Source organism: Macaca mulatta, chromosome 5 (assembly GCF_049350105.2).
Source record: "Macaca mulatta isolate MMU2019108-1 chromosome 5, T2T-MMU8v2.0, whole genome shotgun sequence".
Taxonomy (NCBI): Eukaryota; Metazoa; Chordata; class Mammalia; order Primates; family Cercopithecidae; genus Macaca; species Macaca mulatta.
In genome coordinates this window covers 69277274-69349362 of record NC_133410.1, presented here as the reverse complement: position 1 = coordinate 69349362, position 72089 = coordinate 69277274, and the positions used below count along the sequence as shown (strand labels likewise).

At 36.0% G+C, this 72089-nt stretch overlaps 1 long non-coding RNA gene across 1 annotated transcript; it reads left to right on the top strand.

Moving 5' to 3' along the window:
- Positions 1–38147: 38147 nt before the first annotated feature.
- Positions 38148–55717, top strand: LOC114678339 (uncharacterized). The gene is made up of 3 exons (XR_003729693.2): positions 38148–38271; positions 43070–43204; positions 55590–55717. It is a non-coding gene; the product is annotated as an uncharacterized LOC114678339 (long non-coding RNA).
- The last annotated feature ends 16372 nt before the right edge of the window (positions 55718–72089 follow it).

Genomic DNA, 72089 nt, shown 5'->3' with positions numbered 1-72089 from the left:
GATGGTCGCCTGTAGTCCCAGCTACAAACAGTACTGAGGTGCGAGGATCACCTGAGCCTGGGAGATTGAGGCCGGGGTGAGCCTGGATTGTGCCACTGCACTATGGCCTGAGTAACATAGTGAGACTGTCTCAAAAAAAAAAACCCCAAAAACAAAAAAAGCCCCACACTTAGAATGAAACCAGTAATTGTGTTTTGTAATTTTGCTTTATTTTATTCTCTTTCTTTTTTATTTTTCACTCACATGTTGAAAGTGGAAGCTGTGGAAACACAGAGCATTTTTTCATTTCATTTCCTCCTCCCCTTGCATCTTCAAGTTTACTTTAATTCAGTACCTCAGGGTTATTAATCATTTTTTATTTCTTCTGTTTAAAAGATAATGAGAAGAGAAATATCTTTGGGCTTTTTTATTTCAATAATCAGCTAAGCTTTTGAACATATTGGAGCTTGAACTTTCAATAAAGTATTCAACTGAATTTAAATGGTCTAATTAAAGAGAGTTATTTAGCATTTTGCAGAGCAGATGAATTTGTTATACAAGTATTTCCAAGAAGTTTAGACTGTATGAAGTGCAAACCACATCTCTGTTGTTTTTTATTCCTCCTTTTCATTCTTTTTTTTTTTTTCAATCTCATCTACTTCTTCTCTTTTAACTTTTATTTTAGATTTGGAGGCACCTGTGAAAGTATGTTACATATGTAAACTCATGTCACGGGGATTTGTTGTACAGATTATTTCATCATCCAGGAATTAAGCCCAGTACCCAATAGTTATATTTTCTGCTCTTCTCTCTCCTCCCACTCTCCACCCTTGAGTAGACTGCAGTGTCTGTTGTTTCCTCCCTTTCTGTTCATAAATTCTTATCATTTAGCTCCCACTTATGAGAACATTCAGTATTTGATTTTCTGTTCTGGTGTTAGTTTGCTAAGGAAATAGCCTCCAGCTTTATCCACGTTCCCACAAAAGGCATGCTCTTGTTCTTTTTATTGCTGCATGGTATTCCACGGTATATATGCACTGCATTTTCCTTATCCAATCTGTTATTGATGGGCATTTAGGGTGATTTCATGTCATTGTTACTGTGAATAGTGCTGCAATGAACATTCGCTTGCATGTGTCTTTATGACAGAATGATGTATGTTCCTCTGGGTATATACCCAGTAATGGGATTGCTGGGTCAAATGGCAGTTGTGCTCCTAGCTGTTTGACAAATAGCCATACTGCTTTCCACAATGACTGAACCAGTCAACACTTCCACCAACAGTGTATAAGTGTTCCCTTTTCTCTGCAACCTCACCAGCATCTGTTATTTTTTCTTTTTTTACTTTTTACTAGTATAATAGTAATCCTAACTGATGTGAGATGGTATCTCATTGTGGTTTTAATTTGCAATTTTCTAATGATTAGTGACGTTGAGCATTTTTTCATATGCTTATTGGCCACAGGTATGTCTTCTTTTGAAAATGGTTTATTCATAACCTTTGCTTACTTATTGAGATTGTTTGTTTTTCTCTTGTGAATTTAAGTTCTTTATAGATGCTGGATATTAGACCTTTGTCAAATGCATAATTTGCAAATATTTTCTCCCATTCTGTAGGTTGTCTGTTTACTCTGTTGATAGTCTCTTTTACTGTGTAGAAATTCTTAAATTAAATTAGATCTCACTTGTCAATCTTTGCTTTTGTTGTGATTGCTTTTGGTATCTTTGTCATGAAATTTTTGCTTGTTCCTATGTCCAGGATTGTATTGCCTAGGTTGTCTTCCAGGGTTTTATAGTTTATAGTTTTTACAGTTTTGGCTTGTACCTTTAAGTTGTTCATCTTCAGTTCATTTTTCTATAAACTGAAGAAAGAAGGCATCCAGTTTCAGTCTTCTGTATATGGCTAGCTAGTTATCCTAGCACCACTTCTGAATAAGGAGTCATTTCTCCAATTCTTACTTTTGTCCACTTTGTCAAAGATCGGGTGGTCTTGACTGGCAACAATGACTATGTAAAAAATAAAAGAGGTTTTTTTTTTTTTTTTTTGCCTTTGGTGCATTTTTCTTACCCCACTGAGAACTTATTTGTTTTTATTCAGGGATTTTTAAGATCTACAAGTAACAGAATTCTCCATGGAAAGTAGAGATGCTTCTACCTCATTTAATCAACTTACATATTTTACCAGGAGTTTTTAATTATTCAGGTTAGTTGAACCAGTGTGATTTATTCTTCAAGACTAAAATGATTTGTTCACTTGAAGTACTTTAACAGTCAACACTGTTGAAGCAGAGCTATTTATTATACATAAATCAAATGAGTTTAGCCTGTATCCTATAAACTACCAGAGTGCCTCATTAATCCAAATGAATATCACTGTGAACCAACAGGATACTGATACTTTAAAAAACATGTTTTCATTAACAATTGGCCTATATCGTAGAGGATCTTGTCCCCAGGTACAGAGAAGACGTTTAAAATATAAGTACTCCAATGCAAGCTGCAGAAAGCTACTCTATTCTCAGATTATGAGTATTTTTTTGAAAATGTAGAACTGCCAAGAAATGTCATTTTTTACACGAATCTAGATTATCAACCACACACTAAAATTTTACACATTTTAACCAAGTAACAAACCTATCATAAAAATGAGAATTTGCAAGGTATGTACTCTTAGGAATTAAAATTTTATGTAAATATCCTCAGATATAGTTGAAAAAATTATGACTATTTATTTATTTATTTATTTATTTATTTATTGAGATGGAGTCTCACTCTGTCATCCAGGCTGGAGTGCAGGGATGCGATCTCAACCTCTGCCTCCCGGGTTCAAGTGATTCTCCTGCCTCAGCCTCCCGAGTAGCTGGTATTACAGGTGTGCACCACCGTCCTCAGATCATTTTTGTATTTTTAATAGAGATGGGGTTTCTCCATGTTGGTCAGGCTCATCTCGAATCCCAGACCTCAGGTGATCCACCCACCTCGGCCTCCCAAAATGCTGGGATTATAAATGTGAGCCACCACACCTGGCCAGAGTTTTATTTTTAACATGCATGAAACTGTCACTAAATTACATGGGTACAAACACGGTCTTAAGTATGGATGTAAAATTATACCAAGAAATACCTCATCTGTGTTTGGATACACTCCAAAGCACAGAGAATACACATTTTTATTTATATTCTGTATAAGATCTATGTGCATAGATGTACAATGCATACACATATGCACTCATACATACGTATATGTTTAGTCTTATACCTTACTTGTTTTCATATAGGATTTAGTGCAATTTATGATAATAGTGAAGATAAAATAAGACTTAAACATTGGTAGTGGTTGATATACCTTACTTGTTTTCATATAGGATTTAGTGCAATTTATGATAATAGTGAAGATAAAATAAGACTTAAACATTGGTAGTGGTTGATAAGTATAACTAACATATATGCCTTATAAAATTTTTCCTCTTAAAAATATAAAAAATAAAAAAAACACTTTTATACCTCTAACTCTACTACTAGTACGCATATAAAAATAGAGACTTAAATATAAACTGATGCCATAATATCTAAGAATAACAGAGAAGAGAGCATTCTCATATTTTCCTTAAGAACACAAATGCTGGTTCTCTAATGAAAATTATATATATGGCTTATAATTATTTCTTTTTCAGTTATAGTTTAGCTTCTTTGAAGAGACTACATAGTTAAGTGTGGCGATTAATACTCTGTAATGGAGATTGTATTGCCTAGATAGAGTATCTTTATGGTCCCATGTAATTGTTTTAAAAGATATAAACCTTAAATATGATTTTGAGCTTGTTTTATGCTATCTTTTAGCAACTCAATAATAAATTTTCCTTGCATGATTTTCCCAGTGTAGTAGAAGCTAGAAACCCAGAACATATATTTCTACATAATTCCTACCAGCAGAATTTTGGATTGTTTTGCACCAAGAAAAAGCACTAACAAAAGCTTTGGAGGGGTTAAGAGAAGCAAATGCCATTCTTGTTCATGTGAATGTGGCTAAAAATCACACAGGCCAGGACATGCATATGGCAGACATAAGGTTTTGCCAGTGGCCGTGGGTATTGTCTATCAAAATACTCTCACTAGTGCTGCAGAAGTCTGAGAAAATCAATGACTAATTCCCATATTTTGATCTCCCAAAAGCCACTGGCAAGTTTTCTTGACTTTTGCTTCCTCATCTTTTCCAGTTGTTTTATAAGAGCTGTTTCTAAATTCCTTTCTTAAATATCTTTCTCTTAGATATAGCTATAGTGCTGTCTGTCTTCATGATCATAGCAGACATGTAGAGAAAAAAGAAAGGCAAATTCTCTACCAATAATACAACATTTTTATAAACAGCAACTTTTAAAATAACACGCTATATTTTAATTTCTTATTGGTCTCATCATTGATCCCATGTCCTACTTAACATCTCAAATATATTTAACTTGGCTATGAATATATATGCTTATAATTATTCTCTGAGCAAAAATAAAATCATTAGCTCAAGAGCATGAATTATTGTCACTTGTAGGAATCATAATAGATTGTTATAATAATTCTGTTTTTTTAATTCACAAGTAGCCTTATTTAATTAATCATATTCTAAATTTTACATTTGCAATGTGCTAAATAAATAAAATTTTATGTCATGATTTTCTTTATCACTCTGCCACCTAGGCTGCAGTGCGTGATGTGATCTTGGCTCACTCCAACTTTTGACTCCAGGATTAAAGCAATTCTCCTGCCTCAGCCTCCCGAGTCACTGGGATTACAGGCATGTGCCACCATGCACATTTGTATTTGTAAAAATACAAAAATTTGTATTTTTAGTAGAGATGAGGTTTCTCCATGTTGGCCAGGCTGGTCTCGAACTCCTTACCTCAGGTGATTCACCCGCCTTGGCTTTCCAAAGTACTGGGATTACAAGTGTGAGTTACTGTGGACTGTGCCCAGCCTTCTTTTTTTTTTTTTTTTTTTTTTTTTTTTTTTTTGAGACAGAGTTTCACTCTTCTTACCTGGACTGGAGTGCAATGGTGCGATCTTAGCTGACTGAAAACTCTGCCTCCGGGGTTCAAGTGATTCTCCTGCCTCAGCCTCCCGAGTAGCTGAGATTACAGGCATGCACCACCACACCTGGCTAATTTTGTGTTTTTAGTAGAGACAGGGTTTCTCCATGTTGGTCAGGCTGGTCTTGAACTCCCGACCTCAGGTGATCCGCCTGCCTCAGCCTTCCAAAGTGCTGGGATTACAGACTTGAGCCACTGCGCCTGGCCATGTCATGATTTTCGTACTTTCAGTGTGTAATACATATTTAATTTCCATAGTCACTCCGTAACTGCATCATGGCAAACACAATATTTCTAAAATGATGTATTTGACGGTAATATTATTTATTAAATTAAATAGAGTTTTTAAAAGACGTGCTTCTAATGGCAGTGGTGGCCCATCTAGAGCAGACACCGTAGGGATGCCAGCTACAACCAGGAGGCGCGGCCAGGGCTGCACACTCCATGGAGCCAGCGGGAGGAAGGAACAGATGGGAGCCCTGCCCACTACTGAGTTGCGGGGGGGCAGGAGCCAGGCTCTGGGGCACAGCTGGATAGCTGCAGCTCCAGCCCCAGGCATGCCTGCACTCCACTTGGGGACCAGGAAACCCCCCGGCCCTACTGGCTCAGATGTCTCTGCTGTTACTCCCTGGCCTCTCCCTTGATCCTGGTGCCTGCTCCAATTTTGGAGCAAAGTTGTGGCCAAGCCTGGGTGCTGTTGCAACTGAGCTGGTTGTGCAGCCGCTCAGGACGGCACTGACATATTATGCCCAACACCGCCTCGGCCTCCTCCAGACTTTAGGTGCCAAGGAGCATAGGAGGGATGCTGGAGAGGGCTAATGGCAGCTCAGCACAGGCCTGCAACTGCTCCTCAGAGCAAACAGACTGAGCGCCTTGGGCTTCATGTAGACGGTGGGAGGCAGACAGGTTCCTGGGCAGAAAGGGGTGGGTCCCTGGTGAAACCCCACCTTCAAGCAAGGGATGGCCTGAAGCCTGGGGGTTGACTACCAGTTCCCGGTAAAGTCTGTGGCTTGGAGTGAGAACGTATGGTGCTTTTTTGGGGCTCACCCATGACCACCCATGGATCAATCAGCATACAGTTCCTCCGTTCTGAGCCCATAAAAACCCCAGACTTAGCCCGTCTCACACAGACATTGGGACTACCAACTGCAGGAAGGAGCTACCCACTTCGGATCTCTGTCGAGCTGGTCTATTGCTCAGTGAAGCTCCTCCCTGCCTTGCTCACCTTCCAGTTGTCCACATACCTCATTCTTCCTGGACATTGGACAATTACCCAGGACCTGCCAAATGCTTGGACTGAGAGAGGTGAAACACAAACAGGGCTGAAACATGCCCCCAACTCTCCACTAGAAGAGAGAAAGAGAGAAGAGCTACAGCACTTTCGGGAGCTCAGACCTAGGAGCTCCCCAAGCAAGGGTTGTGACACTCCCTTGGGGCTCTGCGGTTCCTGGTGTCTCCAAGCTTCCAGGCACCACTGCATTTTTCTGACACCCACAATGGAAACTACTTGTGATACACCTGGTCCAGCCGCAGCCTGGCAGGGAGCCGACGCCTGTACCAGGGCTTAGAGCTGTTCACCCTGCCGCAGCCGGCACGCCTGGCTATGAGCAGTGGCCAGACCCCATACTCGCTTACACATCCCTTACTGCTCCATGCCTTGTTGACCCTTGGCAGGCATGGGGTCCCAGCCAGTAGTGCGAGCCAAGCACAGCCTACTGGGCCGAGTGGGTGGAACCAGCCCAGCAGCCTGAAAAGAACTCAGGCAAAGGTGCCACTGGCCACAGATGAAAAAGTGGCTGGTTTTGAGCTGGAAAAGTGACATGCTAAGGATCCTGTGACACTTCCATTATATTTACTACTTTGAACTCAAGGAAAAATATGTAAAATTAAAAGCCTAATATTAAAGGTAACTGATTCTGCATTTCTGTTAATAGCCACAATTGTTATTTGAAATCTGTTCTAAATGTTTAAATTATTCCTTGACATTGTTCAATTTTATGTTTTAATTAGGATATACTTTAAATTATTTACTTTGATTTTGAGGAAATTTAAATATTACTCAGAAATATGACACTAATGAAAAATAAGTATGCTTTCAGAGAAGTTGGATTATTTAGGACACAGGACTATTTAATTATTCTAGTCTCCTGGAGAGCAAGCAGCTCAATATATTTTTCATACCTTACTGCACCATTCTGTGACACATACAATGTAAGACTTAAGATACATATTAAATTGTTTTTGAGACAATTTTATTTCATTTGACATATTAATAAAAATTCAGGTTAGTATATACATGTTGAATATTTTAAGCAACTTGAATATGTTTCCATTGTTAATGTTTTTGCAAAATAATACATTATAAAGGTGTATAGTTCTCTATGAGAACAAGATATGAATTCAATGTGAGCATTAGATGTCAAATTGTATCTCTATTTACCTCATATAATTAAATTTCATGGAAAGGTGTTGAAGCATTATTTGAAGATAAATATTAAAATGTTAATGAAGGAATTTTCCCTAAAAAGTGTTTAAATACTTAAAAAATAGCATGCTCTTCTTGTCTATAAATGTGAACCTTAATAAAAATTAGCTAAGCAAAGAACAAATCAAGTAAGAAGTAAATATAATTTATGATCTGATTCTTGTAAAAAATAAACATTTAAACAATTTGCACTCAAACAGTTTGATCACTAAATTAAAGAAAGCACATTAACTGTCACTTAAAAAATTCTCTTTTGAATATTTTGTACTTTGAAATAGAAAAATGCTAAAATAAGTTCATGTTAATAAAAGACCAGTATGTCAGGAGAATTGCTTGAACCTGGGAAACGGGGGTTGCCTTGAGCCAAGATGCCACCACTGCACACCAACCTGGGTGACAGAGCAAGACTCCCTCTCAAAAATTAAAAAAAAAAAAAATTAACAGAATCAAAGGCAATTAGGTCTGTATTTTAGAAATTTTAAAACTAGGCTGGGTGTGGTGGCTCACGTCTGTAATCCCAGCACTTTGGTAGGCCAAGGCAGGCGTTTCATGAGGTCAGGTGATCAAGACCATCCTGACTAACACAGTGAAACCCCGTCTCTACTAAAAATACAAAAAATTAGCCGAGTGTGGTGGTGGGTGCCTGTAGTCCCAGCTACTCAGGAGGCTGAGGCAGGAGAACGGCGTGAACCTGGGAGACGGAGCTTGCAGTGGGCCGAGATCATGCCACTGCACTCCAGCGTGAGAGACAGAGCAAGACTTTGTCTCAAAAAAAAAAAAAAAAAAAAAAGGAAAGAAAGAAAAATAAATTTAAAAACTGAAACACATTTTTAAAGGTGGTTTCACTTTTAATGCCTACTTAGAATGTTGTACTACTGAAATGAAAAATAATATTAAATACAAAAATATCTTTGTTCTGCTACTGACATTAAAAATGTTGGTAAGTTTTTAGATGATAACAACAAATATGCTTCTTTATATGGTTTTGTTTTTACAATTGATTTGAAATCTATATATCTTTGTTCAATTATTTATTTTGCAATAATTATATGCTATATACTTTTTAAGGTACTGGTAATATAGCAATAAACAAAACATACTAAGTTCTTTATCTTAATTGGCTTACATTCAAGAAAGACAGAAACTAAGAAAAATAAATACGTCAATTATATAGTAAATTGGATAATGTTAAGGAAAATAATAGAAAATAACCAAGAAAGAGGAGTGAGGACTGACACATAAAATAAGTTAGAGATGTCTTTAGAGAGAAAATGGCAATTGCTCAAAGATGTACAGTTGAGGAAGAATGAAAAATTATATTTGGTCTAAATATCTTTCAGATAGTAAGTTCTGGAAATATTAAAACCCTGTTCCAGAGCTGCATGCTATGTTCAAGAAAAATATAGTGCCAGTTTGACTGAAGCTAAAGGAGAAGGAGAGGTATAAAATATGATGTCACAGAGGATGTTGACTGTGGTCTCTATTTAATTTCTAATTATTACAGTATCTTAGCACTGCTTCCCTTTTATTTCTGTATGCATTTCCTAAGTGATCTCATCCAATATCATTCCCTTAAATACTGTGTATATGTCACTAATTCTAAAATGAATTACTTGATTCTAACATATCCACTAACTTCAAATATTTACATCTGACTAATGTCTTGCTATCTTTATCTAGATATCTTATAGGTATCACAAATTTAACAAGATCAAATCAACACTACTAATTCTCCATCTCAAAAAATATTCTATCAAAACATTTTCCTACTTAAATCATCTTTATATAATAAATTATATCTCTATCATTCATGAAGCTAATGCAAAAACAAAACAAGAAAAATAGTAAACATACAACATAAAGAGTCATTTTGGTGTCTTCTTTTCTTTTTAATTTGGCCTAGAAACAACGACATTATAATAGTAATAAGAACCCCTTGCATTTTGACTTTGATTTTGCCACAAGAAATTGGAGACCGTGGAGAAATAGACAATTCTTGGGCTATGACAAGAAAAGTACTAGTTGAAACTGTAATATCTAGTGCCATAAAATAATAAATGCTAAAAAATAAGAGACCATTTCAAAAGAGAAGCTCTCTTGCAAGGACTAGACAAATATGGCACATTTTGAACACCAAAAGAATAACATAGATAAAGTATTACATTCCATTGAATAACATATGTATATACAGTCTGCAATTATAGAAAATAAAAAAGAAAGCATAAAAATAGAGAGGAAGAAAGGAAGGAAGGAGGAGAGAAGCAGTAAAATATCAAAATATATAGTATAATGACAACTAATGAATGCAGAAAAATGCTAGGTTTAGAAAATCAATAAAATTAGTAAAAAAAGAAGACTCAAGTAAGAATTATCAATTAATGCAAAAATATTAGGTGAAAGAATGAATAGCCTGTTTGCAGAATTTCAAATTAGCTTCCTAATAAAACATTATAGTTAATTACAGAGGGGAAAAGTATAACTTTTCAGTGGAGAATTTTGGTAAATATCACCTCAGCCAAGTGACCAAAATTAACATAAGAAATAGTGGGATAAAGAGACATTGTGTTTCCAAACATAATTCATTGAGAAAGATAAAATGTCACTTATATAATATTTCTGTCCCATATAAATGACTTCAATTTAATCATGTCAAAACAGTAAGCAAATCTAGATGAAGGGTCATACTACAAAACGTATCACCTGTCCAAGGAAATGTTAACCATAAAAGAAAAAGAAAGATACAAAATTTTCCAGATAAAAGAAAACAAGTGACAAGATAATTAAATGTGATGAATTATCCTGGATTGAATTCTGGATCAGAGGAACTATTACTATACAATACATTTTTGGGCACTACATGAAACTAGAATATGGTTTGTACACTAGATTATAATATTGTATCAATATTACATTTCCTGAAGTTGAAAATTTTGGAGGTGTTGTGAATAAGATTGTCTTTTTGCTTAGAAATATAGTTGTGAAGTAGTTAGTAGTAAAGGGTCATGAAGTATGTACATTCTTCTTTTCTTTTTTCTTTTTTTTCTTTTTTTTTTTTTTTTTTGAGATAGAGTCTCACATTGTGCCCTGGCTGGAGTTCTATGGTGCGATCTCGGTTCACTGTAACCTCTGCCTCCTGGGTTCATGCAATTCTCCTGCCTCAACCTCCTGAGTAGCTGGGAGAACAGGCACACATCCATCTAATTTTTTGTATTTTTAGTAGAGATGGGGTTTCACTACGTTGGCCAGACTGGTCTCAAATTCCTGACCTCGTGATCCGCTTCACTCAGCCTCCCAAAGTGCTGGAATTACAGGCGTGAGCCACCACGCCCGGCCGTAAATTATTATTTGTTGATTCAGAAGACTGAGTGTGTAAAGGAAAAAAAAGACACACAAATTAAAAATTTTAATAATAGCTGATTCTGGGTAAAGGATATAGTTACCTAATTAGTAGTTCTTGGTAAAAGATATATGTGAATTTTTGTACTATTTTCAATGCTTCCGTAATTTGGAAATAAGCTCAAAAAAAAAAAAACAAAAACAAACAAAAAAAACCTTTCATTTAAATGAGGATTCAAAACCTAAAGGAACTAAATATACCTTTCACCTTAAACAACATAAAAAGTATAAACATGCTTTCCATATTGGATAATACGCAACATAATGATTCCTGATACACGAGAAACAAATATGAGCCCAAAGTTTGCTTTATCTTACTGTTTGGATATAATCTGCAAGTTGCAGTGCCTGTAATTAGCTTCTCTGATACACTTAGTGTTTGAATCCTTTCAGTTTTTAGATCTCGGCTCAAAATTTACCTCCTCAATGACATCTTCCTTGAACTTTGTTTCATGACCATAGTATGGCATTAAATGTTCATAGCATTTATCATGATCTGAAGTCATCTTATTAGTTTCTTGATTAATATTTTCATTGTACATATTCATCCTAATATTGTAATATTGACAGGAAAATTAGCTTTTAATGCATTTAAGGCAACATATTTAATAATTTTTCAGTTTCCTCAATGTCTAGAAAATGCCATAACATAAAATAAATACTTAATAATTATACATGGAATGGAAATGCAATTAATAAATTCAGGTGATACAAAATCACTTATATAAATGTAGACATGTTAAAAAAGCATCTAAGTGATTAATACTTAATATCCCACTTAATCTTCACAGCTACCAATAAGAGAGGGACTATTATCCTTCTCATTTTTCCTATGAAGAAACTAAAAAATAACTAGTTTAAGTGTTATCCAATGACACTTCTTAGTAAATAGCAAAGGCAGTCTGCCTTGAATTCTGGTTTGAATCTCAGGCACTTAGCCATTATTTAGTACAATTTTACAACTATGTGTTATAAATATGATGCATTTTTAAATTATCAAGAAAAATTTGAGAGTACAAGCAGATATAAAAGCATATTAAACAAAGGAAATTAAAGAAAAATAAGGAATAACACTATTATGACAAGGCACAGGCAAATTCAGGCTCTATAGTTGAAAGTATTAAGATACAGAGACTTTCATAATAACAAAGGATATTAAAGATTAAAGAGTCAACTGGATATTAAATATAATGCAATAAAATGTATAATCCATTAAGCAAACATTATATGGACACAAGAGAGGCAAGCTGAAATGTAAGAGATCTGTTCATTTCCTGTTAAATAACTAAAAAAAAAACGTTAATGAGTTGTTACAACGGCCAAATATGGTGATGGCTTTTGAGTACTTGAAGATGAGTAGAGTACCCTTTGTGATTTTAATCACTTTACAGAAAGATTAACTTCTTCACTTTCCAATATATTGTTATGAGGATCTTAGATATTTTGAAAAACAAAATACTATGCAATCTGAGAATATCACACTTCTACCTTTGGCTGGTTAGATAATATTCTAGAATAGGAAAGAACTAATTTATAATAACAATTTTTATAGTTCCAAATTATTCCCACTCTTGAGGTGGGTTATAGCCAGCTGGTGGTGAAATTGTGTGTTTTATGCAGGAGGAAATATAATTGCATGTGGATATATATGGGTACTGGATATTGAGGATGAAATTAAAAAGGGGATATTGAAGTAGTTTGAAATCTTTGCCAATGACAACACTGTTTGAGTAAGGCTGTTTAATGTTTAATGCTAAATAACAAGTCAATTTTCATTTATTTGCCTTTGGCAATTACAGTAGTCTGAGGCTTCAAAAATGTAACGAGATTTTGAAGAAACTTTTCCAAGCATTTTTAGTAGACAAAGTATTATTTTGGCAGATTTATGTATCAAGAGTCAGAGAAAATATTTGAGGTGTGTCAGGAGTTCTGCTCAAAACTGAATTGGTAAAGGAAAATTTATGTACACATTTGCCCCAAAGTGTGAAACATAGTAGGATTATAATGATTCTTCTACTGAAAAATAAGTTAGCAACAATCCCTCACATTCTGGGTAAGGGAAGTTTGCTCTGGTCTGTTTGAGAGTGATTTTTTTTTTTTTTTTTTTTTTTTTTTTTTTTTTTTTTTTTTTTTTTGTCTCTAGTGGAAAGTGCTAGCACATAAACCAACCCTGCAGGAGAAGAAAGAATAGCAGTGTTGTTGTTGTTGTTGTTTTGGTTGGTTTGTTTGTTTCACTCCTGTTTCCAGAAAAGTTTCAGAGTTAAAAAAAAATATATATATATATATATTGTATCAATAGTCTGAGTATAAAGAACAAGGAAGTTCTTGGGGGTATAATTACAACAATTATTTAAAATTGTCTTGGAAAGCCTATTCCTTTATAATTAAGTTGACTTGCCCTGTGTGTCTTGGGAATTAGGGTTGGTGAAAATGAGTCTCTCCGGTTGATAATGATTGTTCTGATCAGATTATAATGCAAGAGCAGAAGAGATGACATGTTTTAGCATACAGAAAAATAGACGTGAATTTCTAAGCAGAATAAAGAGGAAGGTTTATCCTGAAACTTTATGCGCCATGATATATTCTGATCATTCTCTTTTTTCTTTTCTTTTCTTTTTTTTTTTTTTTTTGAGATGAAGTCTCACACTGTTGCCTGGCCTAGAATGCAATGCCACAATCTCGCTCACTGCAACCTCCGCCTCCCTGGTTTACACGATTCTCCTGCCTCAGCTTCCCGAGTAACTAGGATGACAGGTGCACACCACTGCACTTGGCTACTTTTTTGTATTTTTAGTAGAGATAGGGTTTCACTATGTTGGCCAGACTGTCTGATCATTTTCTATAATCTTCAATTTTTATTCTCAAATCAAAGATAAAATATAATGGTCCATTTATTTTAACAACTACTTTGTGCCAATTACCACATGAGGACTTTTCCACATGATATCCAGCAGGATTCTCTCAAAAGCATGAGAGAGATTATGTTATTGGTTGGGTACAGTGGTTCATGCCTGTAATCCCAGCACTTTGGAAGGTGGAGGTGGGCAAATCACGAGGTCAGGAGATCAAGAGCATCCCGGCCAACATGGTGAAACCCCATCTCTACTAAAAATACAAAAAATAGCTAGGTGTGGTGGCACACACCTGTAGTCCCAGCTACTCAGGAGGCTGAGGCAGGAGAATAGCTTGAACCCGGGAGGCAGAGGTTGCAGTGAGACAAGATCACGCCACTGCACTCTAGCCTGACAATAGGGCAAGATTCCAGCTCAAAAAAAAAAAAAAAAAAAAAAAAAAAAAAAAAAAAAGAGGTTATGTTATTATCACAATTTTCAATGTAAAGAGAGAAGTTCATATAGAATAAGCAAATTGCTTCATACTTGTAGTAACAGTATTAGAGTTTATACCTATCTCTAAGTTTTTTTTTACACAAGGTCCATGCAGTTTATTTTTTACAGCATTATGCTTCCTGCAGTACATACAAAATGTAGCATTGAGTTCTTGCAGAGCTCCAGAAAATGAAACTTTTATAATATTAGTATACATAATTTAAAATAATTAGAACACATTCATTTGGTGCATTTACCACCACCTATTGAACTTAGATACTATTCAGAAAACTCAAAGATTGATCTAGGAAAGGGTATGTATTCCTGTAACTAGTATTTAAAGGCTATGATTTTAACCACAGTAGTGAAGTCACCTTGTTTATGCCCAGGGATTACATTGTAATTAGGAAATCATGAGGAAAAGTTTGATATTTTAGCTTCAAGCTTTCAGCCAATTTTCTTATTTGGAAGATCTTGACAGTGGAAGTTTCTCAGGAAACTTGATCCAAAGAATTAACTCTTAAAATGTTTTTTCTAGATATATGGAACAAAATATTTTATAAAATAAATAACTTTTCTAAACCAGAAACATTATTGGTGTATAAGTCACTTACCAATATTTAAAAGATGTTAGAAAAATTATGAGGAAAGTTATTGCATTAGTTCATTTTCACACTGCTATAAAGAACTGAGACTTGGTAATTTATGAAGAAAATAGGTTTAATTGACTCACACTTCTGCAGGCTTAACAAGAAGTATGACTTGGGGGTCTCAGTACAACTACAATCATGACAGAGGACAAAAGAGAAGCAAGGCATGTCTTCTCATGGCTAAGGGAGAGACAGAAAGTAAGGAGGGTAGTGTCACACACTTTTATACCATCAGATTTCATGAGAACTCACTTAATATCACCAGAAGAGCATGGGGAAACCTGTCCCTATAATCTAATTACCTCCCACCTGGCCCCTCCTTCAACACATGGGGATTAAAGTTCAATAAGAGCTTGGGGTGGAGACACAGAGCCAAACCATATTATTCTGCCCTTGTCACCTCCCAAATCACATGTCCTTATCAAATTTCAAAACACAATCATACCTTCTCAACAATTCCACAGTCTTGACTCTTTTCAGTATTAACTCAAAAGTCTAAATCCAAAGCCTCATCTGAGACAAGGCAAGTTCCTTCCACTGATGAGCCTGTAAAATAAAAAACAAGTTAATTACTTCCAAGATACAATTGAGGTACAGGAAGTGGGCAAATGTTCCCATTCCAAAAGGGAGAAATCAGCCAAAACAAAGGAGTTACAGGCCTCATGCAAGTCTAAAACTCAGGAGGGAACGGCATTAAATCTTAAAGTTCCAGAATAATCTCCTTTGACTCTGTGTTTCACATTTAGGGCTTGCTGATTCAAGGGATGGGCTACCATGGCCATCAGCAGCTCTGCCCCTGTTACTTTGCTGGGCACAGCCCCTGTGGCTGCTTTCATGAGCTAGTGCTGAGTGCCTTCAGCTTTTCCAGGTACCCAGTGCAAGCTGTCAGTGGATCTACCATTCTAGGATCTGGAGGATGGTAGCCCTCTTCTCATAGCTCCACTAGGCAGTGCCCTAGTGGGGACTCTGTGTGGGGACTCCAACCCCACAATTTCACTCTGCACTACCCTAGTAGTGGTTCTCCATGAGGGCTCCACCCCTGCAGCAGACTTCTGCTTGGACATACAGGTGTTTCCATACATCCCCTAAAATCTGAACAGAGGTTTGCAAACCTCAGTCCTTGCCTTCTGTGCACCTGCATGTCCAACTTCACGTGGAAGCGGCCAAGGTTTGGAACTTCCCTCATCTGAAGCAATAGCCTGAGCTGTATGTACCTTGACTCCTTTTAGCCACAGCTGGAGCTGAAATGGCTGAGATAGAGGGCACAATGTTTTGTGGCTGCATAGAGCAGCAGGACCCTGGGCTTGGCCCATGAAACCATTTTTTCCACCTAGGCCTCTAAGCCTTTGATGGGAGGGGCTTCTGTAAAGGAGGTCTCTGACATGACATGAAGACATTTTTCCCCATTGTCTTGGCTATAAACATTTGACTTCCCTGTACTTATGCAAATTTCTACATCCAGCTAAATTACTTCCTAGAAAATGTGTTTTGTTTTGTTTTTTCCTACCACATGGTCTGCTTGCAAATTTTTCAAACTTTTGTGTTCTGCTTCCCTTTTAATTATAATTGCCAGTTACGTGTAATCTCTTTGTTCATGCATATAAATGTACGCTTTTCAAAATAGCCAGGTCTCATCGTGAATGCTCTGATGCTTACAAATTTCTTCTGCCAGATACCCTAAATCATCCACCTCAAGGTCAAAGTACCACAGGCATCTAGGAAAAGGGAACAATGCCACCAGTCTCTTTGCTAAAGCACCTCAAGAGAGACCTTTACTCCAGTTCTTAATAAGTTCCTCATCTCCATCTGAGACTATCTCAGCCCTAGAGTTTATTGTTCATATCACTATCAGCATTTTGGTCAAAACCATTCAATGGCCGGGCACAGTGGCTCATGACTGTAATCCCAACACTTTGTGATGCCAAGGCAGGTGGATCACATGAAGTCAGAAGTTCAAGATCAGCCTGGCCAACATGGTGAAATCCCACCTCTACTAAAAATACAAAAAATTAGTTGGGTGTGGTGGTGGGCACCTGTAATCCCAGCTAACTGGGAGGCTGAGGTAGGAGAACAACTTGAACCCAGGAAGTGGAGGTTGCATTGAGCCAAGATCATGCCATTGCACTCCAGCCTGGGTGACAAGAGTGAAACTCCATCTCAAAACAAAACCAAACAGGAAAAAAAAAAAAAAAATTCAACAAGTCTCTAGGAAGTGCCAAACTTTTCTAACATATTCCTGTTTTCTACTGATTCCTCCAAACTGTTCCAACCTCTGTCTGTTACCCAGTTCCAAGGTCACTTCCACATTTTCAGGTGTCTTCATAGCAGTGACCCTCTCTCCAGGTGTTAATTTTCTGCATTAGTCTATTTACACACTGCTATAAAGAGCTCCTTGAGACTGGATAATTTCTGAATAAAAGGGGTTTAATTGACTCAGAGTTCTGCAGGCTTAACAGGAAGCATGACTTCAGGGTCTTAGGAAACTTACAATCATAAATGGAAGGTGAGGGTGAAGCAAGGCATGCTTTCCCATGGCAGTAGGAGAGAGAGAGAGGGAGTATGAGGGGGGAGGTGCCACATACTTTTAAACCATCAGATATCGTGAACGCTCACTCACTATCATGAAAATAGCATGGAGAAATCTGTTCCCATAATCCAATCACCTCCCACCATGCTCCTCTTTTAACACATAGGAATTACAATTCAACAAAAGATTTGGGTGGGGGACACAGCCAAACCATATCAGTTACTAACAGTAAACATAATTTGTCTCAAACTAGACTCATTTGAGTAAAGATAAAAACAAAAATATCTTTACTGCATATCCACATTGGATCCAGCGGATATTCAGCATCTGCATCAAATGAATTATATATTACATACTATACAATCATTTCACTGTTAGTGAAATGTTCTGCCAAATGTCTGTAAGAAAAAGTGCTGAAACTTGAATTTTAAAATGTTTCATCTTAAATATTATGTTTTATATAAACACATAAGAATAATTTACAATAAAGAAATTAATAGTACTATGTACAGTTTTAGAGAAATAACTACATTGTCAAATAAAGTTAACATAGCTATAGGTTTTCTTCAAGATTCAGACTCAAGTATCCAATTAAAACAGACTCATTGGAAGAGATTCATTAGCTCTAGAGTACCTAAAGGCAAAAGACATGAAAACAGAACTATGAAGAGCAGAGCTACTGTAACAGTATGTAGCTAGTCAGGCATGACATGGCAGAAGTGGGTTCCCCCCAACACACACACGCAACAGGAATGTCAGGTGACCAGCAGTTGATGGTCAGGCAATAATAATTGGTCACAGCCAGAACAAGGGAAAGTAGTTGTCTCTCAATAGATAGAAAGCACCTGAAACTGGTGATTAGCAGCTTTCTGACCTTAGGAGTTGGGTGAGTGAGCTCAAGCATGCACATTCAGAGGCAAAGTGGCAGAGTTTAACTGGTATATTACCTTCCTCTAGGAATGAAAACTAGTATGGGAAGAACACTTCAAGTCATCATGCTTAGAACTCCAGTAAAGACACTGCACACGCTCCCTGCCAAGTTTTAGCAGGCCACTGTGCATACAGACAGCCCACCCCAAGGGAAGAATCAGTGGAGAGGGGATTGCTGTGACACTACACTCTTTTAAACCAAGACTATTCACAAGAAGACTATACACAGTCTTTATTTAAAAGAATATAGTGTTGTCACAGCAACTCTAGAAACTTTTCCTGCAAAAGTTGTTAACTATTAGGAAATGACTGGGCATGAGCAAGGTGACATGCTTACTGTGGTTAAAATCACAGTGTTTAAATAGTAATGAAGTAATGCATTCCCTTGTCTTAACCAATATTTTACTCTGAGTTGTGTGAATGTTATTTTCAAGTGCAATACATCTTATTATATTGGAATTATATATTAGATTAGTCTTATCAAGAAAATATACCTTTTGAACACTAAAATTGAGTGAGAAAATCCATTTCTGTTCTCAGATTTGATATCTATTTTTAAAAATACACTAATATTTTATAAATATATCTGCTTCTGATGCCATCTAACGTTTTACATTTACTCAAATCTTCTCATCAAAGAGTAACTGCTCCCCTACCATCTTTATTAAGTAGAGCAAAAACTTAAAATGCACTTTTTGGTATAGGCACCCTGGGTTCTTCACTTCCACATTGAGAAGAAATACTTCACATAGTAGCTACTTTAAAGAGCACAAATAAAATTTAGAGAAAACCCAGACCAAATGACAGCTTAAAATTCACACTAGTCTTGCTTAGCCTTAATCAGCAAAATTCCAGAGACTTGCAAGGGGGAAAAGGAAAGAAAGGATTTTTTTTTCCCTTCAGTATGCCACTCTGGTTTTGTAATTGTTACATAACATTTATTTGTAATGAGAAATACCAGTTAGAAGCATGGGCTCTTCACACTGGCCCATCAGCACAGTATCTTCAGAGAAAATATGGATAATAAAAAAAATAGAAATGAAATCAGAATCAGTTTGATGAATTAGAATCATAGATCCCCTATGAGTTCGTTCTTTTGTATACATGTGTTCTTTTGTTTTGTTTTTTAATTTGTGCTTTTAAAAAGTTTATTATTAATTTTTTTGTGGGTACAGGCATACATATAGTAGGTATACATGTTTATAGGGTTTATGAGCTATTTTGATCCAGGTAAACAATGTGTAAGAATTATTTCAGAGTGGCCGAGTGCAGTGGCTCATGCCTGTGATCCCAGAACTTTGGGAGGTTGAGGCAAGTGGATCACGAGATCAGGAGTTTGAGACCAGCCTGACCAACATGGTGAAACCCCGTTTCTACTAAAAATACAAAAATTAGCCAGGCACGGTGGCACACGCCTGTAATTCCAGCTACTCAGGAGGTTGAGGCAGGAGAATTGCTTCAATCCAGGAGGCAGAAGTTGCTGTGAGCTGAGATTGCGCCACAGCACTCCAGCCTGGGTGACAGAGCGAGACTATGTCTTAAAAAAAGAAGAAGAAGAAAAAAAGAAGATTACTTCAGAGTAAATGAGGTATATCCGTCACCTCAAGCATTTAGCCTTTGTGTTACAAGCAATCTAATTACACATGTTTAGTTATTTGAAACTGTACAATTAAATTGTTATTGACTACAGATGCCCTGCTGTGCTATTGAGTACTAGATCTTGTTCATTTTTTCTGACTAAATGTTCATAGCCATCGACCATCCCCACTTTCCCATGCCCTCCCACTACCATTGTTCTCTGGTAATCATCATTGTGCTGTCTATCTCCATGAATTCAGTTGCTTTTTCAGCTGCCACAAATTAGTGAGACTTTGCGAAGTTTGTCTTTCTGTGCCTGGCTTATTTCACTTAACATAATAACCTTCGCTTGATTCATACTATTTCAAATGACAAGATCTTATCTTTTTGTGACTGAAGAGTACTCCATTGTGTATATGTACTATATTTTATCTATCTATTCATCTGTTGATGCACACTTAATTTGCTTCCAACTTTTGACTACTGTGAATAGTACCACAATAAACATGAAAGTTTTTTTTGTATTCTAATTTCAATTATTTTGAGTATACTCTTAGCAGTGGGATTGCTGGATTATATAAAGCTCTATTTTTAGTTTTTGAGAAACCTTCAAACTGTTTTCAATAGCAATTGTCCTATTCGGCATTTCCACCAATAGTGTACAGGAATTTCCTTTTCTCCACATCCTTGCCAGCATTTGTTATTGCCTGTTTTTTGGGTAAAAGCCATTTTAACTGGGTGAGGTGACAGGTTTCTGTAGTTTTGATTTGCATTTCTCTGATGATCAATGATGTTGAGCAGCTTTTTATAGATCTGCTTGCCATTTGTATGTCTTCTTTTGAGAAATGTTTATTCAGATCTTTTGCCCATGTTTTAATCAATTAATTGATTTTTCCTATAGAGTCGTTTGAGCTCCTTATATATTTATTAATTTCTTGTCAGATGGTTAGTTTGTAAAATATTTTCTTCTGGTCTGTAGATTGTCTCATCACTTTGTTGATTGTTCCCTTTTCTGTTCAGAAGCTTTTTAACTTACTTTAATCCTACTTGTCCATTTTTGCTTTGGTTGCCTGTGCTTCTGGGATGTAACTCAATAAACCTTTGCCTAGGCAAATACACTGGACAGCTTTTCCAATATTTTCTTTTAGGAGAGTCATAGTTTGGAGTCGTAGATTTAAATCTTTAATCGACTTTGATTAGATTTTTGTATATGGTGAGAGATAGGAGTATAGTTTCATTCTACTGCATATGAATATCAAGTTTTCCCAGCAGTATTTATTAAAGAGAGTATCTTTTCCTCTATGTACGCTTTTGGCAACTTTGTCCAAAAAAGGTCCACTGTAGATGTATAGGTGCTTTTTTTTTTTTTTTCCTGAGTTCTCTATTCTCTTCCATTGGTCCACGTATCTGTATTTATGCCAATATTATGCTGCTTTGGTTACTATAGCTCCATAGTATAATTTGAAGTCAGATAAGATGATTTCTCCAATTTTGCTCTTTTATCTTTGACTATTCTGGCTCTTTTATGGTCCCATATAAACTGTAGAATCTTTTTTTCTATTTATGTGTAGAGTATCATTGGTATTTTAATAGGGATTGCATTGAATATGTAGATTGTCTGGGGTTATATGGACATTTTAACAAAGTTGATTATTCCAATTCATGAACATGGAATATTCTTCTATTTTGTTGTGTGTCCTTTTGAATTTCTTTCATCAGTGTTATATAGTTTTCCTTACAAAGATATTTTACTTTTTTACGTTAGTTCCTAGGTACTTAATTTTACTTGTAGCTATTGTAAGTGCAATTATTTTCTTTTTTTTTTTTTCCCTCAGGTTGTTCACTCCTTTAGTTGTTGGTGGTGTTGTTCTTGTTGTTGTTGAGACAAAGTCTTGCTCTGTCGCCCAGGCTGGAGTGCAGTGACGCGATCTCGGCTCACTGCAATCTTTGCCTCCCAGGTTCAAGTGATTCTCCTGCCTCAGTCTGCCAAGTAGCTGGTATTACAGGCGCCCACCACCATGCTCAGCTAATTATGTATCTTCAGTAGAGATGGGGTTTCGCCCTGTTGCCAGGCTGGTCTCTAACCCCTGACCACAGGTGATTTGCCCACCTCGGTCTCCCAAAGTGTGTTCACTCTTGGCATATAGAAATGCTACCAAATTTTGTATATTGATTTTGTATGCTGTAAGTTTACTCAATTTGTTTATCAGTTCTAATAGTTTTGTGCTTGCTGTTCTTTAGGTTTTCATCAATATAAGATTATGATATCTGCGAGCAAGGAAAATTTGATTTCTTCCTTTCTAATTTGGATGTGTTTATTTCTTTCTCTTGTCCGATTGTACTAGTTAGGATTTCCAGTACTATATTAAACAACAATGATAAAAATGGGTATTCTCATATTTTAAATAAATAGCATCCGGTTTTTGTTCATTCATTAGGATATTAGCTGATGATACGTCATATGTACCTTCTGTAATGTTGAGGTCTATTTTTTCTAGTCCTGGTTTTTTGAGTGATTTTATTTTAAAGGGATGTTAAATTTTATAAAATGCTTTTTTAGCATGAATTTGAATTATTGTATTTTTTTCTCCCATTTTGTTCACATGATGTATTACATTGATGAATTTGAATATATGAACCATTTTTGCAACCCTGGGATAAATCCCTCTTGGTCATGATGAATAATCTTTTAAATGTATTGTTGAATTTGATTTGCTAATAATTTGTTGAGGATTATTGTGTCAATGTTTATCAGATATATTAGCCTATCATTTTCTTTCTTTTTTTTTTGGAGGGTGGAGTGGGGAGGGAGTCTCACTCTGTTGCAAGGCCGGAGTTCAGTGGTGCAATCTCTGCTCACTGCAACCTCCACCTCCCAGGTTCTAGTGATTCTCCTGCCTCAGCCTCCCGAGTACCTGGGACTACAAGTGAGCACCACCATGCTGGGCTAATTTTTGTATTTTTAGTAGAGATGGTGTTTCACCATGTTGGCCAGGGTGGTCTAAATCTCTTGACTTCGTGATCCACCCGCCTCAGCCTCCCAAAGTGTTGAGATTACAGGCGTAAGCCACCACGCCCGAGTCATTTTTATTTTTTTAAATATGTCTTTCGTTTTGGCATCAGGACAATACTGGCTTCAAATAATTAGTTTGGAAGTATGCCTGTAGCCTTTTTTGGAATCATTTGAGTAGGACTATTATTAGTTCTTTAAATGTTTGGTTTCCCTATTTATTGATATATGGCTGCTCATAGTAGCCTCTATTGGTCATTTTAATTTCTATGATAACGAATGTATTGTTTCTTTTTTCATCTCTGATTTAATTTATTTGGATCTTTCTTCTCATTTTATTTATTAGTTTGGTTAAAGTTTGTGTTTTGTTTATGTTTTAAAAACAACTTTTCAACTTTTCATTTTGTTGGTATTTTTTATAATTTTCTTGCTTTCAATTTCATTTATTTGCACTTGGATGTTTATTATTTTATTTTTACCACTGATTTTTGGTTTGGTTTGCTATTCCTTTTCCAGTTCTTTAAGATGCATTTGGTAGGTTGTTATTTAAAGTTTTTCTTCTCTTTCGATGTAGGCATCTATAGCTATAAGCTTACCTCTTAATCCTTTTGCTGAATCCCATAGGTTTTTGATACGTTGTGTTTGCATCACCATTTGTTTCAAGAAATATTTTAATTTCCTTCTTAATTTCTCCATTTACCCACTGGTGATTCAGCAACATATTGTTTAATTACCATTTGTTTATGATTCCCAAAATTTCTTTTGTTATTGATTTCTAGTTTTATTCCATTTTAGTCAGAAACAATGCTGGATGTATATTTCTTTTTTTTTTTTTTTAGTGCTCTAAGGTTTGTCTTGTAGCAAAATATGTTGTCTATTCTTGAGAAGGATCCATGTGCTGATGTGAAGAATGTGTATTCTGAAGCCACTGGATGAAATGCTCTCTAAATATCTATTTGGTGCCTATGGTCTACATTGCTGATTAAGTTTGCTGTGTCTTTGCTGATTTTCTGTTTGGATCATCTGTCTAATGCTATAAATTAGGTGTTTTAGTCTCTGGCTATTATTGTATTGTGGTCTGTCTCTCTCCTTATCAATAATAATATTTGCTTTTTAAATCTAAGTGTTCCACTTTTGGGTACATATGTATTGTAAACTCTCATATTCTCTTTATTCTCTTGCTGAGTTGACCTCATATCATTATATAATTAACTTGTCTTTTTTTTTTTTTTTTTTTTGTCTTAAAGTCTGTTTTACCTGATACAAGTATAGCTACTCCTTCTCTTGGTTTTCATTTATGTGGAATATGTGTTTCTATCTTTTCTTTCAGTCTAAGTGTGTGTTTCTAGGTAAAGTATATTTCTTGTCAGTAACAGAGTGCTGTTTTTTATTTTTTCTTTTTTTTTTTTTTTTGAGACGGAGCAGAGTGCTGTTTTTTAATACGTTTAGAAACTCTAGGTATTTTGATTGTACAGTTTAGTATGTTTACATTCAATGCTATCACTGATAAATAAGAACTTATTTCTGCCATTTTGTTATTTGTTTTCTGGTTGTGTTGTGGTGTTCTCTTTCTTCATTACTTGCTTCCTGTCTTCCTTTTAGTAAAGGTGGCTTTCTTTGGTAGTATGTTTAAATTTCTTGCTTCTTATTTTTTGTGTATCTATTGTATGTTTTTAGATTTGAGGTCACCATGAAGCTTTCAAACAATACGGCCTATTATTTTAAAATAATAACAACACTAATTTTATAAACAAACAAACAAACAAAAAATAATAAAAACTCTGTACTTTAACTTCATCTCCCCGTTTTTTGACTTTATGCTGTTTTTATTTATATTTTATTGCCCTATGTCTTGAAAAGTTGTGTTAATATGTTTGATTGGCTCATTATTTATTCTTTCTACTTGATATGAATAGTTTCCACAAAATTACAGTTCTTTTTTCTTGTGCTTTTCTGTGTATTCATTTTTATCACTGAGCTTTGTACCCTCAGATAATTTCTCATGGTTCATCAACATCTCTTTGTTTCTTTGTTTCAGATAAAGTCCCCTTTACTTTTCCCTCTGTTTTTTTTTTTTGTTTGTTTTGTTTTTTTTTTGTTTTTTTTGTTTTTGTTTTTGTTTTTCAAGCAGGAGTCTCTCCCCATAGCCACCACAGCTGAGAATGTGCCGAGTCTTGCCTGAAGCCAACAATTCTAGAGTCCCATTCAAGACCCACAGTATACTGGTAACATTTATTAAGGGTCCAAGGGTTCTCTAGTCAACTTGTGATGGGTCCTGTCCTTTTCTTCAAAAAAAAAAAAAAAAAAAAAAAGCATGTTCTTCTCTTGACATGGATGTGTCTAGAAATATAGTCTAGGAGCTTGGGTATTGAAAGGGGGACTCAGGACTGATTGATGCCATATCATACATACTGTGGCTGAGCCAGTATTCAAGATATAAGATAAAAGCGTCTTTACTCTTTCCTCTTCTTTCCTCAAGGGGAGGGAATGGGTCCCTTTTGGAGAATGAGCTTTGCAGCCTAAAATTGGGAAAGATGTGGCACAAGCACTCCCTTAGCCACCTTGGCTGGTATCTCAGTATATTGCAGTCCCTCCAAGTTCACTGGCTTGGTGCCCAGTTCTGTACTAGGACTTGCCAAGGAGTTGCAGTCCTTGTGGCCTTAACTGCCTTTCTCACTTATTTAGGGGCCCAGAGCAGTTTATCCCATGGTTGTGAGGCTTGCCAGAACTCAATTTCCAAACACTGAGATGGGCAATTCACCTCTGACTAGGACTGGTTTAAATATTCCCTCCATGTGTGGGTGTTAGCTGAGTTTAGCCTGATTTTGCCTTCTGCTGTAACAGAGTAGCACTGAGTTCAGTACAATGTTTTACAATTGCTGCCCTCTACCTCTCTCAAGTGTACAGATTCTCTCTCTCTGTACCACATAGCCACTGCTGGGGGATGGAGGAGAGGTGACATTGGATATTAGAGAATGTCTTTTCTACCTTTATCAATGCCTCTTTCAGTGATATAAAGTTAAAACTAGGTACTATGAGTGTTCACCTAACTGCTTTTTTCTTATTAAAGTGTTTTTATGTATAGATAGTTGTTAAATTTGTGTCCTTGTTAGGTGAACAATCAATGGAGCCTTCTATTTGTCATCTTGTTACAATGCTGTCTATTTTCTAGATCTTGTAGGAATCCTTCATTCTTTTTTATTCTTGTTTCTTTTGTTTCTTCTGTATTTTCAAATAATCTGTCTTTAAATTCACTAATTCTTTCTTCTTCTTGAACAATTTTACCATTAAGAGACTCCAATGCAGTGTGTCAATTGCATTTTTCGACTCTACAATTTCTGCTTAAATATTTTTAATTATTTCACCTTCTTAAGAAATTTATCTAGAATTTGAATTTCTTCTCTATGCTATCTTGAATTTCTCTGAGTTTCCTCAAAATAGCTATTATGAATTTCGGTCTGAGAGGTTAAATAGATATGACTCTCTAGAATTGGCCCTGGTGCTTTGTTTGTTTCATAAGGTCGTGCTTTCTTGGATGGTCTTGATGCTTGTGGATATTCTTCAGTGTCTCAGCTTTGACAAATTTGATATTTATTGTAGTACTTCCCATCTGGACTTGTTTGTAGCATTCTTCTTGGGAAGGCTTTCCAGGTAGTCAAGGCGACTTGGGTGTTGAAATCCTTATTTTTGGTTACTGAAGCCACATCTGCACTAAGGAGTACCCCAAGCTCAGTAATGCTGTAGATCTGGCAGACTTGTCGAGGTGCTAACTTGTTGGTCGTGGATAAGATCTAATCCAGAAGAATTCTCTTGATTACCAGGAAGAGATTCACATTCTCTTTCCATGCTTTTTCCCAAACAAATAGAGTGTCTGTCTGTTCTGAGCTGTCTGGACCTGTGGCAACAGGTGCCAGAGGACCATTGTGGCCACTGCCATTGGGACTTCACTAGTTTAGACCTGAAACCAGCACAGCATTGAGTCTAGCGGAAGGTCAACTATAACCACTACCTGGCTACCATCTGTATTCGCTCAAGACCCTAGGGCTCTACAATCATCAGGTGGCAAAGTTAGCTACTCTTTTTTCCTTCTCTTCAAAGTAGTGAGTTCCTCTTGGCCCCATGGAGGTCCGGTGATGTTTTCTGGGAGCCAGGGCCTAGAGTCTGAAATCTTAGAAATCCACTTGGTACATTATTCTACTGCGACACAGCTGGTACTAAAATCACAAAACAAAGTCTCCCTAATTCTTCACTCCACTTTTTTTCAGGCAGAGGAGTGTCTCCTTATGCCCATCACCGCCACAGGCCTGCAGAGTGTACTTCCAGGATACGAGCAATGTTCACGTAAAGCCCAAAGGCTCCTCAGTCAGCTTATCATAATTGCTCCCAGGCCTGGGACTCACCCTTCAAAACATGGGCTTCCCTCTAGCAAAGGATAAGTCGAGAGATGCTGGCCAAGATCCAAAGTCAGGAATCAGATACCCTAAGATCCCTCAGTTTGCTCTTCCCTACTGTAGCTGAGCTGGTACCTAGGCTGCTTTTTGGTTCTTATGATGGTGCTTTTCTGTGTAGATAGCTGTCAAATTTGCTTTTGCTACAGTATGGATGATTGGTGGAGGCTTCTATTTAGCCATCTTTCCCCACCTCTACCAAATTGACTTTATGATACACTGTGGGGTATGGTTTACTAGTATTTTGTTGAAGATTTTTTAAAGTCTATTTTCATCAGGAACATTGGCCTGGAATTTTTTGTTGTTATGTTCTTGCTCGATTTCAGTGTCAGGTGACACTGGTTTCATAGAATTAGTTAGCAGGAGTTTAGGAGGATTGCTCCCAAATTTTTTGGAATGGTTTTATTAAGATTAGTATTATCTCTTCTTTGTGTTTAATGGTAAATTTGACTATGAGTTCATCTAGTACTGAGCATTTGTTTCTTGGTAAGTTTTTTATTTCTGATTTTATTTCATGGTCTGTTCAGGGTTTCTATCTCTTCTTGGTTCAGTCTTTAAAATTCATTCATTTCCTTTAGGTTTTCTTGTTTGTGCACATAGAGATCTGTTTATAATAATCTCTAATTACCTTTGATAATTCTGTTGTATCAGGTTTGATGTTACCTTTATCATTTCTGAGTATGCTTATTTCAGTCTTCTCCTTTTTTCTTCATTAAACTAGGTAGCCATCTATAGATTTTGATTACGCTTTGAAAGAACCAAGTGATTTTTGTTTTGTTGATTTTTTGTATCATTTCTTGTTTGAGTGTTTGGTCTCCATCTTATTTAGGTTTCCTCTGTTATGATCTTTGTTATTTTATTTCTTCAGCTAGCTTTAGATTTCATTGGTTCTTGCTTTTCTATTTTCCTGAAGTGTGATATTAGTTTGTTAATCCGAGATCTTTCAATTATTTTTTTTTTAGGCATTTAATACTGTAAACTTTCCTCTTAGGGTTGCTTTTGTTCTATCCCAGTTGTTTTCGTATGTTGTATCTCTATTTTCATCCATTTCCAAAAATTTTTGGATTTCTGCTTTAATTTCATTGTACGATAGTCATTCAGGGGCAACTTGTTTAGTCTCCATGTAATTGTGTATCTTTAAGAGTTCCTCTTTGTGGCCAAGTGCGGTGGCTCATGCCTGTAATCCCAGCACTTTGGGAGGCCGACAGAGGCGCATCACAAGGTAAGGAGATTGAGACCATCCTGGCTAACAGGTGAAACCCCATCTCTACTGAAAATACAAACAATTAGTCAGGCATAGTGGTGGGCACCTGCAGTCCCAGTTACTCAGGAGGCTGAGGCAGGAGAATGGCATGAACTTGGGAGGCGGAGCTTGCAGTGAGCCGAGATCACGCCACTGCACTCCAGTCTGGGAGACAGAGGGAGACTCCTTCTCAAACAAACAACAACAAAAAAGAGTTCTTCTTTGTGTTGATAGTCTAAGTTTATTCTACTGTGTTCTGACAAGTTTCTTGATATGATTTAAATTTTTTACAACTTTATTGAGACTTGCTTTATAGCTAAGTACATGGTCAATTTTGAATAATGTTCCATGCACCAATGAGGAAAATGTATATTCTGAGGCTGTTGGGCAAAAAAGTCTGGAAATTCCTATTAACTCTATTCAGCCTAGAGTCTAGTTTAAGTCCAGAGTTTCTTTGTCGACTTTCTGCCTTGATTACCTGTCTAGTGTTGTCAGTAGTGTGTTGAAGTCCCCCACTATTATTGTAATACTATCAATCTATATTCTTAGGTCTAATAATATTTTTTATAATCTGGCTGCTCTGTTCTTGGGTGTTTATATATTTAGGATAGTTAAATCTTCTTTTTATATTGATTCTTTATCACACATTGCCATTCTTCATCTTTTTAAAATATGGTTGACTTAAAGTTTTTTTCATCTTGTATAAGAATGGCTACTTCTGCTTGCTTTTGCTTTGTGTGATGTTTCTTTTCCTGTTCCTTTTGTAAGCGTCTTTAGTGATTAGGCAGGGCTCTGGTAGGAAGCAGATGTTTGGGTCTAATTTTTTAATTCAACTTGATGGTCATATCTTTCACAAAGAGCCTTTTACATTCTAGATTTGTATTGATATGTCAGGTTTTGTTGCTATCATAATTGGTAGCTTGTTGTCTTGCAGTCTCAATTGTGTAATTGTTTTAGGGGTCTGTGAGCTTTCTACTTATGTGTGCTTTTATTATGGCAAGTGGTATGGTTTGGATGTGTATTCCCTCTAAATATCTATTAAAATGTGACCTCTGATGTTTAGAGTGGGCCTAATGGAAAGTAGCTGGGTCACAGGGGTAAATTATTTATGAATGGCTTGTTGCCTGTATTAGTTCATTTTCATGTTGCTGATAAAGACATACCCAAGACTGGACAACTCATACAGAAAAATGGGATTAACAGACTCATAGCTGTGCTTGACTGGGGAGGCCTCACAATCATGGAAGAAAATGAAAAGCACATCTTACATGATGGCAGACAAGAGAGAAAATGAGAGCCAAGTAACTCTTGATCTTAAGATATCTTGTGAGACTTATTTACTACCATGAGAAAAGTATGTAGGAACTGCCCCATGATTCAATTATCTCCCACCAGGTCTCTATCACAACACATGGGAATTATAGGAACTACAATTCAAGATGAGATTTGGGTGGAGACACAGCCAAGCCATATCATTCCACACTTGGCCCCTCCCAATTTTCATGTCCTCAAATATCAAAACTAATCATGCCTTTCTAACAGTCCCCAAAAGTCTTAACTCATTTCAGCATTAACTAAAAAGTCCACAGCCCAAAGTCTCATTCAAGACAACATAGGTCCCTTCCACCTGTGAGCCTGTAAAATCAAAAGCAAGTTAGTTACTTTTTAGATACAATGCAGGTACAGGCATTGGATAAATACACTAATCCAAATGGGAGAAATGGGCCAAAATAAAAGGGCTAAAGGCCCCATGAAGGTTTAAAATCTAGCAGGGTAGTCAAATCTTAAAGTTGCAACAAAATCTCTCTTGACTCCTTGTCTCATATCCAGGCCACACTGATACAAGAGGTGGGTTCCCATGGTCTTGGGCAGCTCCGCCCCTGTGGTTTTGAGTGTCTGCAACTTTTCCAGGTGCACATGAAAGCTGCCGGTGGATCTACCATCTGGGATCTGGAGGATGATGTCTGTCTTCTCACAGCTCCACTATCAAGTGCCCCAGTGGGGACTCTGTGTGAGGGCTTCCGCCCCGCATTTCCCTTCAGCACTGCCCTAGCAGAGGTTCTTCCTGAGGACCCCACCACTGCATCAAACTTCTGCCTGGACATCCAGGCATTTCCATACATTTTCTTGAAATCCAGGCAGAAGTTCCCAAACCTCAGTTTTTGACTTCAGTATACCCACAGGCTTAACACCATGTAGGAGCTGCCAAGGTTTGGGGTGTGCATCCTCTAAAGCCATGGCCTGAGCTGTACCTTGGCCACTTTTAGCCATGGCTAAGGCAGCTGGGATGCAGGGCACCATGTCTCTAGGCTGCACACAGCAGGGGTGCCCTGGGCCCAGTCCACGGAACAGTATTTTTCTCCTAGGCCTCCAGGCCTGTGATGGGAAGGGCTGCCACAAAAGTCTCTGATATTCCCTGGAGATATTTTCCCTTTTGCATTAGTGATTAACATTTGGCTCCTTATTACTTATGCAAATTTCTGTAGCTGGCTTGAATTTCTCCTCAGAAAATAGGATATTCTTTTCTATCGCATCATCAGGGTGCAAATTTTCCAAGCTTTTAAGCTCTGTTTTCCTTTTAAAACTAAATGCTCTTAACAGCACACAAGTTACCTCTTGAATGTGCTGCTGCTGAGAAATTTCTTCCTCCAGATATCCTAAATCATCTCCCTCAAGCTCAATGTTCCACAAATCTCTAGGGAAGTGGCAAAATGCTGCCAGCCTCTTTGCTAAAACATAGCAAGAGTCACCTTTAATCCAGTTACCAATAAGTTCCTCATCTCTGTCTGAGACCATCTTATCCTCTATTTCGTTGTATATATCATTATCAGTACTTTGTTCAAAACCATTCAAGTCTCTAGAAAGTTCCAAATGTTTCCATATTTTTCTATCTTCTGCTGAGCCCTCCAAACCGTTCCAACCTCTGCTTGTTAGCCAGTCCCAACATTAGTCTGTTTTCACACTGCTGATAAAGACATACCCGAGACTGGGTAATACATTAAAAAAAAAAAGTAAAAAAAAAAAGAGGTTTAATGGATTCACAGTTCCATGTGGCTGGGGAGGACTCACAATCATGGCATAAGGTGAAAGGCACATCTTACATGATGGCCGTCAAGAAAAAATGAGAGCCATGTGAAAGGGATTTCTCCTTATTAAACCATCAGATCTCATGAGACTTATTTACTACTACAAGAACAGTATGGGGGAACTGCCTCCATGATTCAATTGTCTCCCACCAGGTCTCTCTCACAACACATGAGAATTATAGGAGCTATAATTCAAGATGAGATTTGGATGGGGACAGAGCCAAACCTTATCATTGCCATTTCCATGGTTATGAGTAAGTTATTGCTGTGGTACCTTGCATGATACCTTGTTTTAAGGGGCTTGGCACCTTCTCCTCTTTCTCTTACTCTCCCTCTCACCATGTGAAACTCTAGCTCCCTTTCCCCTTCTTGCCATGAATGTAAGTTTCCCGAGACACTCACCAGAAGCAGATGCTGGTCCTATGCTTTGTGTAGTCTGAAGAACTATTATCCAAATACACCTATTTTCTTTATAAATTACCTAGTGTCATGTGTTCTTCATGGCAATCCAAAATTGACTAACACAGCAAGTATTATCTTTTAGTTTCCATATTTAGAACTCTTTTGAGCATTTCTTGTAAGGCTGGTTTTGTGGTGATTGATTTAGTTGCACTTTGGTCCCATGCCAATAGAATTGGGGTCTGTTGTGGGCAAATGAGTATATACAAGCACTGCTTTCTCCCAGCCTGGCAGACAGAAACAGCTGCAGCCACTAGGGGCAGAACACAGAATGTTGGGTAATGGACAACAAGTGTTACATTTTGCTGCAGCTGCACAGCACCCTGAAACTTTTCCAGCTTTATGTGGACTTAAGTAGTTCCTCTGCATGTTCTCTATGCAGCTTCTTCTACAGTCCACACATCTTTAGGGGTTGTGGGAACTCTTGTAACTTGGATCTCAGAGGTCCTTGGCAGGAATGTGATGCCCTGAGATTCCTTCACTCACCCCTTTCTTGGATGCTGTCTGTGTCTGGGGGCCAGTTCTGGCACCCAGCAGCACAGAACAGGCAATTCCACCTCCTTCTTCAACACTAGTGTCTCTCATCACCTATTTCATTTTAGTGTTTTCTCTCCAAAAATAAAGACCTGCTTAAACTGTGAATGCTTGCTTGATATTCTGGTTTCTTTCTTTAGAAGAGGTGCATCCCAGCTGTATCTAGGCTTCCATCTTTTAATCTTTTTCCCACTCATAAAATTTTATAAGGACAAAACAAATATTTGCATCTTGTAGCCTTTCATATTTCATTACATAAACATTTAATATTTCTTTTGGTTTTGATTTTGTTCTATTTTGTTTCTTTTATCTTTGTTTTCGTAACAGATACTCAGGCCTATGTACCATGAGACTTGGCCAGTAGACAAATTGTCTCTCCTTTTCCAAAACAATTCTAAAAGTAAGTTGTCCTTATGAGGTAAAGTTTACTGCCTGTTTTTCTCATCTGTAGTATTAGGTACTATAGATATATAAATGAAGAGTTTTTTATTAGTAGGGATATAATCTTGTGACAATTCTGGAATTTGTAAGATAAATTGGAGAAATCTTCTAAAATAAAGTATTACATTACAAACAAACAATTGGGTCTAAACTTCAAATAAACAAATTAGTTTCTATTAAGTTTAAAAATTAAAGAATTTACTAACTTGCTGTGTACCTCAGATTAAATTTGAAAGAATTATAAAAATATATTAGAGTTCAATGTCTTTTCATATTTCCACTGATTAGATAACATTAAAAAATCAAGAGTTCACATTTTTCTTTATGTCAAAAATGAATAAATTTTGAAGTAAGCAAAACACTTACTTTTAATAAGTCCAAAATATACAATTTAACAGTTTTATATATTTAGTTGCTCTCATCTGAATTTAGCAAAGTCCTGAGTTTTTTAACATGCCCATTGATTGAAAGACCTATATTTCTAGTGAGAAGAACTGAAGTTTCAGTTCTCTCTGTGACATTTTTCATGATTGCTTCTAGTTGAAATCCAGAGATTTTTGTTAGCTTGTTCCAATCTATTGTTAGCTAAATATAACCTAATGTACATATGTTTGTGTGTGTTTTCTTTCCTTTTAATTAGGTAACCACACACTTGTCAGTGACCTGAATGGTAATGTCATGTTTTAAAATCATGTGTTCTATTATGAATGTTTACATAAATAAAAACAATGCTTTGATTAAATTGCATTTCTCTTGATTATTAATTTAATAAGAGAATAATGAGTTTTCTTGGCAATTTATAATTTTGGGTAGTATTACTATTTAGTAGAAAGAAATGATTCTGAATTTCCTGTTGTAATACAGTATTTTCAGTGTCTAGGGAATAAGTATTATTCATTATTTAGATTCACTTTATTAACCTGCTCTTTAAATTGTCTTCATATTTTGTGAAGTTAAATAAAATAATTTTAAATATTGGTATTCTTCAGTAGTTTATGTGTAGTTATAATTAATATGAGCATTTTTTTTTTTTTTTGAGATGGAGTTTTGCACTTGTCACTCAGGCTGGTGTGCAATGGCCTGATCTCAGCTCACTGCAACCTCTACCTCTCAGGTTCAAGCAATTCTCCTGCCTCAGCCTCCCAAGTATCTGGGATTACAAGTGTTCACCACCATGCCTGGCTAATTTTGTATTTTTAATAGAGATAGAGTTTCACCATGTTGGCTAAGCTGGTCTCAAACTCCTGATCTCAGGTGATCCACCTGCCACAGCCTCCCAAAGTGCTGGGATTACAGGGACCCATCAGAGGGTCCAAGATTGGAGGACAAACTGCCACTCTGAAATCTGATCAGATAGTCATTATTCAGAAAGACACAGATGAGATATGTTGACCTTGAGAATAATCAACTGGAGCCATAAAACTGGTGGAAATAATTCAGCAGTAAATTTGTTGAATTACTGGCAGCTAAGTGGGAATTAGCATGACAGTGAGTAACTCCTGAGGGTAAGCAGTGAAAGTATAAGGAGGCCCCTACACTTGCATAGGCTTTACCTTGAGAAAAACCATCAGATTCTCAGAGATGGTAAGATCTCTGTAGTAAGTCTGGCAGTAAAGAGGGAAAATAATCATTACAAAATACACCTAGAGTATATTATTTTAATAGACCTGTTTTCCTATTTAAAAAGGAATTAACTAGAGTCTTGTCTCAGCTGAAGAAAGGGAGTTTCTCCCTCTCCTATCTTTTCTAGTCTCCTATCTCCTCTAAGGGGTAGGTGAAGGGACATAGTAAACAACGATAAGATTTAAAAAATTAATTGAAAACACGTCAGTCAGGGGACAAAGTAAGTCTGTATGGGGGGAAATTAAGCTATACTACAGGAGAAACACTGAAGATCAAAGCCCTTTGATACAGGCTAATTTAAACAATTAGATACGATTTGAAGATTATAAACTACTTGCCTTCATACACCACTTGTATGAAGTGCTGTGCTATCACATCAAAAGTGCTCCAGAACAACTGCAGTGGATTACAGCTAAAAGGAAGTGGGGCACAGCTTTATTTCAAAAGGAGCACTTACAGATGCCCAAGGAGAAGATACAAAAGCAAACACACTAGAGAAATTTATAGCCTCTGGCTCCTATAGCTACACTAAAAAATAAATATATCACAACTGCTAGCCATAGAAATATTAATACTCACAACAAAGGCCTACTTAACTCAGTTTTTATACCCAGAACAAGAAATCCAACTTTCAACAACAAAAAAATTATGAGACTTATCAAAAGGCAAAATAAATCAGCAAACATAAAAATACCTAAAAAACAAAAGGAAGCATCAAAATCCAGACTTAGATATGACACAGATGTTCAACTGATCAGACAGAGCATTTAAAATAACCATGATTAATATGCCAATGTGTCTATGGGAAAAATTATAAAATATGCACAAACAAATGGATGATCAAAACTGCAAGAAAGAATAAAAAAGAAATTCCACAATAAAAGTAAAGTTTTCTTATGGATTCACTAGTAGGTTGGGCATGGCCAAAGAAAGAATGAGTGGGCTTGAAAATAGGTTAATAGACATTACCTAAGCTGAAATGAAACAGATAAAAAAATGAATGAAAGAATAGCATATTGGAGATCTGTTTAAGAATAGGTAAAAGCATAACATCTGCATAGTTGGAATACCAAAAAGAAGAGAAAAACAATGCAGAAGAAATATCAGAAATAATAATGACCAATAACTCTTCAAAATTAATAAGAGACATCAAACCAGAGATTAAGGAAATTAAAACAACACCAAGTAAGATAACAAATGCACACACACAAGCATACCTTTTACATATTGTTTTCCAACTTTAGAAAACCAATGACAGAGAAAAATTCAAAAGAAACTGGTAGCAGGAGGAAGTGCTATCACTTGGAAACAAGTCTAAGGATTATTGCCAACTTCTTGTCAAAAACTATGCAATTTAGAAGAGAATGGAGTAAACAATTTAAAGTGTTGAAAAAAATCCTCATAATTCAGTATCCACCAAAATTTTCCTTTAAGACAGAAGAGGATATGAAAACTTAATCAAACAAAAACAATAAATGCATCACCAGGCAATCCTCCCTCAAAGAAATGTTAAAGTTTTCAGGCAGAAGGCAAGTAGTATATCAGAAAATTAGTTCTACAAAAAGAGAGAAAGAGGGTCTACAAGGAATAAATGAAAATAAAACATAATCTTTTATTTTCCTTATTCTTATTTGATCTAAAAGGTAATTATTTAAAAGCAATAAAATGAAGAAAATGAAGATATAGTTGGTTATTATAGCATCTAAATAAATAAAATGAAAGGTAACAGTTTTACAAGAGACAGAAGGAAGAATTCAGGACTATTTTTAAATAGAGTACCTGTACTATAGGTTCTGCTTTTTTTTTTTTTTTTTTTTTTTTTTTTTGAGACAGAGTCTCGCTCTGTCGCCCAGGCTGGAGTGCAGTGGCATGATCTCGGCTCACTGCGAGCTCTGCCTCCTGAGTTCATGCCATTCTCCTGCCTCACCCTCCTGAGCAGCTGGGACTACAGGCACACACCATCACCCCCGGCTAATTTTTGTATTTTTAGTAGAGACGGGGTTTCACCATGCTAGTCAGGAGTATCTGTACTGTAGAATCATCATACTCTTACTTGAAGGTATGCATAAATTCATTTATATGTGTATGTATATATATAAATATATATATGCATATACACTAAATATTTAAACTAATATTTAACTAAATATATATATTTAAACTAAGTCTTTAAACTAAATATAGATAGATAGATAGATAGATAGATAGATAGATAGATAGATAGATAGATGTATATAATTAGTAGGGCAACCGCTACTCATCAATCTTTCTAACTTATTCTAGGGAGCCAGAATGACCCTGATACAAAAAACAAAACAAACAAACAAGCAAACAAAAAAATAGATATCAGGAGAAGAAAAATGACAGACCAATACATTTTATTAGCATAGACATAAAAATATTTAAAATAAATATAAAAAAGTTTACATTCATGACTAAATGATAGTCCACTCATGTAAAACGTAGTAATTTCAGCATTTGAAACAAATCAATGTAACCTACCGTATCAATAGACTAAAGATCAAACGTCATATGATCTTACGAATTGATTTATAAAAGCATTTAGCAAAATTTCACACCCATTCAAGACAAAAATTCAGACTGTATGACTACTCTTTGACTTCCTGGAAAAGGTAATATTACACATAAGATGAACAGTTCAGTGCTTGTTAGGGTTTGGTGCAGGTAGGGGGAACATACATACATGAAAGATAGGGCATCTTTTAGGGTGCTGTGAAATATTCAATATTATGCTGGTGGATATATATTATTATGCATTTGTCAAAAGCATAGAACTTCATGGCACAAATATTAAACCTTAATATAATCACATATATACACACACACCTATGTGTGTTGACACACACACATATATAAACTTAAAAGTAAATATTTTTAAAGTTTTCTTGTGTATATATATACACATATCTATATATACATATATACACATACACACACACACACATATATATATATATGTTCTTTTTAGTAGAAAATTGATGCACCCCAAGAGACTGTGACAAAACAAAACTATAAGTCTATAAAATAGTCTTGCTGCAAAGGGGTGGGAAAATGTGCTGACCTCAGTAACTTTGAAAACAGTGGAATCTATAAAACAAAAGAAAAAAGAAACTGCAGGGGCCTTTGAAAACAGTATGCTGAGAATAGATAGGGCTCAAGGACAGTATCTTCAACTGAACTTTTAATGAACTCCCGTAGGCGCCAAGAAGGCGGGTAAATAAGAAAGAATATAGAAACAAGGTACTGAGTAGAAGGTTACATGTGGGAAAAGAAAGTTTGTTTTGCATTGCATTCTTTCTGCTGACGTGAGGTTTATGGAGTATAAATAAAGTGAGGCAGAGGCTCTGAGTGCGGCCGCCATGTTCTCTGTGTGTCTTTGTCTTTGTGTGTGTTCTTTCATTCTCCACCACCCCAGGTGCGGCCCCCAACAAGTGGCGCAGCGAGCAGGGTCAGCACGGGTGAGTAGGGGAGAACAAGAAGGGGAACCCCCTAGGAGCGGGTAAGGCTCAGATATTGTTAAGGGGAACCTTCTTAAGCTTTCATTATGGGAATTCCATCTCTCTGGCCTCAGAATATTTATGGCTGTTTCAAGGACTGTTGCTGTCTATGGGAGTAGAAGTGAAAGAAAAAGACTTTGAAGCGATTGTTTGCCCATGTTGAATAACATTGTTACTGGTTTCAGTATCAGACTAAAGTGCAGCTGAATCGGAAAAAAATGGTTACAGGTGGTAAAAGCTTTGCTTAGAGCTCTCCAGTTAGGGGATAGTATGCCTCTAAAATTGTGGACCTTGTGTAACTCTATCACTCAGACATTAGAGTTACTTGAGACTGATTCGGAGTGTGGTAATGTAGCCACAGGAGGAAAGGTATCTGAGGATTTGGAATAATAAAATAAAATAAAATAAATCTGAAATGGAGCCCATTTGTGCCAGGGTAGCAAAAGGGGGAGAAGAGAAAAAGCCAGCTCTTCCTTCTTCTAAGGGAAATTCTGACATGCAGTGTATTATGGAAATGCTTCAACAAATATTACAGATACATTCTTCTAATTCACCTTTGTGAGCTTTCCCTGTTTCTTTTCCTTCTGCCCTGTTAAAAGAGGATTTTCCAGTGCCTCCAACCCCCCAGCTTCCTTATCTTTACCTTTGTTTGGCAACGTTTTCTCAGTGCCTTGCCCGCCATTGGGGGAGGGAGAAAAGGAAAAGAAAAGAAAAAAAAAAAAAATTTTAAGGAGCTGGATCTGTTTCCAATTATTTGTGCTTCTTTTGCTCCTAATGCTTAGCTTTCAAATGGTGGCAATAATGTCCAATTTAATGCCTTACTAATTAAATGTTTAAAAGAAATGAAAGCTGCCATTTCTAACTATGAACCCCTATCCTTGGTCTTCTTGATATTTTTTCATCAGAAAATTTGATAATTTCTATAGACTGGAAGACTTTGGGGAAAGCTTTTCTTGATCGTTCTCAGTGGTTACAATTGCACAGCTGGTAAATGAACAAGGCGCATGTACAGGCTAGAAAAAATGTTATGTGTGATCCCCCAGGAGCCACTGAGGAACAACTCATAGGCACGGGCCAATATGCTACTCTTAGTGCTCAGGCTGGTCTAGAAGATGTCGCCCTTACTCAAATCAAGACTTTGTTTTTAAGGACCTAAAATAAGGTAGAGATAACAGGAAAATCTTCCCTTTCCTCTGTGAAGATTTTACTGGGCACAAATGAACAATATTCAGATTTCGTAGCCCGTCTTCAGGATGCTGTCTTGAAAATTGGGGGTGCTGACCTTGCTTCAAAAATTTTGTTACAAACGTTGTCTTTTAAAAATGCTTATGCTGACTGTCAAAAATTGTTAAAATCGTTAAAGGCCAATGGGGCCAATTTAGATAAATATATTAAAACTTGTGTTAGTGTTGGAGGGGCTATTTATAATGCTCAATTATTTGCTGGAGCTTTGTCTAAAGCCTTAAAAGGAAATAACAAACAAGGTGTTTGCTTCCAGTGTGGTAAACCTAGACATTTCAAAAAAGAATGTCATAAAAATTGAACACTTTTATCTCTCAAGGCAGAAAGCTGCCTTCAAAGGTGTACAAATGTTGTGGTAAAGGTCGACATTGGACAAATAAATGTCATTTCAAAACTGATAAAAGTGGAAATTTACTGTCTCCTCTCCTGGGAAATGGGAGCCGGGGCCCACAGGCTTGGGGCCCCAAAAATTTATGTCACCAGGTCTGAAAGTGTAGTTGGTTTATCAGTCTTTACAAATGAGAAATATAAGAAAGGAAAAGAATGCACAAACTAACTAGGTTTCTTGTAATAAATCATTAAACTAGTCAAAGGACCAAAAAATAAAAGATGAGCATGACTCTGAAGGATGTGAGATTATGGTTCTGCACTTGTTACATTAAAGAACTAAAATTAATAGACGTAATATTAACAATAATAACAGTAATAATAGCCATAGTATACTGAGTACTTACTATGTGTCTACTACTGTGAAAAAATCTTCACTTGCATTTAGTTCTTCCAACATCCCTTTAAGACTGACAAATTTTATAATTATTACCATTTTGTAGACAGGAAAACAGAGTTAAGACAGTTTTATAAATGTATCCAAGGTCATATAGCTATTATATTTTGAAAATATGACTTTCTGTCCCCAGAGCTTACATGCTTAACCCTTTCCTCTAGACTGCTCTATAAAGTACAAAATTGGTAGTCACCCTCCTTGGAATAATCGGAGGAAAGAAAAATCAATAACTAAGTAAAAGTTGTATCTCAGCACCAGATCCAATCCCAATTTCAAGTATCTATTTAGCCTTGGATAGCATCACTGTGTTTTGAAAACCAAAATCCGTTGAGTATTTTGTGGTCCACCATTTTTTACAAAGCAGATACTCTATTGAATAGTAAGCTATGAACTGAATTTCTGTACCTGTAATCACCTTATTTGTTTACAAATATTTGTTATTGACTAAATCTGCATACAATATCCAGTGAGCAATGGCCTACAACATCAAGGAATAAATTCAAGTCCTCCTTAAGGATCCCACACCTTACCCCAGTTTCTCAGCTTTATGTGGCAACTAAGCAGAGCGCCGCTGCTGACTTAGTTATTACTCAGCCTTATACTTTGTCTCCTAATAGAGGAGTATATAAATTAGCTATTAGAGAGACATGATGTTACTAATAAAATTCTTATTATGGTTCAAGTCTCACAATTTATATGCCTAGAGGCAGGGGAACGTATTCTCAATAGGGAGGGTTTGGTAGCACAGAAAAAACTGTTTTTTGGGAAACTTTAGTTTCTAATCAAAAGCCCTTATGTTCATTGCACATTAATGAAATAGTTTTTAAAGGGTTGATTGATACAGTGGTGAATATGTCTATTATTTGTTTAAATTAGAGGCCTATACAATAGGAAAAAAGACAAGTTTCAGTTATACTCACTGGCTTGGGTGCTGCTTCTGTGGTTTATCAAAACATAGAACCTTTAACCTGTGTCGGTCCTAAAGGTTAACAAGGTCAAGTGTTTTTTTTTTATTTTTATATTGTTCCTATCAATATTAATTTTTGGGATCTTTCACAACAATTTGCTGCTTTTTTAAACATTCCTCATATTTCCTCAGCTGCCAAAAATATGATGTTCAAAATGGGCTACAATCCTTTAAACTCATAGCCACCACTCCTATTTATGTGAAACAGTGACCATTATTTAAAGAAATACTTAGGACTCTAAAAGAGTAAGTCAAAAAACAAATGGCTGAGAGGAATATAAAGCCACGTATTTCTGCATGGAATTCCCGTCTTTGTCTTGTCTTAAAACTATAAATGTTTACATTAAACCTAGGGAAAGTTTACAGCCTGGTCTTCCTAATCCTGCCCTTATCCCACAAAGTTAAAAATTAATGGTCATAGATCTCAAAAATTGTTTTTTCTCTATTCAGTTACAACATCTTTTTTCTATTCTAGAAGGAGACAGTCACTTGGACAGCTCACGTCATTTAACTCCTTTGGCTTTACAGGAACTCCAGCTTGTGGAAGAGCAACTTCAAAAGGCTCATTTACATTATATCCTTCCCGATGTTCCCCTTTCCCTTTGTTTATTTCATACTTTACATTCTCCTACAGGAATGATTCATCAGACCAATCGGCCGCTAGAATGGATCTTTTTGTCCAATCAGACATCTAAACGCTTGGCTACTTATATTGATTGTTTAGCTGAACTGATCATCAAAGGACGGCATCACTGTCGACAACTTTGGGGAGGAGATCCTTCCTTAATTATCTCTCAATTCACTCATAGTCATATCATTTATCTTCTTGCAACTTCTGATTCTTGGCAAGAAGCTTCATCAATCTTGAGTTACAGTTTATCCTTATCCCTCGGTGCAACAGGGAGAATTGTTTGCTATTCTCATGGTCTTACTTGATTTCCCTACTACTGGTTGTAATATTGTTAGTGATTCTCAATACGCCGTTTATGTTACTTCTTATATTTCTCAGGCCACTTTACCTCTTTGTGCTACTTCTTCTCTTCAAAAACTCTTTTCCTTGTTATTTTCTACTTTGAGCCAACGTCGAGCTCCTTTATTCATCACTCATCTTCGTTCTCATTCTCAACTGCCTGGACCCTTAGTTCATGGTAATACTCAGATTGATTCACTTCTAATTGGCCACTTGCAGGCTGCAGAACAAGAACATGCTCTACATCACACTAATAGTTCTGGCCTTCAATGACGGTTTCATTTAACTCATAAATAAGCTCGTTCTCTTGTCCTTTCTGTGCTCCTTTGAGCATTCCATCCTTCCATCCTGGAGTTAACCCGAGAGGTACTCAAGTTAATCAAATTTGGCAAATGGATGTTATACATATTCCTTCTTTTGGACGATTAAAGTATGTTCATCATACCATTGATACTTTTTCTCATTTTCAATGGGCCACTCCGTTGCCATCTGAGAAAGCTGATTCTGTTATTACACATCTCTTAGCTTGTTTTGCCATTATGGGCATTCCTTTTATACTTAAAACTGATAATGCCCCTGCCTATGTCTCTCATAAATTACAAGTTTTCTTACAGCAATACAATATTCCACATATCACCGGGATCCCGGGCAACAGTCAAGGTCAAGCCATCATTGAGCGTGCAAATTTAACTTTAAAAACTCAACTATTAAAACAAAAAGGGGGAAATGAGCCCCCCCAAAAAAACAGATTTTTTTGAAGGTTAACCTTTCTACCTTAATTTTTTTGATTTTGAAGGTTCTTTTTACCTTAATTATTTTTTGAATCAATGGAGACCATTGCAAGACTCCGCTGTTGTAACCCATCTTTCCTCACCTCCCTCGGTGATAGTCCCCGCTGACAATTTAAAGATTTGGTATCCTGATGAAGAAGGTAAGTATGTTCAAGGGCAAGTTCTAAAACAGGAACAGGGCTATGCTCTTTTCCTTACAGGGAGCGGACCTAAGTGGTTTCCTAAAAGATAATTGAAACCCTGTTGAAAAGAAAACTGGATTCAGCATGCATTTCTTCCTTTGTTGGATGTGCCTCGGCGGGGGACTTATTTCCCTTAGTGAGGCTTTGTATGAATATTGCACTTATATTCCCTTTCCACCCTTATATCAGGGAGTCGCCTGGGGAGAGGCGGAAATTAAGGTTTTCACCAATGACACTACTTGAATGCCGTCCCCCTATATAGACAAGGACAATATAGAACGGGAAACGGAAATTATAAACAACACATATCAATTTGGAGTGGAAGAACTTCCAATATGCATGGGAAATAGTTCTCATTGTCTCCGAAAATCGTATGAAGCCTGGGTTGTTCACTATAATCATAGTTATGTGGCTGCTAATATTGTTATTATAATCATACTGTATATAGTAATGAAACTATTCCTAGTTCTTTACCTTTTTGTCCTATTCCAGAGGTTTCTCCTAATATTGAGGTGCTGGAGTGGCAACTATGTCGGGGAAATAAAACCCGGATTTTATTAGAATACAATGGGATGCAAATAACTGATTGAAGTGTGCACGGTGATTTTCAAATAAAATTTAGTCACATACCTTTGAAATGGCACCGGGTAAATAAAAGTATTGTTGCTAACAATAATGAAACCTTGGTATGGTGTGAAGGAGGCCTAAGTACAGAGTCATCTTTGGAAGTTGTTAGCTGCAGGCGATGCCATTAGCACTTTTGTGGGGAATATGTCTCTTAATCTTTCTAACCCAACTAATTCCTTTCATATTCAGTTATATAGGAATACCTCTCAATATATTATTGCTTGTGTCCGTAAGCCCTACCTATTATTAGCAGGGAATTTGATATGGAATAATAATACGGGAATTGTTAATTGTACAAATACGTGTACATTTTTGTCTTGCCTCAATCATTCCTGGTGGCACAACTTTGCTGGGGATATTTATATCCTCAGGGCTCATAAGGAAATTTGGCTACCTGTTAATCTTACGCGACCGTGGGGGGCATCACCTCTTGAAACTTATATTTGGACTTCTCTTCAGTGAATCCGCCGTGCACTTGGACTTATAATTGCCTCGGTGATGAGTCTTGTTGCCATCGCCTCCACTGCGGCCGTAGCAGGGCTCGCTCTTCATCAAAGCATACAAAATGCTGAATTTGTGCAGCAATGGCATGAACAATCTCACCGGTTATGGCTTCAACAACGAAACATTGATTCTCAACTTGCTGAAAGATTGGACAACATGGAGCAAGCGTTGACATGGCTTGGAGATCAGCTCACTGTACTCAGTACTCGGGTAACATTACAATGTGATTGGAATTCCACTCAATTTTGTGTAACACCTCTGCCTTTTAACATCTCTCAAAATTGGACTGTAATCCAAAAATTATTAATTGGCCATAAAAATATTAGTTTGGACATTCAAGAGCTCACTCAGAACATTTCCGAAGCATTTCGACAACAATTACATGTGCTGTCTGGAACTGTAACCTTGCAGGAGCTGGGGCAATGCCTTGCTGCCTTTAACCCATGGACTCAGATAAAAACATGGATTTCTACAATCTCTGGAAGTATATTGCTTTGGGCACTTGGTTTGGGTCTACTTCTTTTGGTGATTCGATGTTCCCTCCGTCGCTACCAAAAACAAAAGAAAACACAGGAACAAATATGGGCTACCTTTTTAGGATTGAGGCAAAACAAAATAAAAAGGGGGGAAATGCAGGGGCCTTTGAAAACAGTATGCTGAGAATAGATAGGGCTCAAGGACAGTATCTCCAACTGAACTTTTAATGAACTCCCGTAGGCGCCAAGAAGGCGGGTAAATGAGAAAGAATATAGAAACAAGGTACTGAGTAGAAGGTTACATGTGGGAAAAGAAAGTTTGTTTTGCATTGCATTCTTTCTGCTGACGTGAGGTTTATGGAGTATAAATAAAGTGAGGCAGAGGCTCTGAGTGCGGCCGCCATGTTCTCTGTGTGTCTTTGTCTTTGTGTGTGTTCTTTCATTCTCCACCACCCCCGGTGTAGCCCCCAACAAGAAACTGCACAACACAGTTTGTTTGATTTGTAAAAAAGTTGTGTGCATCTCTCCTCAATTCCCTGGCTATTTCTCTATAAAAGTATCTTAAATTAGCCTGGGGCAGTGGCTCATGCACGTAATCCCAGCACTTTGGGAGGCTGAGGAGGGCAGATCACGAGGTCAGTAGTTCTAGACCAGCCTGGCTAACATGATGAAGTCCCATCTCTACTAAAAATACAAAAATTAACTAGGGGTGGTGGTGCACGCCTGTAGCTACTTGGGAGGCTGAGGCAGGAGAATCGAAAGTACCTTAAATTTTATTTAGATTGTTACTTTTTATATCATTATATAACTCATATGAGGATAACCGGGTGATTAACATTTTTATTTTTTATCTAAAATGGATGATTCATCATTTCTAGATGCTTTGTTTATAATGTATCTATCATTAATTCACCTAAACTTTTTTTTTTAGCAGAAATCCCCTCTGAATACATTAAATATGTTAGACAGACGTTTGTTTATCTTTCTGTAACCTTCCTCTCTTCCTTCCTTCCTTCCTTGCTTTCTTTCCCTTCTTTTCTATGTCTTCCTGTACAAATCCACTGCTGCTCTCAAGGATTTTTGCAATTCTGTCATATTGTCACTTTCTTTCATCATTATATCAGGAATTGTCTTTTCTTCATTTCAGGGTTAGTTTCACACTCCCTGTAATGCCTCTTCTTTGATGTGTTTCTTAGTTACGTAAAAACATATACTTTGGTAAATTCCTGAGAAAGAGTGTATGGGGGTTAAAAGATTTTGGAAACTTTTCATTATTTTTTATAATTAAGGAGATCTTTACTCTCTTTTAACTCTCAATCAATAATGTGTAAAAAATGATATCACTTTGCAGCATTTCTCCATTGTCTCTTACTTTCTAGAATTACAAGAACATATTTGATGTTATACAAAATTCTATATGTTTTCTCCTCACTTTTTGTATTACAGCACTATAGAAAAACAGAACAAAAAAGGTATAGATGTATTGAAAGAGATTTTTTTATGAGGCATGAACTTAACACAATTATGGAGTCTGAGAAGTTAAAAGGATAATTTCATAATATGAATATGGTATGAGCTAACCACATTGTATGGTGTTTTGTCACAGTCATTTGAACTACAGCAACTCCACCTTGAATAAGATCTGGGTAAAATGAGGCTGAGACCTACTGGGCTGCATTCTAATTCATAGGATTAATAGGAAGTCTGCACAAGATACAGGTCATAAAGATCTTGCTGATGAAACAGGCTACAGTAAAGAAGCTGGCTAAAACCCATCAATTCATGCTAAGAGACACTCCCACCAACACAATGACAGTTTATATATGCCATGGCAAGGTCAGGAAGTTAAGCTATATGGTCTAAAAAGGGGAGGAACCCACAGTTCTAATAATTGCCTACCCTTTTCCTGGAAGATTCATGAATAGGCTGGGTGCGGTGGCTCATGCCTACAATCCCAGCACTCTGGGAGGCCGAAGAAGGCGCATCACCTGAGGTCAGGAGTTCGAGACCAGCCTAGCCAACATGGTGAAACCCTGTCTCTACTAAAAATACAAAAATTAGCTGGGCATGGTGGCACATGCCTGTAATCCTAGCTACTCCGGAGGCTGAGGCAGGAGAATCGCTTTAACCAGGGAGGCAGAGGTTGTGGTGAGCTGAGATCATACCACTGCACTCCAGCCTGGGTGACAGAGCAAGATTCTGTCACACACGCGTACGCACACACACACACACACACAGACACACACACAAAATAAAAAAAGAAAAGAAAATTTATCATCCAACTTTTGTTTAGCATATAATCAGGAAATAACTATAAAAATGGGCAACCAGCAGCCCTGGTAGCTGTTCTGCCTTTGGAGTAGCCATTCTTTTATTCGGTTACTTTCTGAATAAACTTGCTTTCACTTTACTCTGTGGACTTGCCCCGAATTTTTTCTTGCTTGAGATCCAAAAACCCTCTCTTGGGGTCTGGTTTGAGACCCCTTTCTGTTAAAAGTTTTACTGCTCAATTAATTACACAGATTACAGATTTACTTATACAATATTCACTTTTTAAAGTAAATAAAAATGTATATATATTAATATTTAGTATTTAAATGTAATATTTAAAATAATTATAATATAATTATTTTATTTATCTTCTTTAATATATTTTTGCAAAGTCAAGAACTTATAAATAAAAATAGATAAGACAAGTAATAAATTTTAAGTGGATATTAAAAAAACTAGGTGTTCAAATGACAAAAAAGTATTTTCTAGTTTATTTTATAATGTGGACTCATATTAACTTAAAAGTTACATATTTTATATCTTAAGCGTTCATGACTGTACTGTCAAGAAAAAAGTTAAGGATGGAGTAATCTTGTTTACTCACTAAGTTTACAAATCATAACAAAAATATTAATGAAAGCTTAACACTAACTTTACAAACTACCCAATGCATAAGGTCAAGCATTCATGCGTGACTTGTTTTCGTTTGGAGGCTATTTTAAACCTCAAGATCTTATTTTTTATTTACCCTATTTGAATCTGATACTTTGCATTTTCAGATAAATATTGCATATTATGATTTTATGCTTTCATTTGTAAATAATTCCTCTTTTCAACTTAAAAACAATTGGGCAAGATATCCAAATTCATAATTAGACACTTTGTGTGTGTGTGTATATATGTGTATATAGATATATACATACATATGTATCTCCAAATTTGTTAGTCATTATTTTTATAATATTTAATTTAGTAGTAATATTTAAAGAGATAAAAGTATTTTAGAATCACCTAATCCATAGCATCTGAACTACGGAATATGAATAATGACCAAATTTTGTAACAACACCAATTTTATCTAACTTATTTTAATACTTTAACATATTTTTGAAGTTCCATCAAATAACATTGTGGAAAGAATATTCCAAATGCGCACTTTTTGTTTATAACTGTAGGTTTGTTCCTTTCGTATGTTAACAATTTAGTTATGTGTCTTCTATGTCTAATTAATTACATATTACAAGTTGACTTTATAATCATTTATTTATAAAATAGCTGCAAAATAATAAGTTCCATAGCAATTTTATATTAATACATAGAAAGATATTTACACAGAGTGTTTGCTTTAAATACATTGAATGTTGTTGTGTATACTTCCATGGCTATATTTTTACACATTATTTTTCCCTAATGACATATTATAAATCTGTTGGATAGTTGACCTTTTGTCACTTCCAAAATATTAAATTTTCTTTCAGCTTATGATTTACATAATTGCATATTTAGTCACAATATGTCAGTATGAATTCCTTCTTGGCAATAATACTAGGCTAAATTCCTTGTTTAGTACTGCATTTTGTCAAGAAAGAGTTGAGTAAGACAAAAAAAGTTCCTATAAAATTTAGTAAGTATCATTTCAATTTTTCCCACAGAAAAATGTTACTGTAATATTTGCAATCTGTTTCTAACCTAAATGGAAAAAAAAAAGTTTCCAAATAGTTACTTTTTAGATAATAATAATAATAATAATAGAAATTTAAGGGGCTTGAGAGTGATTGAATAGTCATCACTGTTCTTGTGGTTACTGTCTTCTGGTGTTGCTCTCTACTTTTACATCTGCTGTATATTAATTAGCCACTTGTTTCCTGGGTTTTTATCAAATTGAATGGAGGAGAATGGGATAATTGCTTTCCTCCAAGAGTGGTAATGCCATCTATTAGCAAGATTAGAATCACACATAAATATATTATAAAAATAAAGACAAAGAGATATCAGTAGAGACTTTACTGCTACCACAATTAGGTGTAGACATGCATTATCACATTGACTTGTTTTTAATTTCCTAACATTTCTTTTTTTTTTTTTTTTTTGAGACGGAGTCTCGCTGTGTCACCCAGGCTGGAGTGCAGTGGCGCGATCTCGGCTCACTGCAAGCTCCGCCTCCCGGGTTCACGCCATTCTCCTGCCTCGGCCTCCGAGTAGCTGGGACTACAGGCGCCCGCCACCGCGCCCGGCTAGTTTTTTGTATTTTTTTTAGTAGAGACGGGGTTTCACCATGTTAGCCAGGATGGTCTCGATCTCCTGACTTCGTGATCCACCCGTCTCGGCCTCCCAAAGTACTGGGATTACAGGCTTGAGCCACCGCGCCCGGCCAATTTCCTAACATTTCTTTAAGAGGAATTTAAATTAGTATAATACACAAAACCTTTTTCAGGTGTGAAGCTAATAATTCAATGCAGTGGCAAATGGACTCTTCACATTTGATTGAATTTTTCTTAGGGATTTCTAAGTAAGTAATTAAAGTTACACCTAATTGCAAGAAATGCAGTTTGAATTATTGCCAATTCTTGATTGAGTAACTATTTTTTTTTTTTTTTTTTTTTTTTTTTTTTTTAGACGGAATCTTTCTCTGTCGCCAGGCTGGAGTGCAGCAGCGCTATCTGGGCTCACTGCAACCTCTGCCTGCCAGGTTCAAGAGATTCTCTTGCCTCAGCCTCCCAAGTAGCTGGGACTACAGGCACGTGCCACCACACCCAGCTAATTTTTGTATTTTTAGTAGAGACGAGGTTTCATCATGTTGGCCAGGCTGGTCTCGATCTCTTGAGCTTGTGATCCAACCGCGTCAGCCTCCCAAAGTGCTGGGATTACAGGCGTGAGTCACCGTGCCCGGCTGAGTAACTCTTTTCAGAAGCACACAGGTGTTTGAATATCTATGAATATCTATTAATTAACACTTAGCATCCTTTAATTTATATATTATTGTTAGTTCCTGCTTAGTTTTATCAAGCAATCTATTAAGGTAAGACCCCCTTGTTAAAAAAGATATGATAATTTCAAACACTTTAAATAAATTTTCCTGTTTTCCTTTATTCCAATAATAGATATCATTAGAGCATAACGAACTGCTTTGATCATTATAATGTATTCATCTCTTCTGTTTTGGCATTATGAAAATAAATATTTGAATTCTGTAGAATACATGTGATTAATGTCTTTGTTATTTTCACACAATGAGTTCATTATTTGTTCCATTCACTCTTTGTTCATGGAAATATAAAGGAATGATTCATATTGTGCTAAGATGTTAATAATATAATAATTTGATTTCTTTTAAAATATAAGAAATTTGGCTAAATTATTATTTGACGGTGGCAATACATTTCAGAACTAATATGGATAATATGCAAAAACAAAAAGTAAAAAAAAAATCTTAAAGATGCAAACATTTGTAATACTAAATTTTATAACCAGGATAATCAATGGAGGAAACATAAAATGTATACATTAGAGTTTTTTGTTTATATGGTATAATTTCGCTCACCAATAATCCATTCATTATTTATTCAGTAATTGATGTATCTTTATACACTATAGTTCAAACAGGCACAATGGATAATACCAACTTCTATAGCACAAGTTAAATACAATGGAAATTAAAAGCTACAAACTTCTCTTATGTTCATTCTTACTCATGAAAGAAGATTCCTAAGATTACTTACATTTAAGAAGCATAGAAGAATCTGAGAAGAGTGAAGCCAGAGTTTTTATAAAATGTATGTTCTTAAGCAACATCATGGCCACTTTCCAAGTTTTATTTTACTCATTAATGAGTGTGTATGTGTATGTGTCTGTGTTTTATAAAATTGTATTAGGAGGAGGGCAGGTTAATGTATCCAGCACCACAGTCAAGTTAGAATAAAGCTTCATTAAAACAAGGATCCATAATGGTTGAACTAGTTTACAATCCCACCAACAGTGTAAAAGTGTTCCTATTTCTCCACATCCTCTCCAGCACCTGTTGTTTCCTGACTTTTTAATGATCGCCATTCTAACTGGTGTGAGATGGTATCTCATTGTGGTTTTGATTTGCATTTCTCTGATGGCCAGTGATGACAAGCATTTTTTCATGTGTGTGTTGGCTGTATGAATGTCTTCTTTTGAGAAATGTCTGTTCATATCCTTTGCCCACTTTTTGATGGGGTTGTTTGTTTTTTTCTTGTAAATTTGTTTGAGTTCTTTGTAGGTTCTGGATATTAGCCCTTTGTGGCGATTCCTCAAGGATCTAGAACTAGATGTACCATATGACCCAGCCATCCCATTACTGGGTATATACCCAAAGGATTATAAATTATGCTGCTATAAAGACACATGCACACGTATGTTTATTGCGGCACTATTCACAATAGCAAAGACTTGGAATCAACCCAAATGTCCATCATTGACAGATTGGATTAAGAAAATGTGGCACATATACACCATGGAATACTATGTAGCCATAAAAAAGGATGAGTTTGTGTCCTTTGTAGGGACATGGATGCAGCTGGAAACCATCATTCTTAGCAAACTATCACAAGAACAGAAAACCAAACACCGCATGTTCTCACTCATAGGTGGGAACTGAACAATGAGATCACTTGGACTCAGGAAGGGGAACATCACACACAGGGGCCTATCATGGGGAGGGGGGAGGGGGGAGGGATTGCATTGGGAGTTATACCTGATGTAAATGACGAGTTGATGGGTGCAGCACACCAACATGGCACAGGTATACATATGTAACAAACCTGCACGTTATGCACATGTACCCTACAACTTAAAGTATAATAATAATAAATAAATTAAAAAAAAAAAAAAGGATCCCTCCTGTTGCTCTATCAGAGATACACACTCCTCCCTTCCCTCCTCCTTCGCTAATGCTGAACACTCTAATATAGTCTCGTCTTAAAAATTTAGTCTTTTTGAAAATACTGTATAAATCATATCATATGTGTATAAGGAAAATAAATCTCGGGACCCTAAAATCACTAAGCAGTGAGAAAAGTCAAACTGAGAACTATGAAAGGCAAACCTGCTTCCCATTTTATTCCTAAACAAGATTGCTACAAAGGTAAGCTGTATACCTCCCTCACAATTTGCCCACAGGAAATTCCTTGTGGACAAAGGACAGATAGAACTCAGAGTCATCCCTCTGAGGCTCACCTGAGACAAATGCATATATGATTACTTCCTCCGCCTATTGTTTATGTAAAAATGCAGATTCATGGAGCCAGACTAAATTGTGTATTCAGTGGAAGACTGATCAATAACTCAGAAGAATGCCACCTTTACTTTCTTATCTACTTTTAACCTGGAAACTCCAACTTTGAGTTGTCCCCGCCTTTCTAGACCGAAACAATGTACATGTTATACATATTGATTGATGTCTCATGTCTCCCTAAAATGTATAATAGCAAACTGTACCACTGACCATCCTGGGCACATGACATCAGGACCTCCTGAGGCTGTGTCACAGGCACATTCTTAACCTTGGCAAAATAAACTATCTAAATTGACTGAGATCTGTCTCAGATATTTTGTGTTAACATATGAAACCATTTAGAATTGCCTTTTTTACTTGGTTTAAATCTTAGAGATTCATCCAAGTTTTATTTTACATCAATGGTTTGTTTAATTCCTGAGTAATATCGTCTGGTATCAGTGTAGTGCATTTTCTTTAGTCATTAACTCATTGAAGGACATCTGTGTTGGTTCCAGTTTTGAGTTATAAACATTCATATACAGGTGTTTATGTGACCATGTCTTTCCCTTTTTCTGTGATAATATCAAAAGTTAAATTTGTAGATCTTATGGTAGTTTCATGTTGAGGTTTTTAAAAAGAGTCAAACTGTTTTGCAGAGTGCAGTACCATTTAATATTCCCACTGGCAATGCTTGAATGATCTATTCTCTTCCTATCCTCTCCAAGATTTAATGGTTTCACTATTCTTTTTTTTTTAAGCCATTCTGACAGTTGTGTAGTGTGTCAAATTACGCCTCAGTTGACAGATGTAATGAACTTCCTGTAGTTCAAATGTTGAGAGCAATACCAAGGGGCTGTGGCAAGGTGGGGGAGTAGCCACACTCTGTGTGTCCTTGGCAAATGTTGCAAAACGTATTTTTCTCCAACCAAGTCAGAAACAGTTCCAGAAAACAATGTCAAAAACAATTACAGCTGGAAATTTCCCAACTAACCACCAACAGACTACCTGCAAACAGCCAATTAAGAGAGACTGGTGGTTTGGCGTTTAAAGGTCTTCTAATCAAGAGTCTATCACTCCCCTAACTCTCCCCCTCTTCTTTATGATCTCTAACTCTTCAACCTGCTCCTCCTCAGAGTACCCTTTCATTTTTACACTGAAGGCTTCTTGTCCTCAGTCTGCAATCTGAAGTTTGTTTTGGAAAATAGAGTTCTTCTTTTGCTTCCACGGATTTCATTGATCTTTTATTAACAAACGGTATTGAAATGGGAGCATCCCCTGACTCCCTCGCAAGACGTGCAATGGGGTGTGGCTCATCCGTTTGGCCACTGTGGGCTCCAACTCTTTATGTGAGAAAGAGCATGCAGATGGACAGGTGCAGGAGACAGGGCAAGTGCTTTTGGGCTCAGGCACCATGGTAGCATCTAGCGGGGGTGTCTGAGGTTCCCAGAGCCCCAGTGGGCATACTACAGTGCTCTTTTAACTCTGCCACCCGCAGATGGCTTAAGCGTTAATCATTTCAGTGCCCTCTTGGGACCTGGGTTCTTGTCTGGCGTCCAGGAAAAATCAGATCACACAGACAAATTGAAGGATGGTAAACACGGGGAATTTTACTGCCAGATAGAGGTGGCTCTCATTCGGATGAATGGGGAGCTGAAAAGGGGATGGACTAAGATGATCTTCCCCTGGAGCTCTGTCATCCCACAGCCATTGTTCCCTCTGACCATACCCAGCTGAACTCCTCTTGATGTTCAGAAGCTCCTTCTCTGCCGTGCTGCTCTGCCACCCTTCTGTTCCTCTGCTCTTGTTTATCTGCCTATGGAGCCTGGGGTTTAGAGATTATATGGGTATAGGATAGGAGGGCGTGACAGGCCAAAAGGCAACATTTGGCACAGAAACAGGAATCCATGTTCCCATCTAGCGCCCTGGATTGCCAGACTTGGGAATGGGACCTTTGCCAGGGAACCGCCCTCTTCTACCTAATATCTCCCTGACTTCTCTCTGTGCCAGTATTTCAGTTTGGTTTTAATTCATATTCCTTTAATGGTGAAGGATGTTATACATATTTTCATGTGCTTATTTGCCAATTGTGTATTCTCAGTGTATTATGCGTTTATATCTTTTTTCCATTTTTAACGGTAATGACTTTTTTCACTATTGAGTTTTGAAGTTTTTTATATATTGTATATATTAGTTCTTGTCAGATTTGGTAAATATTTTCTCTCAATTTTCACCTTGTCTTTTCATCTTACTTAGAGTATCTTTTGCAGAGCAAAAGTTGAAAGTTTTGATGAGGCTCAGCTCACCAATTTTTTTTATTTTGTGAACTATATGTTTCATGTCAAGTTTAACAACTTCTTTCCTAACTTTGACCCAAAGATTATCTATTATTTCCTTTTTATAGTTTTGTATCTTACATTTAAGTCTGTGAACCATATTAAATTATTTTTTTGTGCAAGGTATAAAGTTTTTGCCAATGTTTGTTTTCTGGCCTATAGATATCTAATGCTATAGCATTTTTAGTTGAAAAGCTACTCTTCAACCACTAATTATTTTGCGCAGTGTCAAAAATCAGTTAGGCATGTTTGTATGAGTCTATTTTGGGGGATTTCCATTCTCTTTTATTGATATATTGTATCTTTCCCTCGTTAACACCACACAGTCTTAATTAATATAGCTATATAAGTATAGTAATACTGATGAGTAGCGATTCTTTTAACTTTTAGTCTCCTTTTTCAAAATTGTAGCTATTGTAATGCTTTTATACTTCCATAATGTTACAGAATGTTTCTGTCTTCTCAAAATTCAGGTATTAAAGCCCTAATTTCAAATATGGTGGTATTTGAAGGTGGAGGTTTTAAGAGATTTTGAGGTTTATATTAGGTCATGAAAGAGGAGCTCCAAGATGAGGTAGTCTCCTCATAAGAAGAAGAAAATAAATCAGAGCTCTTTCTTTCTCTGCCGTGTGATTACACAGTGAGAGGGCAGCCATCTGCAAGCCAGGAAGAAAGCCTGCTCTATCTGAATGTATGTCTTTCCAAAATTCATATGTTGGAACTTAAACCCCATGGTGATGGTATCAAAAGGTAGGGCTTTTGGGTGGTAATTAGGGCATAAGGGCCTAATTATTTGGTCATGAGGGCCTAATTATTTAATTTTTCATGGAATTAATAAAAAATGGAAAGAACTAACTAAGCCCTTTTGCCTTTCCTATTTCCATCATGTGAAGATGCAGTCATCATGTGTCATCTTGGAAGGAGAGAGTGAATCCTCACCAGACCCTGAATCTATTGATGCCTTGCTATTTGATGTCCCAGCTTCCAGAGTGTCAGAAATAAACTTCTATTATTTATAAATTACCCAGTGTGTGGTATTTTGGATAGCAGCACAAATAGACTAAAACAGAAATTGCTACTGAGAAGTGGGGTGTTGCTATAACAAATACTGAAATATGTGAAGGTGGCCTGGGGTCTGGGTAAATGTCAACTATTAGAAGGTGGAACATAAAGCACTATTCTGGTGTGAGCTCGGAAGAAGAGGAGAGCTGCAGAGAGAAACTTAATCTTCTTAAAAATAGTGTAAATGATCTTGAACAGAATGTTAGTCGAAATATGGACAGTAAAGGCCATTCTGATGAGATTTTAGATAGAAATGGGAAATACATTACTGAAAACTGAGAGAAAAGTCATTGTGGTTATAGAGTGGCTGAATTTTGTTCTTGACCTAGAGCTTTGTGGAAGGTAGAAGTAAAAATTGATGAACTAGGATATTTGGCAGAAGAAATCTCTAAGTAGTGTTCAGGGTGCTTCATAGCCTTGCTTGATTTTTTTTTTTTTTTTTTTTTTTTTGGTAGTAAAACAAATTAAGACAGAAACAAACTACGGTGGAATTTGTAATCAAAGGGGAAATAGTAAAGATTTGGAAAATTTCCAGCCTGGTCAGATGATAAAGGATAAAAACCTGTGTTCAGGAGCAAATACCAAAGGTGTGGCCGATCAAATGTTTGGTGAGATTAGTATGGCTATCAGGAAGCCAGATCCTATTCATCAAGACAGTGGAAGAATAATTTTCAGATGGCAATTCCATCACAGACCCAGAGTGCCAGTAATTTGCGGGCAGAATCTATTCAAAGGAGGGCCTCAGGGTGTCCATGGAAACTTGGGGCTCACTGCCCCATACCACCTCAATCTTCTGCCCCCTTAATTCCCATGCATCACTACTTGGCTACCCCAGCTGTGGTCAAATGGTTCCAGCCTCAACTTGGGCCATTGTCCATCCAGAAGTCACAAATGGTAACCTTTGGCAGCATCTGCATGGTGTTAATTCAGCAGGTGCACAGAGTGTAAGAGCTGTGGAGGCATGATTACCTTAATCTAGATTTCAAAGGAAGCATTGGAGAGCCTCAGGACCCAGAGAACTGACACAGAGACACAGTCACTGTAAAGACTCCATCCACACTAGGGAAATGTCCAATGGAGGCATACAGTTTGGCTCACCAAAGAGAGTGCCCACTAGCACAATGACCAGCAAAGCCATGGGGTTAGGGCCACCCTAGACAACCCCTACTAGTGAGGGAGAAGAAAAGGAAAAATTAGTTAGGTAGACAGCTAAGGCTAGTCCTCAGAGAGGCAGCCTGCCCAAAAAATCACAGCTACAGGCAACTACAGAACAGCCTGGGGAAAAGTCAGATTGCATCTGTGAGATAAGGATGCAAGGTCCAGCATAGAGGTCTTTTGTTCTTTGTGTGAGTAATAGTCTCCCAGAAAAAAATTTTCTCCCCTTTTCAAGAATGTACAGGGTGGGCTCTGTGGGAACTTGCAGAGGGAGGAGGTGGGGACTTCCCTAAAACAAACCCATAGTTATACAAACAAAAACTGCTTTGTGTGCCCACAACTAGTAGGTAAGGAGAATTATACAGACAACTTTACAGATAAGAGAAGTTACCCAAACAGCTACAGAGATGAAAGGAGTTTCCTATAAAAGTTTTTCAATTTGACTGTAAAAACATGGCAACCAACTCAGGCTCCCTTCTCTTCTGAGGAGAGCTTTTTTCTTTAGCTTATTAAACTTTTGCTCCAACCTCATCCTTTGCATCCACAATCCTTAATTTTCTTGGATGTGAGACAACAAAGCTTGGATAACACTTTAGCCATTGTGGCCATTGACCCTGACCTGTTTCACTAGAGCATACTTGATGAAGTCCTAGAGACAGAGTTGCCTCTGAGACACCAAAATAGTAGACCCACCAGTGTTCAAAACCAGCCTGGGAGAGTCACAAGCACTTCAACCTCAGAAAGCTACTGTTCGGGTTATACCCAGTGAAGCCATGGAGGCAGGATCACCTAGGATCTCAGGGGACCAAAACCTGTCTCAATGTGTCTGGAGGGTGAGACAGGGAGTCAAAGAAGATTTTTCTTCCACCTGAAGATTTAATGTTAGTTGCTTTGTTAGATTTTGGAGTTACTGGGGATCTATTACCCCTTTATTCTTTCCTGTTTCTCTGTTTTGGAATAGGGATGTCTATTCTATTCCTGTCCCCCCGGCCCCATCATATTTTGGAAGCACATAACTTTTTTGATTTCATAGACTCATAAATGGAGGGGAGAATTGCCTCAGGATGAATCATACCTTGATCTCACCCATATCTGATTTAGATGATATTAAGATAAAACTTCATAATTAGCCTTTAAAGTTGATGCTGGAATGAGTAAATAAATTTGGGGATATTGGAATAGAATGAATGTATGCTGTATGTGAAACAGTCACAGATTTTATGGGCCAGGGAACAACATATGTGTTCCTCCAAAATTTCTATGTTGGAACATAAACCACAAAGGGAACAAACAAGAACGCTTTGCCCTTCTCCCTTCCACCGTATGAGCACACAGCAAACAGGTACCATCTTTGAAGAATAGAGTGAGCCCTCATTAAATATTTAATGTGCCTGTGCCTTGATCTTGGACTTCCCAGCCTCCAGAACTGGATAAATAAATTTCTATTATTTGTAAATTACCCAGTTTCTGGTAACTTGTTATTACCATGAAAGAACCTAGTAGTGAATAAAAATGACTCTTGGGAGCAGAGATCTTTCTCATGTTTATTATCTTTTATTTATTGTTTTATTTTTATTTTTTCGAGACAGAGTCTCACTTTGTCACCCAGGTTGGAGTACAGTGGTAAGATCTCAGCACACTGCAACCTCTGCCACCCAGGTTCAAACAATTCTCATGCTTCATCCTCCCACTAGTTGGAATTACAGGTGAGCACCACCACACCCAGCTATTTTGTTTGTTTGTTTGTTTTTGGAGAGATGGGATTTCACCATGTTGGCCAGGCTAGTCTTGAACTCCTGGCCTCAAATGATCTGCCCGCCTTGGCCTCCCAAATTGCTAGAATTACAGGTGTGAACCATGTGCCCAGCCATGTTTTTATCTTAGGCAGACAGTATTCAGTTTTTTATTATTACGATATTAGATGCAGGGTTTTTAGAAGTTTCTTAACAAGTTAAGGATGTGCACCACTCTCTCTACTTTTCTGAGCATTTTTATCATAAATGTGTGTCAGATTTTGCTATTTTTTCTGTATCAATTTATATGATCATTTGTTTTTTCTTCTTAAGCCTGTTGATACTGTAGGTTACATAGATTTCCAAATATTAAAACACCTTTGAATATCTGCAATAAATTCCACGTGATGATGGTATACAATTCATTAAATAGATTGCTGGGTTTGATGTGCTGTTGTTAACTTGTTGAATTTTGAGTTTAAATTCATAGACAATATTAATTATTAGTGTTTTTAAAACTATATTTTCTAGTTTCAGTATCAGGGTAATTCTGATCTTATATAGAGTTTAAAAGTATTCCCTTCTTTTATATTTTTCTGGAAGATATATTGTAAAATTGGTGTTAATTAGTTTTAAGAAATCTATTAGATTATTGAGTGATTGGAGATTTTAAGCTATAAATTCAAATTCTTTAAGGTTAATAAGACTTCAGATTATGCATTTTATCTTCGTGTCACTTTGACTGTGATTATTGAGGAATGGATCTATACATTCTAAGCTGTTGAATTTATAAATGCAAGGTTTTTTTCTAGTATTGTAATATTACCCTTTAACAGCTGAGGGTCTCTATAATATACATTATCCACTTTCAGTTCTGATATTGGTGATTTGTTTCTTTACCCTTTTTATTTATTATTCTTTTGCTGAACATGTATCAATTTTATTGATCTTTTTGAGGAAACAAATTTATTTCACTGCTTTTCTCTGTTGTTTAACTGTTTCCAAATTCATTGATTTCAGTTCTTGTCTTTTTTATTCATTTTTTCTGCTTGCTTTGAGAGCACTTTGCTTTCCTCATTTCTTGAGCTAGGGATTTTGATTATTTATGTTAGACATTTCTATTCTTAAGTGTTTTGTGTTATAAATTACCTTCTCAGCATAGTTCAGATGCATTGCTCATATGCTACATATTTTATTTAACTTTCATTCAGTTCTATGTGCTTTTATTTACTTAAAATATTCCTTTTGTCTCTTTTTAGTAATACATGTTTTATATAATTTCCAAGTAATTTGAGACATTCTTTTATCTTTCTGTAATTGATCACATCTGTTTGATTTTGTTATGGTCATAGAACATACTCTGTGAACTCCATTATTTTAAATATGTTTATGTTTATTTTACAGGCTATAATTTAGAACCTGTTGGTTGACTGGATTCAGATAATGCTGTTGATTTTCTCTCTATCATGTCTATCAGTTGCTGAGAGAAGGACAATGATGCTCCCAATAATAACTGTGGAAAATCTATGCTCCTTTCAGCTTCATATATTTTGAGGCTCTGCTATTTGGAGCATATCTATTTAGAATTACTGTTTTTTGGTGAATTCACCCTTTTATAACAATGTGATGTCCATCTTTGCATCTAGTAATTTTACTTGCTCTTAGTCTACTTTATCTTGCATTATTATACCCATCCCTCCTTATATAAATTAATGTTTGCATTATAAATTCAAATTCTTTAAGGTTAATAAGACTTCAGATTATGCATTTTATCTTCGTGTCACTTTGTGATTATTGAGGAATTATTTTATTTTACTTTCTTTATTATTATTACTATTACTATTATTATTATTATCATTTTGAGATAGAGTCTTGCTCTCCTAGACTGGCGCTTCATGGCATGATCTTGGCTCACTGCAACCTCCACCTCCCGAGTTCAAGCAATTTTCATTCCTCAGCCTCCCAACTAGCTAGGATTACAGGTGCACACCACCATGCCCAGCTAATTTTTGTGTTTTTAGTAGAGATGGGGTTTCTCCATGTTGGCCAGGCTGGTCTCAAACTCCTGACCTCAAGTGATCGACCAGCCATGGCCGCCCAAAGTGCTGGGATTGCAGGTGTGAGCCACTGTGCCTGGTCCCATTCTTTCACTTTCAAGTTACCTATGTCATTGAATTTGAAGTAAGTTTCTGGGAAATAGTTTTGTTGCTGGGTCATTTCGGAAAAAAAAAAAATCTGCAGGTATTTGTTATTGGTATATTATAATATTTATATTTTAGCATTTTAGATAATTATTGGTAAGTCAGAGCTCAAGTCTGGCATTTTGTTTGTTTTCTCTATGTCCAGTAGATAGTGATAAGACACATATTTTAATATTCAGAGAATCACTAATCTTTATTAACTATATAACTTATATATATGTTATATAACTTATATATAACTTATAACTATATATGTCCTAAAAAATCATTAATAAAGATAAATTCTTAAAAATGTCCAGGTAGCTCACAGAAAGGCAATAAAAATGAAACAGAAGAATGAGGAAAATGTGATGCAATGTAATCGGCAAAGAGGGTTTGGCTGCTTGAACTTGTAGAATAAAGTCAAAATAACAAGAGTGAGGTGTGATAAAAAGAGAGCAAACTTTGTTAAATGCTAACAAGATTGGAGAATGGGTGGGATTCTTTCCAAAAATTATCACTTTCCAATGCACTTACTTCTTAAATCATGTGGAAGATTCATAAGACCCCATCATATATATATATATATGTATATACACACACACACACATATATATGGGAATATATGAATTTTTAAGGAGAATGCATGAATTTTTAAGGAGAAGGGTTAGTAATGCAGGAAAGACAGCAGGGCTAAAAGGTGTGAGCACAGTATCAGGTGGTATGAACTGCTTTGACCGTTTGTCGTGAATTATTGTTCTATCTGGTGAAGCAGCTGGTGCCATCATGGCCTCAACCAGATTACAAATCAATAGCAGTCAATTTTGCAGTCAGTCTCTAGCAGGGAGTGAGTCCTGGCCTTGGAGTAATCTTTTACTGGAGAGGAATTCCAGAGATGTCTGGTCGGTATCATGATTCTGCCCCTGAAGCTTCTAAGGAAATATATGACCAGATAAGTGAGCATGATGTGTGCTTAACAAGCATTAAAGTAAATAAATGTGCATAAGGCATGGTAGCATAAAGTGGGAAAGGCAAGGGAGTGAAGCACACACTCAGACTACATTTCAAGACAAAAGAAAACACATTTGTAGATTGTCTCAAAGCTACATCTTGAAACTGGGGTGAGAGGAGGAAAAATTTTTTAGGCTGTAAAACACTTTGTAGTTTATCTCATAGCTACATCTCAAAACTGGGGAGAAAGTAGGAAGGGGAAAAACACGATTTAAAATGTGGTTTGAAGCTAAACTGCTTGGTTAAAAAAGTAATACTGCTTGGTTAAAAAAATAATACTTTGGCTAGCCATAAGTAGAAAGCTGAAACTGGATCCTTTCCTTACTCCTTGTACGAAAATTAATTCAAGATGGATTAGAAACTTAAATGTTAGACCTAATACCATAAAAACCCTAGAAGAAAACCTAGGTAGTACCATTCATGATATAGGCATGGGCAAGGACTTCATGTCTAAAATATCAAAAGCAATGGCAACAAAAGCCAAAATTGACAAATGGGATATAATTAAACGAAAGAGCTTCTGCACAGCAAAAGAAACTACCATTAGAGTGAACAGGCAACCTACAGAATGGGAAAAAAAATTTGCAATCTACTCATCTGACAAAGGGCTAATATCCAGAACCTACAAAGAACTCAAACAAATTTATAAGAAAAAAACAACCTCATCAAAAAGTGGGCAAGGGATATGAACAGACATTTCTCAAAAGAAGACATGCATACAGCCAACACACACATGAAAAAATGCTTGTCATCACTGGCCATCAGAGAAATGCAAATCAAAAGCAAAATGAGATACCATCTCACACCAGTTAGAATGGCGATCATTAAAAAGTCAGGAAACAACAGGTGCTGGAGAGGATGTGGAGAAATAGGAACACTTTTACACTGTTGGTGGGATTGTAAACTAGGTCAACCATTATGAAAAACAGTATGGCGATTCCTCAAGGATCTAGAACTAGAAGTACCATATGACCCAGCCATCCCATTACATCCCATTACTGGGGATATACCCAAAGGATTATAAATCATGCTGCTATAAAGACACATGCCCACATATGTTCATTGCAGCAATATTCACAATAGCAAAGACTTGGAATCAACCCAAATGTCCATCAGTGACAGATTGGATTAAGAAAATGTGGCACATATGCACCATGGAATACTACACAGCCATAAAAAAGGATGAGTTTGTGTCCTTTGTAGGGACATGGATACAGCTGGAAACCATCATTCTTGGCAAACTATCGTAAAAACAGAAAACCAAACACCGCCTGTCCTCACTCATAGGTGGGAACTGAACAATGAGCTAACTTGGGCTTGGGAAGGGGAACATCACACACTGGGGCCTATTATGGGGAGAGGGGAGAGGGGAGGGATTGCAATGGGAGTTATACCTGATGTAAATGACGAGTTGATGGGTGCTGACTAGTTGATGGGTGCAGCACACCAACATGGCACAAGTATACATATGTAACAAACCTTCACGTTATGCCCGTGTACCCTAGAACTTAAAGTATAATAATAATAAAAAAAAAGAAAAAAAGAAGACTATGATTCTGAGAAAATAAAAATTAAAAATAATAATAATAATAATAATACTTTACCTCTGTGGTCTTCCACAAAAAATATATCCCTTCATTCTAATCATGAGAAACACTTCAGACAAATCCTGACTAAATAACTTTTTACAAAATGCCTAACCAGTACTCCTCAAAACTATGAAGGTCTTTAAAGAATAAAAAGGAAAAGTCCAAAAAGATGTCATAACCAACAAAAGCCTAAGGTGATATGATAAGTAAATACAATGTGGTATCTCGGATGAGATCTTGGAACAGAAAAAGGCATCAAATAAGGAAATCTGAATAAATTATACACTTTACTCGATAACGATTTATGAATAAGATTTCATTAATTGCCAGGCATAGTGGCTCAAACCTGTGGTTGTGACACTTTTCGAGGCCCAGTCGGGCAGATTTTTTGAGCCCAGGAGTGTGAGACCAGCCTGTGCAACATGGTGAAACCCCATGTCTACAGAAATACAAAAATTAGCTGGACATGGTGGCACGCGCATGTGGTCCCAGCTACTTGGAATGCTGAGTTTAGAGAGTCATTTGAGCCTGAGAGGTAGGAGCTGCAGTGACCCGAGACCGTACCGCTGCACTCCAGGCCACGTGACAGACTGAGTTCTTGTCTAAAAGAAAAAAAACAAAAGAATGCACTATTGTACCATAAAAATGTAAGATATTAATGCTTGGAGAAACTGGATGTTGGGTATATGGAATCCTTGTGTACTACCATAAAACTTTTTCTGTAAATATAAAAATGTTCTGAAAATAAACTTTAAATAAATTTTTAAAAAGTTTCTTTTGATTGTAATATGAAGAATGAATTACAGCCTGTATAGGGTGGAGACAGGAATTAGGATGCTGTTGCAGTAATTCATGTGCCAGATGATATGACCTTTCCCAGAAAAATGTCAATAAGGATGCAGGGCTGTTAAACATTTTCCAAAAATGTTTAGGAACTAGAGTAAAAATGACTAATTATTGACCAGGGTATAATAGCACAATGTCAAGGAGGCAAGGATTATATAAGTTTTGGTGACAGTAAATAGTGATAACATCATTGGATATATGAAATAGGAAGATAAATACTGGGAGAGGAACATGTAATGAGTTAAGTTTTAGACAGTTTCCTAGTTTTCATGTACAGATTTTTTATATATATAAAATATATATATTATATATACGCACATATATATGTATGTATATATATGTATGTATATACACATGTGTGCGTGTATATATATATATAAAATGGGGTCTTACAAATCTTCCACATGATTTAAGAAGTAAATGCATTCAAACATTTTTCTTAACATTAGGCAAATTAAGTTGAAAAACAAATTAGTGTACTTGACTAAGGTCTTTGGATTTGTAGTGTGTTTACACTAGATTTACCTCTGTCGTGAACACAGACTCAAACGATAAATAATTTTTCAAAACTCCTTTTCTCTGTTGAGATGCCTGGCATCAATTGTCTTCCCATTTAAATGTACATACATGGTTTCAATTTTTGAAACTTTCAGATAATAAAATAAAAATAATGCAAATAGGATATAATTTTTTTACATTGAGTCTTTGAGACACTGTTGATGTTTATTCTGGGCTTTATATAAATGATTAAAGTGAAAATAAAATGATTAAAGTGAAAATAATAAGTGGTTAAAGTGAAAATTATCTTCCACCTTCCCTTTAAGTTAGATAAATTCTGAACTGGAAATAAAACAAGTATCTACCTCCAGTAATATAAGGATGCACACACCTTGCTACAAAAAATTTAACTTATATTTTAGAACCTTGTTTATTGGCACATAATATATGTACATATTTTGGGTGTATATGTGATCATTTGATATATTCATATAATGTAATCAAGTTAAGGTAATTGAGGTATCCATCACCTTAAATATTTATGTCTTATAAATGCTTGTTATAAACAGCAAAATAGCTAATATTTCAATTCATTTTTTAAAATTGCCAAACACACACACATACACAGGCTTAAAAATCCAGCTATACTAAAATGCAATATAAAATCTATTTTAGGAAGAAAATATCTTGAGAATATTATTAGAAGTCACAGACATAAGGTACATTTTTGTGACCCAAACAAAACGATCACAACCAAACATAAAATGATTTTACTGTAAATTAAATGACGATTGAATTAATCATTTGGATCTCAACTCATGCTAGATTACTTTTGTCATTAGATATCTCTTACACAGAATTAGTGAAAATATAAAAAGTGTTATGACTAGAGGAAAAAGTAAAACCTAAAGCAGATAATACGATTAAAGGCATGGCTCTCATGTCCTGAGGTTTAAACTATTTTGTTTTACAGTTTTAGTGAAATGTGCAATATCAACTGTGCAACATCAATAATTTCTATGTCATAAGTCTTAGACAATGGACCTGCAGATATGTTTCTTGATAACACATTTTTTTTTTCTTTAGGGAGTAATAAGTTCTACTGCGAAGCTGATGTCAGCAAACTCTACAACTTTGATCTTCATAAGGTTATGCTTTGAAAATTAATGGGACAGCTACATATGAAATCAAAATCAATTTACTATTTTCCACAATGGAGAAAGAATGAATTATCCAATATAAAGTGTGGAGCACTATAACGGCTGCAATCTCATCTCACTATTCTTATGTTTTTTAATAAACTGTTCATGCTTTGTTCTTGTAGTTTATGACATCAAAGGGACTCTTCTGTAAAATTACAGCAATAAATTTCACCTTATGCCGGACAGATTTTACTTCTTTTCTGTCTATCTGTCATCCTGTTTTGCAAATAATCAAGACATGACAAAATTGATTAAAGATTTATCTTGCCTTCATGAAATAGAATAGCTGCCTTACTTAGCTGAAACATGGCAATGTAAAAGCAGAGCTAAGTTTAGACCAAGTTGCTACCATTTAACATCACTCAAAAGACAAGTGATATTCAGGTAAACTTGATACTGTTGCTTATTATCACTGAATATTTAATTTCTTGTAGTTCAAGTTAAAGTAGATTTCATTATTTACCACTGGCATTTGGCAAAAATTGTTAATCAGGTATAAAAAAATGCATTGTTTACTACCATCTGCTGTCACATCTGTTTCACAAATAAATGGTTCTAAAAAGAATATGTATAGATTTAATACAGAACAGATACTTCTAGATATAATTTTAAATGTTAAACATTGACTTTTTTCCAAAATATTATATATTTGAATTGTAAAATATTCCTATACATATTTAGGGCCTGGTTTTCTCTACTTCTTCCCTGTAACAATTCTTAGTGCTCTGCAAACCTCCCATTCTCATTTTAACTGTTCGCTACACACAAACACGCACACACACACACACACACACAGAGCTCACTTCCTTCTCTTTTCATGCCTGCATATCTTATAACAGTTATGCTTACTCTCTTGCAAATTTCTGTCCTATTTCATATTGTAGAGTTCACCAACAAAAGAAAGATTTGATCAACATCTTTCACTCACCCGTCAGCCAGAATGGGTTACAATACCTGCTGTAAATGTAGGTGATATACAGAAACTTTTAAACATAACATGCATTGTTGTACCTGATATGTCTTTTAACCAACCCTTTGTGTAACATAATGCTAAGATACAGAAGACTAGTTTTCTGTAATTAACTCTGCCAAAGCAAGAGACTAAAAGCCACGGAGTAATGATACACAAGTAAGACAAGAACTGAATATGCTGTAAACACTCTCTTGTTAAGCAGACCTATTAAAAATATAAACAAGAAATTTTATATATTGGACAATTTTCCCCAGGATTTAAGAGAGGGCAATGCAGTTCTGAGACCTACCCTCTTTGCATTCTGTCTCTCCTATAGGAACATATCTGCCCCTAGGGCACTACCAAATGTTAGCTGTTCCTGAATCTCTACCTATCATATTTCCTGGAGGTTAGGTATGGTCCTCCTTACTCTTCATTGCTACTTTCAAAATATTTCAGAGGTGAAAAGATAAGAGCTTAGGTAGGTAACAGTTAAGTGATTCATATTTTAAAACACAATAAACTTTCTAAATATTATTCATATTTAGAATAATATAGAGAGTAATAATTATAACTCTTAATAATATATAAAAGTAATAATGGAATAATTCAAATGTTATCCAATGCTATTTTGCCCTTTGCAAGAAATCTTGAACACAAAAATAGATAATCATAGCTTTAATCCGCTTTACAAAAATTCCCTGCAATGTCTGTGCTTGTCAACAAATTATCCTATTGAAAAATTCCAAAGAACTCTACTAGTATTCCTCAATGTTTTTAAGATTTCTTGTTGAAATTAACCATTATATAATATAGTGACAACTTATAAGTAATAAAAATGCTTAAATAACATGAATGCTTCAACAGAAATGCTATGAAATTTAAAACTATCTTTTTATGTCTAAATATTCAAAGGCCCTCAAATTAAGAACCAATTTAAAATTTGTAGTTCTCTTGAAGGCTTTATAGTAGCAGGAAGTTTTATAAAATGCAGAATGTGAATTGAAGATTCATGTGTCTGTAAAACTCATTATGGGAGTAGGCTCATAGTGTTCCCCTAGAAAGCAGCACCTCCTTTTGTTTAAGTTCTAATTTGTGAGTAAGTAAATTCAATCTATTGCACAACTAATCCAGTTACGTGCATTTGTATGAAATATAATACATAAAAACTAATTATGGAAAGTTTTGACACAAATATTCCTGTTTTGTTAACCTTTGCCTTTCATTCTCAAGCAAATATGTTGCTGAATAATGCTTATCAAAAAACACAATGTTTCATAAAGTTTGTATATTAAAAAGAAACTTTACGGTTGTTATTTTTTATTTTTATTTTTATTTGAAAAACATTTTAAAAACAAAATAAGGAGCTGATAATCAGAACATAATTGACAGGATTATGCACCACATTAAAAATAGAGGGAAAAAAGTGAAAAAAATCCAATAACCCAACTTAAAATTATGGATTGTTCCTAAATATAGTAAGCATTTCTAGCCAAATAAAAATTGATGAGCATAACTGTTTTTAAATCCAGTCCTACTCTATACAGGAATCTGAGTTCCTAGAAAATAGAGAAAAAGTATATATAACTGACAGAATTTTAAAGATTAAATGAGACATCCTGTTTGTGCAGCCTGGACTATATTTAGTGTTTAAAATGTGCATGTGTAATACTTTCCCTTAAATTATTAATTTTCATGTAAAGACGTACACATTCTACAAAAATAGGTTGAAGTTTGATTTGATAATAAAACATTTTTCTCAATTTAAATGAAGCACTTTTTTGGGCTAGAATATCCTTTTAGATTAAATCATTGATGATATTTTTCTAACGACAGCATGTCATCCTGGTTCGTTTTTAATATTTTGCAAACATGTTTTTTAAAAAATTTCCAAATGTACATTTGAAGTAGAGATTACAATGAACCCCCATGCAACAATTCCGCAACTGTTCGTGCTTTCTGCTGTAGTAACAAATGATCCTAATGTCTATATTAGTTTTGACGTTCATTCTGAAACCACATTGAGGGATAAAGTTTCCGTCTCCGTTTTGAAGCAGAGTTTGGAAAAGAGCATGGCAAAACCACAAAGAAGCTCTTCAAGTTTCTCTGTGAAGTGGCACAACTCAATTTTTCTTACTTTTTTTGGCCGAAGCTGGTGGCCAAAGATGGCCACGTTCAACTCAGTAGGTGTAGAAGTATCCTCTCTCAGTGAAGCATTGCAAGCCCTGTGGCATTGGTTGGGATGTATTAATTCTTTTCCGGGAAGCAGAGTTAATAAATTATAAATTTGTCAGTTGGCTTGTAAGAGAGTGACATTATTTATTTATTTTTTTCCTGACAACAGAATCTTCCTATCCAAGGACATAGCATTTATTTTCAATTTGTTCAAGTCCACTTTGTGTATCTTGGGAAGCTTTTCTCATTGATGTTGCAAAAAAAAAAAAAAAAATCATTTTTTTGTATATACTGTTTAGATAACTTTTTTTTTTTTTTTTTTTTGAGACGGAGTCTCGCTTTGTCACCCAGGCTGGAGTGCAGTGGCGCGATCTCGGCTCACTGCAAGCTCCGCCTCCTGGGTTCACGCCATTCTCCTGCCTCAGCCTCCCGAGTAGCTGGGACTACAGGCGCCCGCCACCACGCCCGGCTAATTTTTTGTATTTTTAGTAGAGACGGGGTTTCACTGAGTTAGCCAGGATGGTCTCGATCTCCTGATCTCGTGATCTGCCGGTCTCGGCCTCCCAAAGTGCTGGGATTACAGGCTTGAGCCACCGGGCCCGGCCATCTTTTTTTATTATTATGTCAGATAGGACTTTTCTCCTATTGTGTTTTGAATTTAAACTATTTTTATTTTATTGTTATTATTAACTTTTTAATGGCAACCTAGTTTTTAAAGACACCAAGCGATCTGAGAGGCAATACAAAATGTGCAAAATAAATATGTGTTCCTGTTCTTAAGCAGCTCATAATTATAAAAGACACAAGATATATCTGGGTAGTGATACTTCTAATACTACTTAAAATAGTAGGTAACAAATACATAAAATGGTTTGACTATGAATGTGGTTGATTTAGACATATGTTCCTCCACTGAGTAATTGATTTAATTGAGCTGAGTAGTTTAACACTGCATGGCTCCTTATTGTTCCCTAAATATCTCTCCTGAACCAGAAAATATTATTCAATAGTATAAATACACATGTGAAAAAATGTTTTTCTGACCAGTGGCATGACACTTTTAAATAAATATGAGGTATATAACAGGATGCTATGGAACAGATAAATAATTGATTTAATGCTTTTGTCACAGAAGTTAAAGTTTAATGCAAAATTTTTCATTTTAAATTATCTTTGGACACATGGTGGGGAACATCACACACCGGGACCTGTCATGGGGTGAGGGAAGTGGGGAGGGATACTATTAAGAGATATACCTAATGTAAATGACAAGTTAATGGGTGCAGCACATCAACATGTCACATGTATACATATGTAATAAAATCTGCACATTGTGACATGTACCCTAGAACTTAAAGTATAATAAAAAATAAATAAATAAATAATCTGAAGATAAGAATTCAATAATATTGGACATTATTAGAGTAGATATCAATCATTGGCACTAAAGCACCAGTGATTGAGACCTGCTCTAAAAATTACACATGGTTTAACATGCCTGAGTATAGGTGCTTGAACAAAATTATGATTATTGATATTTATTAAATATTTTATTAAATAAATGAAAATCCTTAGTATTTGATCTTAGTTTAATAATTGAGAGTCAAAAAAACTACAATCCTGAAGAAAAATTTTGACAATAATAGCTATTACTAAATTATAATATATATCAACCATTGTATTATTTTATATACATCATCTAATTTTAATTCAATAGTATCTCACAAAGTAGGTGTAATTACTTCTTGTTGCAGATGAGAAATATGAGGCACAGAGAGTTTGTATAATTGATACAGAGTCAAAATTCGAGAAGAAAGGGCTTCAATTCTGGCCTGTCTCTTCCAAACCAGGAGTTCCTAAACACATACCATGGTTTAGAAAAAAAAGAACTTACCTTTTAGTGTTAGCTATGTGTTGAATAGTTTGAAAGATAAACTGGAGGTCTGGAAAATGGCTATCAAGAAAAAATAATATTTAAGAAATTATGTGGCAACCTGAGTTATTTTCAGTGAGCTATTGGTTAAAGCCTTAAAAGTGAGTAAATTTCTGAGATCAACAATATTCAATATTTAGAATTGTGCTTTAGCACCACTATTGTAAACAGATGCCAAGCAGAGATTCTATTTACAAGCAGCATTGTTTTATACAGTCAGAAAGTTAGTTAAAAAATCATCCAATAAAAATTATAAGATAGCAATATTCTGGAATTACAAATGTCATGTTAACAAGTTTTCAAGTGATGTTAACTATTGACACATATATAACGAATTAAATTGTGGAAATTATAACAAAAGTAGGTATTGACTTCTTTCTTGGTAAATTCCAATAAGTTGTGCTTTTTATATGGATTTGATATGCTTATATTACATAACTACTATCAAGGAAATCACATTTTTTCTAATTGTGGTTTTCCATTTTAATTTAGATTATTTCTAACTTACATGCATGCTTCTGACAATACTGGGTTTATAATTGCAAATATGTCAATAAAACAAAATGTAATCCTATATTTGAATAGAAAGTAAACAGATTGTTAAAGAGTCAATCAAGCAGTTTTGTTTTTGCTTTAATGACACTAAAAATTAAGAAAAATAAAATGATAGGGCTTTACCTCAAGTCAAATAATATTATTTAAGAAATACAAATAAAAAATTTAAAAACTTATGTTCAATACTGTACACAAGCTATGATTTCATATATTAAAAATTTAATTAAAATTTTTAAAGTGAAGATTTAAAGTGATTAAACAACTCATAAGGACAATATATCAACTTTAATAATAACACTAAGAATAACACTAAAATAATTAAAAAGTTGGAAAAATTAAGAACTGATTCTTGAATGGCACATGAGAATTATTTTATTTAGCAAAAATTTCAATGAACACATATTCATTGAGATTATTTTTGTAGACACTGTTCTAGATACAGACACTAGGGATACCATAGTTAAAAAAATGGAAAAGAGATTCCTGCTCATTGGGCTCCTTT